General features: G+C 42.9%; 2 protein-coding genes across 3 annotated transcripts in view; both read right to left on the bottom strand.

Moving 5' to 3' along the window:
* Positions 1–6,834: 6,834 nt before the first annotated feature.
* STK17A (serine/threonine kinase 17a) lies at positions 6,835–43,886 on the bottom strand. Its single transcript, XM_032484279.1, is given in 8 exon segments — positions 6,835–7,523; positions 8,305–8,484; positions 8,573–8,621; positions 11,456–11,582; positions 21,906–22,050; positions 33,360–33,572; positions 43,512–43,633; positions 43,635–43,886. Coding segments are annotated over 8 exon segments (1,266 nt in total). The 5' UTR covers positions 43,740–43,886; the 3' UTR covers positions 6,835–7,198.
* A 15,916-nt stretch (positions 43,887–59,802) lies between these two features.
* HECW1 (HECT, C2 and WW domain containing E3 ubiquitin protein ligase 1) overlaps positions 59,803–60,948 on the bottom strand; it is a 323,530-nt gene continuing 322,384 nt past the window's right edge. For both annotated transcript variants that reach the window (XM_032484276.1, XM_032484277.1), the window contains one exon: positions 59,803–60,948. This exon is cut by the window's right edge and continues 2,742 nt beyond it. The gene's annotated coding sequence lies outside the window, so the exon portion shown is untranslated.

Below are 60,948 nucleotides of genomic sequence, written 5' to 3'. Positions count from 1 at the left end.
CATTCAGCCCTCCCACCCCCATGGCATCAGTGGGGTCCATGTTCTCCCGCGGGGAACAGTGACGAGGTGCCCCCCACCGCCTGGGGTCAGAGGCGGCCAAGCGGTGAACCTGGACCCCCAACTGGCAGCAGCGAGGCAGCACTGGGCGTACCCCCACTTTGCCCAGCAGTGTGGTGTCAGAGAAGGCCTGCTACAACAGGAGATTTACAGAACCCAGAGTCTCATAAAACTGAATGTCCAGCGTTCTACACAAGAGAAAACCATGCTTTCCTACCAAGAACCAGGAAAATCTCAACTTGAAGAATCAGGAAGTTGATGATAAAATAGAAATTACCCAATCTGAGCAGAGAGAGAACAGACTGAAAAACAGTAAAAAAAACAAAAACAAAAACAAAACCCAAAAACCTAGTATTTGTGTCCTTGGAGTCCCAGGAGAAGAGACAGGTGGGCAGAAAAAGCATTTGAAAGAATAATGGCTGAAAAGTTGCCAAATTTGGCAAAAGACATCAACCTACCTATTTAAGAAGCTGAGTGAACACCCCAAACAGCATAAACCTAAACAAGTCTCTAACACAAACTTCTGAAAACTAGAGGCAAAGAAAAAAGCTTGAAAGGAGCAAGACAGAAACCCCACCTTACCTACGAGGGAAGGTCATTCACACGACAGATGCCACCTCAGGAACCACGGAGGCCAGACAAGTGGCAGCAGATTTTTCAAGTGCCAAAAAGAACCGTCAGCTCTGAATCCTGTGCCTGGCGAAATTATCCTTCCGGAATGAAGGGAAGATAAAGACATTCTCAGACGATGGAAGACAAAAAGCATTTGTTGCTTGAACAGACCTAAAGAGTGACTAAAGGAAGTTCCTGAAACAGAAAGGAAGTGTTTAAAAAAAGAAAGGCGTCTTGAAACAGCAGGAAGGAGGAACAGTGGGAAGAATGAAAATACGGGTAGACACGATAGACTGTCCTTCTCTTGAGTTTTCCCAAGAACGGTTTGATGGTGCAAACAAAATATCTGATTTACTACTCGACCCAAACTGGTAAAATGTGGACATCAACCCATCTTTGTTGCAGCCACATAGTTGGCGTCTTGCTGCGGCGGCTGCAGGAATCCGCGTTGTGGTAAGACGGCACAGAACTCCACACACACTCTGCTCGGGCCTCAGTCTCTGGCTTTGATGTTGTCCTGTAGCTGTCTTTCCAACTTCCCGTAAGTCTAAGTATTTCAAAATAAAACGTTTTTAAAGGTGTAGGACAAGGGCACTGAGTAGGCTGCTTTGAAAGGGCAAAGGATGAGGTGATGGTCCTTCCCGCCTAACTCCCAGCTCTCTGACGACTGAACATACCTCTTCCTTAAACACCCTTTTTCCTTCTAGGTACATTTCTCTCACAATTTATTAGAAAGCTGGTCTTTTTTTTTTCCCCAAAAAAAGAAACATGTTCTTTACTGTTTGAGGACTTCCATCTCTGTGCGTTTTTACTACTTGGGGTTTGAGACTACTAACTACATTTCCAAAACCATGAAAATTTAAGAGTGTTATTACCTTACAGTGAACTTACTCAGAAAGCTGGTCCTTTTAATAAAGGAGGTGACTAAAGAGGCACTAATTTTCATGAAAACCCATCACCGTATATTGAAACTAAGAGAACTTTTTTTTTATGTAAAAAGCTTAGTTTTAGTAAAATAAAACTCCTCTTATTTTAATAAAAACTGTAAGAAGGAATGCAATCAAAGTCCTAAGATTACTCTGCCATGTGAAATAAACTGCTCCCCAAAGGACTGTCAGGATTGGTTTGAAATAGGAATTATCTCCTATTTTATATGTTTAGGTTACAGTAGCCTGGGGGTTGGCAAACTGACTCTGTGAAGGGCCAGAGAGTTATAACTATTTTAGGCTGATTATGGCATAAGATCTCTGCTGCACCTGCTCAAGCCTGTGGTTCTGCATTAAAGCAGCTGGAGACAAACGTAAATGAACAGGCTGTGTTCCAACAAAGCTCCATTTACCAAACAGGAAACAAGGGTATATACAGCACGCCGGCCTCGGTACCAGCCTGGTCTCAGTTACTTATCCTCCAGTTATTAAAACAGATCCAACCAAAATCAAGTTGCACAAAAATAATTTTTAAAGACGACTCTTTTATGAACATACAATGTAGCCAAAGGTAGACCCCACGGAGGCAAAGGCCCCGTGAAGCTCAATGAATCTATTCTCTGTTCTGCCGGCAGCTGTAAATCTTGGGCGAATCGCACATTCCCCTCTGAGACGCTATTAGCTCATCTCTACTTCGAGAGAATGAGAGGAGGGCGTGTGTTTTTATTTCCCAGTTCTGTCACTGTGAATTTCAGTTCAGCAGACTTACTTTCACTGTTACCACCACAACTTTATACTGCCTTTAAACGAACAATTTCAGAAGAAAAGTACACTCATTTTTGTTTAAATAAATTAGAGTTCTGATAAAGCACAATGAGCTAAAAATGACCATCAGAAGGTTAGGTGTATCAAAACCCCAAACTGGAGAGTATCCAAAACAACTGCACCAAGTAATAAAATATAAATAAAAAATATATAAAAATATAATAATATAACATAAAAATAAAGTATAAAATAAAAAGGGACAAAGTTAAGGATGTACAAGGTCTCTCCACTGAAAAATATGAAAGTGCTGATCCTTATTTTGTAGTTGGCTTTTTTCCTTTGATAACCATGTAAGTTTAAAAAGCTAAAGATCTAATCTGTTCTTAGAAACAATAATTAGTACATATATGTAAACTAAAAAAAATGTGCAGTAGACCGTATATATGTATTCACATGCAATATAATGTGTATGTGCAGTCGAACTATAGTAATTCTACCTAATAAAAGTGAAAAAGGAAAAAAAAACCTATGAGATCGAATACACGTATGTATATATATCACTAGGATGTTACGCTGTGCACCAGAGATCGACACATTGTAACTGACTATAATTCAATTAAAAAAAAATCTATGAAAGAAATATAAAACAATGCTGAGAAAAGTGGGAATACATACTATGTTTATAGATTGGAAGACTCACTATTAAAAAGTCAATTTGATCTACAGATTCAATGAAATCTCCAAAATCCCAAGAGGCTTTTTTAGGGGGTAATTTTGGTAGAAGTTGACAAGTCAACTCTAAAATTTCTTTGGAAACGCAAAGGACCTAGAATAAACAATAATCTTAAAAAAGAAGGAACTGGAAGTCCTATTTCACTTGACTTCAGGACGTATATAATTCTCACAAAGGATAAGCAAATAGATTAATGAAACAGAAGACTGTGCAGAAACAGATCTACAGATACATGGTCAAATGACTTCAGACAAGGACACCAAAACAGCTCAATGGGGAAAGAACAGTCTCTTTGACAAATGGTGCTGGAACCACTGAATATTCACATGAAAAACAGACATATTTGACCCCTACCTAACATCAAAGGGGGAAGAAGTTAATTCAAAGTGGATCGTGAACGTGAACATAAAAGTTAAAACTATAAAGCATAGGAAAAAAATAGTATCTTTATGACTTTGGGGTAGGTAAGGACTTCTTAAAGAGGATACACAATGCGTTCACCATGAAAGAAAAATTGATCAGTTGGACTTCATCAAAATTAAAACCACCTTCCTTTCAGAAGATACCGTCGAGGAAACAAGACAACTCACAGAATGGGCAAAAGGATTTGTAACACATAGATCGGACTTGTATCTGGAATATATAAAAGAGGATCACAAGTCACTATCCAATTAGAAAGGAAAAAAAAGGACAAAAAATATGATCCAGCGAACACTGGCACAGTATTCCTCATTGGTCATCAGGGAAATGCAATGTAACCCACCACGAGATGCCATCACGGACCCGTGAGAATGGCGAGAGGAAAAAAGCGATGGCCAACACTGTGAAGCACCCACACCTCTCCTGTGTTGCTGGCAGGAATGGCAAACGGAACAATCGCTTTGGAAACGGCTGGGTATTTTCTTGCAAAGTTTCATGTACATCTACCCCATGACCTAGAAACTCCTATTTAATCTAAGAGAAATGAGTAAGTGTCCACAGAAAAATACCTGGACAATGTCTAGAGCAGCTTTGTGCATAGGAGACAAAACCTGAAACAGCCCACGGGTCCTGTGAACAGAGATGCGGTTTTACATCAACTGCTGTGGGATGTTCAAAAGCGCTCCCCGGCAGTGACAAGGAACACGCTGCGGACACAGGCGCCAGCAGGGCTGGGCCTCAGGAACGCCACCCCAGGGGTACGTGCCACCCGACTCCATGCACACGAACGTGTACATCTGTCAAGCCCGACGCGGGCTGCTGTGGGCTTGCAGCTGTTCGTGTCACTATTTGCGAATTACATCCCCCCTCCCACAACAGACGCGCAGTCGGAGATGAAGGCGTTTGTGGTTAAGACTGAGGTTTGTAATCCAGCTCTTTTAATTCTACAGCAAATTAAAGGTACGAGGTGGTAAGTGATCTTGAACAACTTTTGACTACCTTATTTTTAACTTGATCAGTCTGATTCAAATTTCTACAAGTGTGAGCTTAACATGGATTTAGGATTCGTCTGCTGGTACCTTGGAATGACCAACATTGGCGTCCAGGGACCGACATCGCTCAGGCCTCCATGGACGAAGCCGCACACCTTCCCACGGATCACGAGGACTGAGGTCCATCTCCTGTCTGACCTGCTCTGGGCCGCCTCTTCTCTAGAACACTTTCTTTCAAACTGAGCTCAGTTGGAAAAGTTTAAGAGTTACCACAATTAGCATCTGAGCTTCCCCTCTACCTACCAGAGAGAGCCGTATTCTCCTACTTTTCATATGAGAACAAAAAAACCCCCATGAAAACACAATTTCCCGACTGACTAAAACGCCTTGTACATTTTGCGTATTTCATGAACAACTTCTCATCAAGCTAAAATATTATCACGTTGAAACCGTGTGGATAAACTCAACAGTACTGTTAAGTCCTTCATAACCCAGTCAAAAGGAAAAATGAACAGCTTTAGGTAAGTGCAGAGCTGGTTGGTTAGTAATTAATGTTAAGATTTGACTTGGTCCAATATTGTGAAGGCATTTGTGCTCCATTTATAGGACATAAACCAAAACCTTTCCTAGTCTATGTGCTTCTTAAGAAGCTCTGTACAACTCTGAATTTAAGGCACAAAAACTGCTAAGGGTGAGCAGCGCTCTGCAGACAGTGGCCAGCTGTGAGAAAACCCATCCTTTTTTTAATACAGCCGTTGTACTAAATGTATTTATTATGAATGTAATTTTAAAAAAATGGTTTAGAAAAAGTCTGTTGTCCACATGATTCTAAAACTTAACAAATCTATCCAGTATAAAAATGTCATTCAATCATTCAGTAGTGGGTGTTTTTTTTTTTCCTCACCTCCTTCCTAATTTTGTCACAGAGATAGTGATAAAAATTTGCCCCAGATTGTGACTTACCTGACGCGTAACATTGTGGCCGTGGGTTTTCACTGAAAACTCTGCCACTGTAGCAGAATTTCCTCTTCCTCTTTCAAAAGCCTGTTTAGAAATGCTAGATTCCAAGAAACAGTAAATAAGCCAGTTTAGTGAGAAAACAAGGCAACTTGATGGTTCGAACTGCTGGCTCAGTTTCAGCTGACGGTGTGGGCACAGCGCCGGGGGCCCTGAGGCCCGCATGGCGGGGCTGGGAGCCGTCACAGACCATCCCTGTGACTGTCTGGCCCAGGACCCCCGCACACACGGGGCTGGGCGCTACCATCGGCATGACTTTGATGTCCGGGAAGCCAGGCTGGGAGGAGAGCTCTGTGCGACGCGCACGGTGTAGAGCGCATGTGACAGGTGGCGCGTGCACGCAGCGCACGGAACACAGACAAGCTGGGTTCACCAGCACCTAATACAACAGAAATAAGGACCCTCAGACTCGTTTGCGTGAGAAGGAGATTTAGTTGCTTTAAGTTGCACAGTGTACGCTTCTGCATGTCCTTTTCCTAAAGGAATTTACTGTTCACTGTGGGGCCCAGATACGACTGAAGTGCTCAATCCTAAATAAATGACATGCTGTTGAGTACATTCTTTAAGTCTTTTGGGGACAAGGGTGACCTCCCTAATGACAGAGTCTCCAATGTCAAATATTGTTTATGAACAAAATAAAGGTTTATAAATATTTTGGCATTTTAGAACTTTTCCAGGTAGAGCCTGAGGGCTAACGTGAAACTCAACGGAAGCAGACGCTCGATGGCCAGCGTGGACATGCTTTGTAATTTTGTATTTCTTCCCGACTCGGGGTGGGGGGAGGTTATTACCAACAACGTGCCAGCATCTCTTCACTGACCAAAACACCGCTGTGTTGATCAGATCACACTGACACTTGCAAGTGACCAAACTTAAGTGACAAGCGTGTGAGGAGGTGGCCGCCAAGACAGGGAAGGTGTGACGAGGGAGACAACTGAGGGGCCGACGCTGGTTTGGTATCACAGGATTACTTAACCTTGACCTTGAACACCAGAACCATCTCAGGGGTGACCAATCACCACCACTCTTATTAGCGATGTTGAAGGAAAAAAATGAGCCGGGTTTTGCATTGATAGGTTTACAAGCACTAGGAACAGACAGGCAACAGGAGCAAAATCAAGTCAATATAAAGCAGTAATGAAATATAAAAATAAGACGTTATTAAACTATACTGGCTTTAGGTCTCAAAAATTTGGAAAATACCTGTTTAAACTCTGACTCCCTGCCAAAAATCCAAAGTGAAAAACACTCAATTTTGTAGATACCAACGTACATGAATGCAGCTACAGATACACGTATGAATAACGCAAGGTAGATTTACAAAGATGTTAATTTTGGCACTTTTACTTGGAATTTTAAGGAAAGTGAATACAGTTATCTTTGCATACAAATTCTCATTCTGGAGAAACAGGATGTAGAAATAAAAGGTTCCAACATGTCCCTTCTTAAAAAATGACATTGAAACAGATAACTTTACCCGTTAAATCTCCTGGTTGGCAACTTTATAAATCTGGCTTGATTCCTCTAACTGCACCAGTGTGACAAAGTTATTTTAGTTTCTATCAGGGATACCTGGTTATCCACTTACAGCACACGTACCATTTGGCCAGAAGTCCATAAATAATATTAATGTTTCCAATGTAGAAATCTTAGAAAGTTCTAAAGGGAAATACTGCTCAGTAGATAAAATCTCCTGGAATTTCTTGTAGCAAAGGTTCCTCAAATTTAAATCGTTTGGAAATGGCCTTTTGCTCCATTTTCTCTTTTTCAGACTGTCTGCATTGTCCTAAAGTATATGAAGTAACAACAATTAATTCCTCCGTTACGATCGACTCCTCGGTTTCCGGTTTCTGAGGCTCTGAATTAATTTCAGGCACAGAATCACCTGCCTGGAGGCCATCTGCTTCTGCTGATGTGTCTTTCTCCTTGGAAGAAGGCTCGTGCACACAGCTCTGCGTCAACCACGGATGTTTCAGGCAGTCCTCAGCGGTGGCTCGGTCTCTGTGTAAAGATACACATTTTACTTAGGACAAGGCAGTCTGAAACTTCGCCTACAGATCAGAGCATAAGGTATTGTCGGCTTATTGTGACTCCGGAGTAAAAACTAGAAGTCTTTAGTTTTTACGCAAATGCCATTCCCCACAACGTTGACAAATATTTAAGTAAGGGATCTCTGAAAAGCCTGCCTCAAAGCCCAAGGATGTACAGAAAATCTGTTATACTGAGGGACAGCTCACAGTTTCTAAAAACAGTTTCATTTTTGCCACTGTTTCTTTCAACAGATAAGAAGCAGCCAGAGGTTTCACCTAGTTTTTTCTTTTTTAAAATAGACTATTCTTTTAGAGCAGTTTCAGGTTCCCAGCAGAATTGGGCAGAAAATACAGAGAGTTCGCCCGTAGCCCTCCCACCCATACGCGTGTACTCCCCTCCCCTCAGCATCCCTCATCAGTGTGGCGTATTGGGTACAGTCGATGAACCATCATGGGCACTCTGTTGTCAACCAAAGTCCACACTTTACATTAGGGTTCCCTCTTGATGTTGTACATTCCGTGGGTTTTGACAAATGCATGATGCCATGGAGCCACCACTATAGTGTCATACAGAGTAATTTCACTGCCCCAAATCCCCTGTGCTCCGTCTTTTCATTCCTCCTTCCCTCCCTCTCCCCAGTTTCACCTAATTTTATGTCTACATTTTCAGGTGTTCATTTTGGGGTTTCAGCTGTTAATCCACTTTTGTTCAGAGCCGACTGCTCAAAAGATCAATATTAACTAATACTTACTCAGGCCTCTTAACCAGAAGCGTCTTGATGAAGTCAACAGCTGACTCAGAGACGACGTCAAATTCTTCCTCGGAAAAACTTAAATTCATCTGTGAGATGTTGAGGAATGTTTCTTGTTTATTATCGCCCAAGAAAGGCGATATTCCGGTCAGCATGACGTATGTTAACACTCCAATGCTCCTAGATCAGAATGGAAATGTAAAAGGAAATTAGTATCAGATTCATTTCTTGACACTGATTTGATCGATTTTTCATAAATAATTCTTACCACATATCCGTTGCCATGCTGATAGGCTCATAACTGAGAACTTCAGGAGCTAGTGTTAGAAACAAAAGAAAACGTTTAGTTTTGTGGGGGCAAAAATGCCAAATTTTGCTGTTAGAGATAAAAATTCCAATAGTCATCAAACTATAAGACACTAAGGGTTGGGCTAAAATGAAATTAAGTTCACTTTATAAATCAAATGCATGTGAATTACTGTGACGTCTGACTAGACATTTGTAACTCACTTACATGCTTTTTGCACCTCCATCCTCCATCGCTGGATCCGAGAGTGTTTTTTAATTTTTGGATGCATAAATACTGCCTTTGTATAAACTGACAACTTTTACACTCTCCTCTTTCCACAACCTCTGTCTCATCCAGCATCAGCGCTAACGGATTACTGCTTTTAATCTTTTTCTGCCTCCCCACACCCTCACTCTCCCATCCATGGCACTCCCCACCCCGACCCCAACTCGGCCCACCCCTATCTACCCTCTGTGTTGCAGCTGGAGTGAGCTTTTAAAATGCCCACGCATTAATAAAAAGTCAATCGACACAGTTAATAAAAACCCCGGGCATCCTCAGATGACATGCATCCCACACAACCCAGACAACTCCATAGGGTTAAGAAAAACAATCTGCTTACTAAACCGCTGTCTTTCAAATTTTCCATTTTATAAACTGAAGACAAAGGAGGGGGTCTCTGATGATAGAATTTCGTCACAGTGGATGGCTGGCCCCACTACTAATCACACAGAAAGGCAACAGAAAGACATCCCCAGATGTGCAAGGACATGAGGAAATAAGGAAAATCCTTGAAAAGAAAAATCTACCCACTGATACAATCCAGTCAATCAAAAGACGATTGATTTCAAAAGTATACAAACAGGAAGGCCCCGGGCTAGGAAAAGACGGGCAGTAAGTACTGAATCCATTTAAAAACAGATCAAAGCCTAAACTGTGCTAATTACAATAAAAAAGGGAATGAAAATGTTCTAATTCTAGGAAAAACTAAAATGCTCAGAGTCGAATATCCATTACTGGTTGGGGACAAACCTGGCCCAGAATAGGAGGTGGAGGAAACGCGAGGGGAGCTGATTTCCTCAACTTCCAGCTCTAACTGTTGAGTTGAGAAATGGAGGTTATGAGTCTTTATTTTAAAGTTTGAAAAGAAACTCCTAGGAAATTGATGATGAAATGCACAGCATCCAAATTACTGGGTGGGCGCTCTTACGGGAGAGCGAAAGCCGGTGGGAGGAGGGATGGGGATGACACTGCTGGGTGCTGACCCCAGAGCTTGGCTGAGCAGGTCCAGCGGGGCAGGACTTCTCCAGCCCCATTTCATGGACAGAGGAACACGAGAGGTACAAAGCGTTTTGGGACCAAGGTCACCCGGCTGCCAGTTACAGAGCAGAACACGCCCAGGCCATCCGTTCCGTGTATTGAAACGCCAGGGGCTGGGGGATGAGGGGGTGGGAGGCTGAAACTCCCCTTTAAAAGGCAGGCCAGGGGAAGACACACCCCCCCGTGTTTTTCTGTACTGTATCTTTCTGAATTACCTTAGGATTTTTTGGGATTGCGCTTGTAATCATTCCGTGGACCTCTGGGTGTCTTCAGTTTACAGGGCCACCCATTAAAAACTGGCTGCACGACCCGGATGCCGCTCTCCCTGAAGGAGCACGTTAAGCCACATTCCTAAATCTCTTAGTGGTCATGATGCCTATCAGTCAGCACACTGGAGATTAAGTGTTCCCGTCCACAGAGCACACGGGCCAAGTCTGCAGGATGGTTCTCTCCCTGGCGTATCTTTTATCACCTAATTAATGAAGGATCTGTTCCAAATCGAAGGGCTTTAAAAAGTATTTTAAAACTTCAGATCATTTTTGGCACTATCATTGCCACACAGCTTTATTTTCCTCAACCCATCTGTCCTCTGCGGCTTTCTGTGTCCCCTGAATCCTTTTTATTCTTTGACTCCTTCAAGGCTCTCCTGGTTCACCGTCCTCTCGCCAGGCCCCCAGGCTTTCCAGAAGGAGACTGCCTGTCTGCCTGCTTCATACCTCTGCCCTCAAGCAAATCTCCTTCCTCCCGCAGGCCCAGGCCACAGCCTTCTCTACTCCTGGTCAAGCTGCTCTCAGCTTCTGATACAAGACCTCTCCATCCTCCCCAGGGCTGCTGTCGCCCCGGGCCGCTTCCACAGTGACCTGAAGGACCCACGCAGCCCGGCACCCCCGCCTCGTGGCTACATCCAAGGCCTTGTAATTACAAAGGGCCGTTTCTACTCTGAAATTTTAAATGTTCTAACATCTGGCCATAGCCTTTAAATTATTTCACTGCTTTTTTTTTTTAAAACCTCATTCAAACCACGATCCTTCTATGCCCCATCTTCCTTCCAGTCAATCAAAAAAGTCATAGTTCTTTTCCCACCAAACCATGTTGCATCATTTGAGCGCTCTCTCCTTTTTCTTTCTGCCAGAAGCTCGCAACACTGCATCAGTCCAACAGGATGCCCTGTTTTCCACATCTGTGCCATCACAGGGCTTGCAATTATTCTAATGTTTACTACCAACCGGAAGTTCTTAAAAGGTCCTTCCTTGTTAATATGCTTCCATCTTCAGATAACCTGATGTCCTCTGCTTTGTGAAAGTCCTCTCCTATTTCTCTGAGAAGCAATCTCTTCAAATTCCCAGTGCCCTCCAGGAAAGGGATCACAAGTTTGGTACCTGACTCTTCCAAGTTTTCCATTTTATAACTTAATTCAAAGGAAGGGGGTCTCTGATGTTGGAATTTCAGCCCAGTGGATGGCTGGCCCCACCACTACCCATGCCACACACGAGCCCCCAACAGAGGTGACGCCTGACACACGCCACTCTGCCGAACACTTACCCACATATTCAGGAGTACCCATAATTTCTCGCAGCTCCTCGCTGTCCTTCATTATTCTTGAAAGACCAAAATCAACTATCTTAATGTCACCCAATGGAGAGTCACTTGTCAGCAGAATGTTCTGAGGCTGGAAAATAACATCCCCCAGATTAATAAAAGCAAGATTGAGCATGAAGAGCAAAAAGGGCAGGTCGCCCATGAAACAGACAGATTTCACCTGTGAAACAGCTCGAGAGATTTCACAGGAAACATTCATTACACAGGTACGTGCACAGGATACTTAGCACGTGTGAGGCAGCAGGCTTTGCACGATCTCCTCCCTTACACTGGCTCTCCCTCAGCACAGAAATATAAATATGCATCTATTCCTATCTTAGAACAAAATCAAACCACTTACAAAAAAATGCCCCCCCCGCCCCCGGGACTCTGCAGCCCTTTCCAGCCAACACACTCTGTCCCTCGGAGCTCCGCTTCTTGAAGCCAAGGCCGGGTATCCCAGCAACCACATCTCGGTCAAGCTGAATCAGGGCTTCCCTCTCTACTCCACCCGCTCTCACTAAGGTCACAGTACCGTGAGTACCAGAAGGGCCACCAAAGCCGGTGGGCGACTCAGGCTCGGTTCTGCACGCACTGACTGCTGTGCAGCTGGAACCACTCGTCATCCTTAACGCTCCTTCTTGGTCTAGTCCCCTCTCTCTCCGGATCCCTCACCATTTTCTCAGGACTTTTTTCTATGCCCTCTTTTTAAACATTGGTGCCGTCCAAGAGCTCTGGCAGGCCGGCCCCTCCTCCCGAGACTCCGCAGTCTATTTCTGGGCAGTTTCATCAACCATCAAAGCTTCCGCCGCCACTCAGATGGCAGCTTCTACCCTAAGCCCTCTCGGGACTCGCAGCGCCAGTGAAAGTCAGCTCTGTTCATCTGGCTGCAATGCCCCCACCCTCAGCTACCACCACGGGCAAGGCCTTCAATTTGGCCAACAACTCAGTCAGACAGAGCCTCCTCCCCGCACCCCCTAAACTCACTCCTCTCTTCTGTGTTCCCAGTCTCGAAGCCCAAGTCAGGCACCAGGGCATCATCCTCAAACAGTCTTCATCTTCCACCGCTTACATTGGGTGATGTCACCAGTCATGCTCATTCTGTTTCCTAAATCCCAATGTCCCCACTGCTTGAAGTCTGGGATTCATGATTTCTTACGTGGACCACTACCCTCCTGTCTCTAGTTTTCCCCACCTTCGACCCATCCTCCAGTGTACCATAATCTTCCCACAATGTAAGCTGCTCACAGCATCTCCTCTCCCCATGGCGGGATGGCTGTCAGTCATCACCAGCAGACACACTCGAATGGGGGCGGCGGGACGCACATGGCGAATGTCGCCTAGAGCCACAGAATTGGCTTCTTGTTCCCGAAGTCATTTTGACTCAATCGAAAAGAACCTGACACTTTTGCGTAAAAAGTCGAGTAGATATATTAAGAACTAGAAGTAAAATTCATTAGAATTTTTAAAATAAAATACGAGATTTGAAAGAGTTTATGTTTGTTTTAGAGAGGGTCTGCACTTACTGTCTTGTGCCATTCAGAATATTTCCAAAGATAAACTGAGAAGCGTTGGCCCCAGTAAGGTATCAGCGCCTCGCCACAGCACCCAGAATGTTTTACGATCTAGCTCCTGCCTTTCTGGATGAATCCCCTGTCGCCATGCTGCAGGGAATCTGGGTTCCAAATCAAATGGGCTGTAATCCCTCAGCAAGATACACCGGCCACATCTCAGGCCTTTCATCCATGTTGCCTCTGCTCGGGAAGCCCTCCGCCCTCCCTGCCTGGCGGGTTTATTTTCATCACTCACTCCTGCCCGGCTGGGTCCTCTACCAAGTGCGCCCCTCCGCCCCACAGCACCTTGTCCATGGCACATTCATCCCATTGTCCTGCTGACTGTCACTCCTTGCCTCCTCCGTGACACCGTGCTTCTCCAGAGGTCGGCAGTGATGTTCATGTGACCCTTCCTCCCACTCACAGCTGACCGCTCCACCCGACCCCGTCTTCTCATCCCTGCTCTCTTCCAAGCTCCGTCTCAGCGCTGCCTGATGCTGCCGCTGCTCCTTCCTTGCTTACAAACTCCCTTTCTCTTGGTTCCAGAACAAAACACTGTCCTGGTTTTCCTCCTAACTCTCCGGCTGCTGCTTGTCTCCCTGTTGGTCTGTCTTCCCTTCCTGGCCCGCCCAGCACTGGGTCCCTACAGCTTGATCCAGGGGCTCCTGCCTCTTGTCTCCCCGCACCCTCACCCGCACCAGCTGCCTGCACCCCAGGCTGAATGGTCCAGACCTCTGCAACCGACCCTTCACCGCATCTCCCCTCTCAGGTCGCAAGGGCACCTCAAATTCATCTTGCCCAAATCAGGCTCGTGTGCCCCTCCCAGATCAGGCCCTCCTGGTGCCATGGACATGGGCCTCGGGGAGCGCCCCTCTCCCCAGCAGGGCACAAGGCGGGGCAGCATCTCCGTCACTCCCCTGCCCCCGCCTCCGTCTAGCTGCCCGGCCGCCACATCCTACTGATCTGAGCCCCAAACGCAGGCCCTTCTCGACCTTGGCTACTGGTGAACACTAACTCAAGCCACCACCCTTTCCAGCTTAACTGCAACAGAATACTGGCCGTCCTGCAGCCAGAAGGGTCTTCTGGAACATGTAAATCCGTCCTGCGAGCCCCCTGCCCAAGCCTTCAGCAGCTTCCCACGGCGCCCGTGGCCTTCAAGCTGCTCGCTGTGCTCCACAAACCCCGGCCGGGTCCGTTCCTGCCCGGCTCCGGGCTCCCCGCGGCCAGTCACTCAGACCGGTCACCCTCTCACGGCGGCGTCTCTGCCTGTGGGCCCTTCCCTCCAGGACACCTTTTTCTGCTCTTAGCCTTGTGTCAACTTGGAGAGAAGACCTAGCACGGCAGAGAAGCAGATTATCGCAATTTTCCACCACGTGAAGGGCTGTGATGTGGCAAAGGAAACCGAGGTATGGATGGTCCCTGTCTTTGCAAAGCGTCCTACTACGTGACCGGACCCAACAGCCTACCCTCTCCTGTTACGAAAATGCGTGGAGATTCATCACCAGGGTGGGAAGAACCTGATGAGGACAGGAGCCACGGGCCGGTCCCCGTGATGTCACCGGGATCAGGCCCGGCCCCGCAGGCGCACAGCAGTGCCGCTGAGCGAGCGAAAGGGAGAAAGGCGACAGCTACAAGGAAAACCTCACAGGATCTGTACTGTGTGTGAGGACAGGTCCACAACCGGAGTTCATTATCAGAGCCTGTCGGGCTTCTCTCTGGGAAGTACATGGTCCACAACGTGCTCAGGCAATAAATAAACCAGAGGGGGTCGGTCTGCCTTGGAGAATCACAGAGGAGATAAGCAGGCAGAGCCGGAAGGGGAAAAAGGATGTCATCCTTTATTCAACAAAGTTTCACTGCCTGCCTGGGAGCTACGGCCTGGGGCGACGGCAGGGAACAGGCAGGAGTCCCCTGTTCCTTTGGAGCCTTACCTTTTAATAGGGATGGAAAAAGAACAAAAAAAATACCATGACATCGGGGGGTTTGGCGCCCTATAGAGAACTGGGATGGGGTTAAGGGGTGAGACGCCTGCTGGGGGCGCGCTGCGGATGCTCCTTTCCGGGGACTCAGGGACGGTGGATGTGAAGGGAGGGCAATGTCGGGAAGGGGCCTGCCGGGGGTTGGGGGGCAGGTGTGAGACTGGAAAGAAAAGGGGGCCGGGGGGCAGGACTCGCGGGGCTTTGTGGGCCACCGATGGCAGAGGAGGGGAGGGACGGAGGACACTCAGGGAAAGAGAAGAGGGAAGAACACAGGGGAGCCAGCGGTCAGCGCATCGCCTGCAGGGGACGGGCAAACGCAAGAGTGCGCCTGGAAACAGCCCTCTGAAGAATGTGCCCTTATCTTGTTTCCGACAGTCTCGAGAGGGAAACAGCATGAAAACGCTATGATGAAGCAAGGAATGCAAAAACAAAAAGCAAAAAAGCCCCGAAGAAATACCACACATTACAGAGGCCAATCCCACAGGCATCCCATCAGGCGGCCGATGGCGCAGGAACAGGGAGATGTCGTCGTCCGCTGCCCGATACGCGGGTCCAGGTCCGCACAGAGGGCCGTCAGCCTCGCATCCTCAGACCTGCACCGGGACAGGCGGGGGTCCGCGGCCTGGGGGCGGCCAAGCCCCCGGGAGGAGCGGCGCGGGAAGAGCGCCACCCCCAGGACAGGGGAGGAACGGGGACCAGGAAGGAACCCGGAGCGAGTTATTTTGAGTAAAATGGTGGGAGAAAAAACTAGCTTACAGTTGGCTGAAAAGCAAATGGAAAGGCTGAGTGATGTATGACGGGCCCTTTTGGCTGAAATGGCTTCCGATACCCTCTTAAACCAGTGCTGTCCTCCAGCCCGGAGCAACTTAACATTTTCTAGTGGCCGTATTGCAAGTAAAATGAAAGAGGTGAAGTGAAATATATTTAACTCAATATATCTCAATAAAATCTTACATCTTCAACATGTAATTAACGTGTTAAATTATTGTGATATTTTGCTTTTTTCCCACACTGAGTCTTTGAACGCCGGTCTGGATTTCACACTAAGTATGTCTCAGTTGAGACGGACCACATTGCAAGCGCTCAAAGGAAAAAAATGTGGCCAGTGGCACTGGGTTGATGGCGCAGCGATAAACTCTTTGAGAGAAAAAAAAAGATCCGGGTGATACACCAAGAAATGGTCACGGAATTCTTAGTGTCGCTTACCCAATGCCCTAATTTATTACCACGATGCAATTCTGGAATGATAGTTCATTTTGGGAACAGATTCATCAAAATAACAACCCTACTGTGGCTCAGTATCCTCCCTAATTTTGTATAAAAACCTGCTTTTTTTCTTTCAGTCATAGAAAGTTTTGGCTACAGTAAAAACGTAATACTGAATAAAAAACAAGAACACTGTAGAAGTTTTCACTGCAGAGGCATGCTAAATAGTTATAAACATCCACAGCAGATAAAGTACACCCCACACCCCCACTCCCCACCAGCCAAAGATTGAGAATGAGTATTCGATCAGTTGAGAATCAATTTTTCTTTTCAGTGACAAAGTAACTATGGAGAGGTTGTGGTCAAAAAAACTTCATTATAAAGCCACATTCTCTTTGTTTACTAGCTTCTAGCTAATTCTTCAGGTTAAAAAAAAAAACCCTATGTAGCATCATGATTACGAGTCCCCAGAATTCCCAAGGCAATTTTAGTTTTGTTACATTAATGAAATACTACAGTACAACAAAATGTGGTTATTCAGGCAAATTAGATGAGAGGAGTTTGGCTCGGTGATGCACACTCATCACTGAACATCTTCTGCTTTTCCTACTACATAAAAAATGCCAAGAAAAAAACTGCTCATCACCAGATCTTCTGAAGGTTCATGATTAACAAAACGTGTACATCCTGAGTGTTCTTAAATATCATTTGTGCCCTTAAAGCAGATTAAATGTTTCCCCCCTACATTTTGTTTACCCTTTACATTCCCTGGGAAATGCTTTCTTCAGTTTTCATGCAAAAGCTAGTTGGTTTGATGATGACATAATAAATTCTGTATTAGTGTGACCAAATTATTAAAGTTACTGTAGTATCTGAAAATTGGGCTTAGTCATAAGTGTCCATGATCTACCAAAGTAAGAGATATTAAGTCCCTGAGAGAGTGACAGGAAAAAACATGTTTCATAAAATCACAGCTATTTCATGGGATTTCATGATGTTTATTCTGCAATCTCTACCAACCATGCCCTGGCATGACCATGGGCACCTTTTAAAAACAGACTTTACTCCTCTAAATAAAATATAATTATAAGACTATAATCTCCATCAGTCTCTGATGCAGGAGTATATCCACTTCCAGTAAGTGAAATATACGTGCTAAAAACAAGGGTAAGTACCTTAAAGTTTACAGCTTGGTCAGACCTTTCTACGGAACCCAGTTCGTGATAAAGAGGTTGTAACTCACAATACTTAATTCTCTTTGAGATGTATAAATCCCAGGTGGTAAGAGAGGAAAAACACAAGGTCCCTGGAGAAGTAATGACAGTGGAATAAACAGGAAACCTACAAAATGTGCTCAAACAGACAATGGCGGCAGGGGAGTCTTTCTAAAATCTTATTTCTCAGCTTCGTGGGGGAAGAAATCCTCATTTATCTGGGTATCTTTGCTTCTGTATATAACCCATTTCCCATTTACTGAACAACCACCACCGGTAAGATCATTGTCAAGTTCAGGCTAACCTGCTTAACAATACGGCTTAAGGTACCACGGACAAGATTTTAAGGAACATTTGATCAGGTGATGAAAGTTCAAGTAAACTGACTCTATTTATTTAAAACCCAGATAAGAGTACAGAAAACGGTTAATAATCCTGTCTAAATAAATTTGGGGAACTGTTTAGAAACGGTACATGTTACCCCTCTTTTCAAGTAATCCACTAATGCTTAAACCATCAGTGATCAATTTAAATCTCAGATGGGAAAGTTCCAGCTTCCAGTTCCCAGCCTGCTCCTCTGCTCGTCATGGGACGTGGAACCGGGTGGACAGGTCTGGTGACTGAACACCTAGGAGAGAACCAGCTGGAAGGCCTGGCCAGCGCAGGCCCATTCCAACACAAACAGCACTGGATTTGTCTGTGCCCTCCTTGGCCAGTCCTCCCCTTGTGGGAGGGGAAAGCAGGCCACTCTGCCCACGACTAATTCACCAAATTATTGAGATGATTCTGAGACCTGAGCTTTGTCCTGACTTTGGGAGGGCTGCCTTTGCTCAGATCTGTCAGTCCTGCCATGATTTATGTGCAAGTGAATGGACTCTCCCTTAATCACATTTCAGTGTGTTTTATTTTTGTAGACGTGTAAGCACCCCAACATTTGCACCTGCTGCTCCTCAAAGAACCTTCCCGAGTTCAAGTCACGATACGGGCAGACCTCGTTTCACTGCGTGTTGTCTCACGGCAGTTCACAGAGATCACGCCTTTTACAAACCGCAGGTCTGTGGCAACCCCGCACCGGGCAAGCCGTTTTCCCTACAGCATTTGCTCATTTCATGTCTCCGGGCCACATTTTGGTAATTTCCGCAACATTTCACACTTTCCACTGTCGTATTTGTTATGGTGATCTGTGATTGGTGATCTCTACACTGGGAAACTGGAAAAGTCGTGCAACTTGCTTCACCAGGATACTGGCTTTACTGCGGTGGTCTGCAACCGAATCTGCAGCATCTCCGAGGTCAGCCTGCATTTGGCTGAGAGTCTTCAGCGAATCAAGTCTTTTGGCAAACTGACCATTCAGGGTTGGACCTGACGCTGAAGAGGGTGTTTCCCATTCTGTCAATGATCTCTTTTTATAGGGGCAACTATACCAGTTATTCTAACTAACTTCTGCCTCTAGGACCGGAATTGCCCATTTTAGCCATAACAGGGAATAAATGGTCTACAGCTCAAGTGGCAGAGTGCATGCATGCTTAGCATGCACAAGGTCCTGGGTTCAATCCCCAGTACCTCCTCTAAAAGTAAATAAATAAACCTAATTATCTCCCCAACTCAAAAAAAAAAAAAAAAAGGAACGCATTTAGCTCGATAGCTGAGTCTTTCAAATTCTAGACTGAGAGTCAACATTATAAACAAATCGTCTCTGGGCAGATGGCTGGTAAAAGTCTTCATCCAGACTTACAAAGGTCACTGAAGTCTACTTGGAAATGACCTTCTGGCAGAAGGCATTTCCGTCTGCACTGCCGGCTTCCCAGGCCCATCTCACCCGCCCCTTCTCAGTTCACTTGGAGACGAGGCCCACTGCGCATGTGCAGAGTGGGAGGGCAGAAGAAAGGCTGCGGACCCTCCAGGCCACCCTGTCTTCTAGTTCCTCAGGGCTAGGAAGCAGGGAGAGTCCTGTTTCCAACATCAAAGGCACGTCATCAAAGCCTCTGTTAACTCTGGGAAGAATTCTACACTGGGTGCACTGGGGAGAAAGCCATGCAACGTACACTGGGTGCACTGGGGAGAAAGGGATATAATTTCCTCATGTAAATACACACTTGAACCTGGCATTCAAGGACTTAATGTTCGCCCTTGACAGCTTTCAAGTGACATCAAAGATCCATGGCACATGGTGTTGGCAACCTGTCTGACTCGCTTCTTAATTGGTTCTTGAATAATGTTGGGGGTTGAGCTGCCATAAATGGAAAGCTCATTTCCTATGGGTGTAATATTATTTAAGTCAGGGTTCCATTCCTGGAAGTCCTTTTTACATCATAAAACTAGCAAAACATCATAAAGATAACTGTATGGCTTTACAAAGTTAAATGTGCAAAGCCAAACATGAGAGAAGGCATAACACAAACATTACTTTTGGGGATTTTTCCGCATGGCTGATACCAACTGATGCTTCTTTTAAAGTCTGAGTCCACGGGAGTCTGAACTGCAAAGACCATCCCCTTCTGGCAAGTGTTCCCAAGGGAGGTACAGATGGGTCTGTCTTGCAGCCGGGATCTTTGAATTTCTAACGCACAAGACAGATTAAAGGGAAAAAACACAGCCCCAGTTCCCTCGCCCGCGCTGTGAGGGATTCAGCCAGGTGACCTCTAAGGCCACCGCAGTATCGTGGGACTACACGTGGGTGCACACACGTCCGCACCTGCCTTCCAAAATGCCACTGTCACTAACACGTCCTACCGTGTGGCAACCGTCCACTTTAGACACTCTACCAGAAAAAAGTATCCTGGAGAAAATTTATATTGGCTTCTTTCAGAAATGAACAAGAAAGTTTTCCTAATTGTTTTCTTTCCCCTGCATTTTTCTGGACGGAACTAGTATTTGAAGGAGTAACTATTACCCTTCCACCTGATTTCAAGTAGAATTTTATCAGGTTTACTTTTCAAGTCACCTTGAGGTGACACACGGGACAGCCCTCCTTGAGATTGCTCCTTCCTGAAACAAAGACCGAGCCCTGTTACTCACGCTGGCTGGCACGTGTCAGGGTGTCACAGAGCGTGCCGCCCAGCAGTGGTCGTCACAGTGGTGCCTGGTTCCGAGAATCAGCATCGTCTGGCCCAACCCTGACTCACATGCTCCGGAGCCGGGGCGCAGCACTTGGTTTTATAAGCCCCTTCCAGGTGGTCCTGATCCGGCCAGAGCTGGAGATGCAGCGCCATCAGCATCCACGTTCCACCGGGAAGCACCCCCGGTGGAGGTCAAGGTGGATGGGCAGATGCGTGAGATGAGGTCTGGGAGAGCAAAGCCCTTCAGGGTCCAGGGGCTCCAGCCCTCTCCCCGCCCCCACCCCATCTCCTCCAGCTGATAAGCTCTGGAGTCACTGTGGTGTGCTCTGCGTTTGAGGACTGACCGCTTCCCTTCCCCGCAGCCACCATTGGACTTGACAGGGAGGCGACCATCAGAGTATCAACCGGGATCTGAAACTTGCTGACTCATGCTCGGAATCCTTACAGTGGTCCTTACTGTCCCTCCCCTGAGCACCATCCTCGATTCTCTGCGATACAGAACTGGTCTGCGAACCCATCCCCGCCCCACGCTCGGTCCACAAACAACAGAAGATGGGATGGGGAGGCGCATCCAACTCACCACCATCTTACTGCCATTCTGAGGAGACAGAGCTGGGAACTGAAGGAAAACGGGGCTACAACGGAAGTCACAGTCAGCCCTGGACTTTCTGGCCAATCAAGGCTCCTCTCTGGCTTTCCCTGCTTTCCGCGGCGTCCTGATCACTTGGAAGCCTCGTAACTGAGTTCCTGTCCTTTGTGTTTTCTCCCCTCCTTCCTCCCCCCCGTTCATTCTCTGACAATTTCAAATTAGAAATATGTCTGCCTCGGATCTCTTTAATTCTCTAATTTATGTTATTTATTGCTGCCTGCCTAACTTCCCACAACACTGCTCTTCAAATATTTCTGCTCAAAAATCAACCAACCTCTTCGTAACACTTGAAACCCCTGGAATCTGGCCTTGTCTCAATTTTCAATATTGCCTATTTCATCTGTCAATTCCAGTGGGACGATCCCATTCATTTTTGCCCAAACACATCACAAGTATTCCTAACTCTTGTGAGTTAACTTTCTCCTAGTCTTCTCTACCTAGCTAAATCCTAACTTTTCGGAAAGGTCTAGCTTGAGCCCTGTCTCCGCCAGGAAGCCTTCACCTACTCCAATCCCGGCAACATCCTCTCAGCTCCATTTTGGGGGCAATGTACGATTATTTATCTTTCTGTGCATTTTCTCCTTGATAAAGTAGGCTGGAGGATAAGAGCGAAGACTCAACTCTGATGCCCTTGTTACCTAATAAAACACACAGATCTGATAAACGTTTGAATAAATCACCATTGAAAATACTTCCCATCTGGCGAATGTCATTCTCCAGCAAGCTCCGAACTGGAACGTAATTCAGGTCTCACCTTCAAATCAAGATGAATGACGTCATGAGCGTGTAAAAAGTGAACACCTTCTAAGATCTGCCTCATGAGCCTCTGAACATCTTCTTCTTTGAAGGCTTCGTCTCTGTCCGCAACACACTGGTCAAAGATTTCACCCCCAGCGGCACTAGAGAAGACGGGAAGCACATTTTATTTTATTTTATTTTGAATGACTATTTCCCTGTTTGTTTCATTAAGTAGTAGCCCATTTTAATTTTTTTTTTAATTTTTTTTTGGGGGGGTAGGTAATTAGGTTTACTTATTTATCTTTAGAGGAGGCACCAGGGATTGAACCCAGGACCTAGTTAAGCAGGCGCTCTGCCCCTTGAGCGGTACCCCCGCCCCAGAGAAGCACATTTTAAATAGAAAGAAAAAGGACTCATTAAAAATATTTAGCCTTTATGTTCTTAATATTTATACACAGTAAATACTCTCATTTAAACTATAATTTGAGTGTGGGTAAAGTTTTGTCCCTCTCCATGCCTAAATCCATTTGTTCTTCTTTTTTAAATAAAAAAAGTCAAGTTTTTAATATGAGCTAAGATGAGCATTTCCAAAGCTAAATAAAAATGTCAGTTTAAGAACGTCAAGAACTAAACTTTAATAGGAAAACGTATTAACACACTTTCAAGTAAAAAAATTCTCAAGAAGTTTTGGCTACAGAATACATAAAAATCCTGTTTTTGTAAAAAATGCAAATAATGAAAATAAAGCAAGTGCCCTCCACTGAAGACCCTTGCCCCAATCCTAGAGGCACATTTAGGGGTAAGCTCTGTTACCACTTTGCTTCACCCTTCCAGAGGTATTTTTAAAAAATATATATTTAAATGCATACAAAAATATTAATCTTGTGGATTTTTAAAGGCAAATAAATGGTAACACAGGACACATTGTACAGATACTGTTATATTACATTTTTCCTACTTAAACATGTCTTGAGAGTCTTTCCATGATGGTTTTATATTTATCTACCTACCTCACAATTTTTAACTCCTGTAACCCCATGAATAGATGAACCGTAGTTTAAACAGCCATTCCCCTTTGAAGGACATTTAATTTTTTCTAATTGTTCGTGACTATAAACAATGTTGCGATGAGAAGGCACTAAGGTTCCAGTTTGCTCACGTGTGTGTATAATAAAGAATCGGTTATACAGGTTTAACCAAAATGAAAATCTTAATCAGCCAACGAATCATTTTCTTTCACTCTCATCACAGTCCTCAAGGTAGGTACCAGAATGAAACTGCTGGAAGGGGGTTATGTGCGCTGAAAGTTTTAGTAGACATGACTGAGGTCACCAAAAGAGCAAGACTGATTTAAACTTTCCTGTACCCTTTGGCCAAAGCTTCTCAGTTTTTTCTTTCTTCCCTCCAAATAATTTTGCCAATAAAAGAAAAATCACCATTTAAAATTTTTCATTTCCCTTCAGCAGTAATTCCATAGATAATTTGTTCTTACCATAATGAGAACTCATGTCATGCCTCAAAATTTCCTTTATGTGTTTAAAAAAAAAAAAAGACTGGATTGCTTCCATGAAGTTGCTATGAAATTAATGTGAAATATATAACTCCCGCAGCCACACTGCTGTCAAACAGAAGCTACACCATTTCCTTTTCATCAGATAACGTACAGTTCTTTCCTTCCTTCCATGCCTCTGTCCTTCCTTCTTTTTTGTTAGGGCAACCTATTTTCCAAATTCTTTCCAGAGAAGAAAACGAAAATTTTCACCGGAATCAGTTGAGAATATATTTAAGTTTAGCTGAAAATCTGCAGGTGATGAGAGCGAAAGAAAATGATTTACTGGCTGATTAATAAGATTTTCATTTTGGTTAAATCTGTATAACCGGTTCTTTATTATACACACACTTTTTTTTTTTTTTTTTTTTCAATTTGAAACCTGGTTGTTGCTCTAGGTTGCTTTCCGTAGGACTTGGGCATCAGAATCTCTTCTCTCCCATCAGATGCTGCGGGAGAGGATGTCTCCTAAAGCTTGTTAAACTCAACGGAATATTATATTTTAATCATAGGATCAGAAAACCACACGTGAGAGCATCGAAACGCTTTTTATAATGAACTGTGAAACAGACATCACATATTCAGGCAACGTTACAGTGATGTGTAACTGACAAGAAAGGGAATGGTGAGCATTTACGGCAAAACTGAAGAGTAAATTACACTATACCGTACTGTGTACTGTTAATATGGAGCTAGTGGCCTGCAGCAAAACTCAGAATGAGCGGAGTCCACTCGGTCCTAAGCACTGTGGATGCACCAGGATGTAGGGTGCGGTCCAGAGTCCTCCACACACAAGGCCACAACCTGCAAGGCCGCTCAGAGTGGCCTCTGTTTGAGAACTGCATACTGGTTGCAAAAGCTTCTCAATCTCAATTTATTGTCCTCTGGGCCCATCAGCTCAATACCCACCGCCCACAGTAAAATTCAACAAAAGGTCAGTTTACATAAATACCAAGATTTCTTTACCTAAAGTTCAAGAACAATTTACTGTTAGTCCTTTGCACTTTGATGTCTGCCCATTCTTGCTTAACAAAAGGGCTTCCTCCCTGTTTTCCCAAGAATCTAAGCACTTCACATGAGTACAAAATGTGAAGCACAAAGCTAGTTTCCTAAAGATTTTTCAAGGATGTACTCTGAATGCAGGCGATTAGAAAGCAGTTGGAAACTGGCCTCGAATGATCAATGAGACATGCCCTCTCAGTACCATGTCCAATCATCACATCATTTTACCTGCTTAAACTGAAGCCTGACCCATTAACTCATGGTCAGATTAACTAATGGAACTAAATGAAACTCTGCTATGAAACAATGAGAGATGTTAAGAGCATCTGTCAAATATGGTCCAGAACATCAGAGACTGTTAACAACCACTTCACACAAAGCACCTTCCTCCGCACAGAAGCCAGAACAGCGCGGGGAGTTTTGCTGGCTCTGCCCTTGACCACAGAGAGACCTCCAGGTTCTCTGACAGCACCTGGACTCCAGGAACGCTTATTTTTCCGCTACTTTCTAATTATGCAGAAACTGAGTTAATTCATACAACTTTTGATCCAAATATTTTTCACAAAAAAGTTAACTCAAGGACTTCAGGAAATTTTACGCAAAAACTGGACGTGAAATGTTAAGAACTTCGGATTTCAAGTTTCGAGTGGTCCTCAGAAAGTTATAAGCCTCTTCTTTGTCAACATTATTCAGAGCCATCAGAATGATGTTTAGAAGCTAAGAGCAGCTGAGTTTCCCAGGCTGCCTGCACCTCACCTGGATCACAGCCCCCAGCCACAGACACCAAATGCTCCTTTTTCTACCTAAACCAGTATTTCCATTTCTACCCTGCTTAGAGGCCCAGCTTGGACCTCCACTCCCCCACTGTTCAAATTCAACAAACATCAATCAAATATCCTAGAGGGCCAGTGCTACGTGCTAGGGACCGAAAGATAAATTATAAAGTACGCCTGAGATTCCACGTACTAGTGGGGAAGAGAAAAAGGAAAGATATTTTTTAAGACTATGCATAAATACATATGAGTTTGAAATTATACATCAAGTGATCTGATCATTTGGCAACTGAGCAATTAATTAGAAAGGAAGGAGAAGGGAAAAAAATCTTAGTGAGATGACATTTGTCCTGAGCCTTCAAGAATGAATAGGAATCCCCTGGATGGAATGGCAAGGGTGCATTGCAGGCAGAGTGAACCCACGTGTAAGGGCACACTGGTGTGCCAAATACACAGTACACTCACAGAAGGACAAGGAGCCACTTCCCTTTTCAGTCAAATGGGATGGAACTTGCCCCCTAGCCATGAAAAACTAGAAACTGAACCAGGTATATGAACCAGTTAATTTCAGACCTAAGGACAACAGGCAGTTAGGACTGTGGTCCCCGAGAAGGGACACAAACAGGCTGAGCCTTACAGGCCTCTCTTCCTCCTGGGAGGTCACTTAAGGACTGCGGTCCAGGGCTGGGGAGGACGGCGATCCTGCTAAACCGAGGAGGCAGGCGGGGAGTTTGGCAAGGCTCTGGGTTTTGTAGGAAGAGCAGCAGAGAGGAGGGGGCTGAACAGAGAAGGGCCTGCACACATCCACTTAGCCGCAGCCCAGAGTCTTAGACAAAATAACTTATGTGCACATTCGTTGGGCAGAACTCCGTGAGGTCAGGCAAATCACTGCTGGGCAATTATAAGCTGAACAATTCCTAGCATTCACAGAGGACAGGATAAGATATTTGAACTCTGAGCAGGTGGGGCAGCAAAACCAAGCCAGCCACTTGGGGCACTCAGCAGACCCCCCAGAAGGCCATGTCTCAGCCTTATTAAAGGCTAACGTAGCCCTAGACCTGCCCTAATGAGGCCGATCCACAAATAACGTAACTGTCTGCGAAACCTGCCGAAACAAACATCACCATTCTTCTCATGGACGATCATAAAATGCACCTAGCATTGCCGTTCTAAGTGGATGGCACCCTTCCAAAAATCACTAGACATCTGAAAATGCCACAACTTGCTACTCATAACTAGCACGAAAGCAGTAAAAACAGACCCAGAGACGATCGAACTGGCAGATAAGGACTTAACAGATATTATAAATACACTCAAGGATTTAAAGTAAAATAGGAATGTACCAAGGAGAGAGATGGAATGTGTGAAAAGAACCAAATGGAGCTTTCAGAGATGAAAAATACTGTATTTAAAATGAAGATTTTACTGGACAGGCTTTATAGCAGATCAGATACTACAGAAGAATCAGTGCGTTTGAAGACAGAAATGGAAGCTATCCATGTAAAGTACAGAGAAGGGGGGAAAATAAAATAAACAGGACCCCGGGGATCTGAGCAACATATCCAGCAGTTTAACACACCATAATTGAAGGAACAAGAGAAGACAGGTGGGGGTAGAAAAACATCCTTTTAAAACCAATGGCTGAAAGATCGCCAGATGTGATAAAAACTCTAAATCGAAGATTCAGGTAACTCAATAAACTCCAAGCAGGATAAACAAAGAAAAATCAAGGCTCAAATTGCTGAAAACCAATGTGAAAGAGATGAAAATCTTTGAAAAGACACGTGTATAGGGGAACACAGAGCCAACACAGACTTTCTGTCATAAAACGGTGCATGGCAGGTGACAAGGCAACATCTTTAAGTCCTGAGAAAAAAGTGTGCTGAGAATGCAGGCTGAGGATGGAGAAGAACCAGCAGGAGAAGAGAAAGAACAGGAGTCAGACAGCATTGGAGGAGGCCCCAGCAATGTGAGATACCCTGGGTAACGCGATGACGGGCAAGCAGACGATGCTAAACGTGTCCTTCTCCAGAAGTGCTCCCCACCACCCAGGCGGAGTGAAGCACACAACGCGCGGCTGAAAGCTTCGGACTCACACACTTCTGGACTAAAGCTTGGCTCTGCTACTTGTGGTGTGACCCTAGCTTGGTTATTTCTCTGAGTTGTTTTTTTTTTTTTTTTCTCTCTTAGATAAAATTTTGCCCTAAAATTTGTAAATAAAACAAATTCAGCTGCAGGATACACAATCAATGTACCCAAACCAGTGCATTTCTATACACTAACAGTGAGCTATCAGAGAAATTAATAACAACAACAAAAATCCCATTTTTCAATAGCATCAAAAAGAATGTAATACTTACGAACATTTCTAACCAAGAAATGAAATATCTGTATGTGGAAAACTATAGGCATTGATGAAAGGAACTGAGTAAGACACAAATTAATGGAAAGATAACTCTGTTGCTCACGAACTGGAAGAATCAGCATTGTTAAGTATCGCTACTACCCGAAGTGATCTACAGATTCAATGCAATTGCCATCAAAATCCCCAAACAATAACAACAAAAACAATTCCAATGGCATTTTTCACAGACATAGAAAAGACAATCCTAAAATTTGTATGGAACCATAAAAGACGCCTGAATAGCCAAAGCAATCTTGAGAAAGAACAACAAGTCTGGCGGTATCACACGTTCCAGTTTCAAAACATACCACAAAGCTACAGTAATCAAAACAGCACGATTCTGGCACAGAAACAGACATATATGTCAATGGAACAGGACAGAGAGTGATATATGATCGTGTAATTTATGACAAAGGAGCCAAGAATATACAAAGTGGGAAGAATAGTCTCTTCAATAAATGGTGTTTAGAAAAGTCTATATTTCACATGCAAATGAATGAAACTGGACCCTCACCTAATGCATACACAAAAATCAACTCAAAATGGATTAAAGACTTGAGTGTAAGACCTGAAACCATAAAACTCCTAGAAGGAAACAGAGAGGGTAAGTTCCTTTACATCACTCCTGGCAATGATTTTTTTTTGATTTGTCAACTAAAGCGAAAAGAAACCGTTGGGACCACATCAAATGAAAAAGCTTCTGCACAGCTAAGGAAATTACAAACCCAAAAGGCAACTATGGAATGGCAGAAAATATCTGCAAATCATGTATCTGTTAAGGGGTTAATAACCAAAATATATAAAGAACTCATACAACTGAATAGTAAAACACCAAATAATCCAAATCAAAATTGGGCAGAGGAACTAAATGGACATTTCCCAAAAAAGACATACAAATGGCCCACAGATAAATGAAAGGGTGCTCAACGTCACCAATCATCAGGGAAATGCAAATGAAAACCACAATGAGATGTGACCTCACGCCTGTAAGGATGGCTGTCGTTGAAAAGGCAAGAGACAACACTGTCGGCAAGGACGAGGAGAAAAGGGAACCCCGGTGCGCTGCTGGTGGGAATGACTGTAAACTGGTGCAGACAGTATGGCAAAGAGTATGGAGGTTCCTTGAAAAATTAAAACCAGAACTACCATACAATCCAGCAATCCCACTTCCGGGTGTGCATCCAAAAGATATACAAGCAGGATCTCAGATATAATCTGCACCCCCGTGTTCACTGCAGCGTTACTCACCCCAGCCCAGACATGGAAACAAACTACGTGTCTGTCAAAACATGAATGGACAAAGATGTGATGTATATACAGCAGACCACTATTCAGCCATGGGAAACAATGACACCCTGCCATCTGCAGCAACATGGACGGGACCTGAGGACGCTATGCTCAGTGAAATAAGTCAGACAGAAGGACAGAGACTGTATGATATCACTCATATGTGGAATCTAAAAAATCCAAATTCATAGACACAGAGAGTAGGACGGTGGTTCCCAGGGACTAGGGATCGGGGGGGAAGTTCAGAGAGTATAAACTTCCAGTTGTAAGATGAGTAAGTTCTTGGGATCTAATGTAACTATAATCATTATGGTTAATAATACTGTATTACATACTTGAAAGTTGCTAAGAGAGTAGATCTTAAACGTTCTCACCACAAAAAAGAAATGGTAATAATGTGAGGTGATGTAGGTGTTAGTTGATGCTATGGTGGTAATTACTTTACAGGATAAAGTGTCTCAAAATGTTGCAGATCTCAAATTTACAACACGTTACATGTCAATGACATCTCATAAAGCTGAACAAAATTAAAAAAAATAAAATGTACAAATAATGTATATAAAGCTTATAAATACTGTTAATAAAGTCGGCTAGAGACTTAGCACAGTGCCTGGCACTGAGTACATTCTTACTTGACGCACAGGTGACTATTATTCTTCATGTATGTTCCCATGGCAAAGAACAAGGATTCTAGTAAAGCACCAGGACTGCTGCAAACATCTGTATCTTTCACTAAACTTCAGCACCTGGACTGGAAGGGGTTGAGCTAACTTTACTTTTGTATTTCCAGCACCTATTTGTATCCAGGGCACATGGCCGTGCTTAACTGTATGTGGCGTGAATGTACAGTCATCAGAAACCTGCCTGTTTCCCGGTAACAAAAATCTGTCTCTGTGGCTGAGAATTTTGGTATCTCAATATCCAAAGTCTATTTCTAAGACTTCCTCTTCCAACAAAAAGGAGAATATAAAAATTTCTGGCCCAATCATGCTGATTTCTGGCTCCAAAAACATGATCACGGAAGCACCAGAAGCCACCAAATGTTTCAGAGGAAGGGAAGTATTAGTTACCTGTCCAACAGTAGCCTGAGGGATGGTGTGGAACTGAAGCGAGAGTGATCAGCTAAGAAGCTACCATGACAGACCATGGTGGCGGGGGGGGGGGGGGGAGAGACAGTGAGGACCCGACACAGAGGAGAAGCAGCAAGTACAGAGGAAAAGGGACCAGCAGGGGTCAGGTTTAGGCGGAAGACGTGGTAATTCATTATATGTGAGCTTTAAAGGAGATAAAGCCATCAAGGATAGGACTCGAAGTTTCTACTTGAGGGATGAAATGAAATACAAATGGATACCGCTGGAAATGGGGAACAAAAGAAACACAGGCATGAGAAAGGCAAGGCTGGAGGGCACGCACCCTGAGCCCGCTCTGGTGCAGGGGACACAGGAATACGCAGGAGGCACTTGGCACTTAAGAAAAGGTCTGATCCCTGAAGGCAAAGACTTGGAAATAATCAGCATGTAAACAATAGCTGAAGCCACAAAAACGGACTGTTATCATCCAGGGTAAATGTGCAGAATATAAACATATAATAAGAGTGATACTAATGAACTCTGGGGAGCACACACACACACACACACACAGTAGAAGTTTAAAAGGCTCTAAGATTTTTTTTTTTAAAAAGAGGGAGCCATGAAAGCCAAGGAAGAACATAATTTTGAAAAAGGAGGTATAATATCAAGTGTTTAAAGACAGTAAGAAGTAGAATGAAGACGAAGATGAGATTGATTTTGGCCAGTGGGGCTGATGACCTCAGAAGAGCAGATGGCGTTAGACTGAAAAGTGATGGAGTATTGGCACATGAACAGATGAACGGATCAATGAAAGAGAACAAAATTGACCGGAAGGTGAGGGAAGCTGTAAATTCAGATCAGCCCCCTAAAGGGTCTAGCAGTAAAGGAAAGAGGTGGGCAAGACTGATGGTTCAGAAAGCGTGAAAGCCGAGGACCAGGAATTTCAGGACAGGAGTGACTGAAATACGGGAAGATGAAGGGAGAAGAACAGGAGAGGAGGGGGCCCTAAGAGAGGTGGGATAACTGATTTAAAAAACAAAACACAAGTCCTAGGCAAGGAAGGAAGAGAACTGAAGAACGTTAAGTCAACGGTTTAGCCTTGGCGTTAAGGAGTGGAGTCTTCCTTTGAACAGAAGGGGAGGAGGTGGGAGCAGCACGGACAGAGGGTGCTGAGGCAGCGTGTCTGATGGCCATACAGGGAGGGGAGGCCAGGCAGGAGCAGGCAGGGAAGAGGGTGGTGTGGTAAGTGTGTTCAGGGTTTTGATCCGCTCCTGCCCGCCTGCCCGGGACGATAAAGGAAGGCGATGAGAGATCAGTAAAGAATAATCGAACCATCCCAAGGCCCCAGCAGAGAATGCAACCCCTACCCTTGTCATGAGCGGAACACAGACTATGCGGGTCCTCCCGAGGGAGGGCGCTCGAGAGGAAGGAGTAGATACCGTGAAGTGCTGGGGAGAGATGCGCTGCAGGTAACTAGGAAAGAACTAAAGGGAATACGGGGAAGGGAAGGCTGGAGCGGGTGGGGCTCCGGGGGGAGGAGCGAGGGGAGGCAGGGCGGAAGGCTGAAGGGCAGGTTTTGTGAGGATGGAGGGGAGTGAGGACATGCTGGTGAGAGGATCGGACCTCAGGGGTCTCTTTCTTTTTTTTTTTTTTTTTTGGTAGGGGGAGAGATAATTAGGCTTTTTAGTTTATTTACTTACTTTTAGAGGAGGTGCTGGGGATGAACCCAGGACCTCGTGCATGCCGAGCATGCGCTCTACCACTGAGCTACACCCTCCCCCCTTCAGGGGTCTCTTCCGGATCACTTTCCAATGTTAACCTGATCCTCTCCAGAACAATCTGGAAACCGGAAGCCTCTAAACCAACTTTTTTTTTTTTTCAGTTGAAAAACAACTTTATCGAGATAAAATTCACATCTACATTTCCAAACCGTTCTATCATTTGTGGCTATTTCTACCATTATAATTGAAAAAACATTGCAGAAAACACTTACGTGCTTCTCACTGTCCACATTTTTAGGGATTCCTACAGGTGAAGTGACTGAATTACAATATATGAACACAATGCTCGTGAACCGTATTATCAAGAGAAAGACACTATTTGAGCCATCCAGACTCTTCCCTCTATAAACTTTTAAATAAAAACAAGACAGCAGGATACACGGTATTTTGTAACGTGTTCCTTTTTTTAACGTAGTCTTTGAAAACAGCTTTCTACGTCAGTACATTTTTATCTACCCTATCTTTTAAAATGACTGGCTAGCAATCCATTTGGTGACATTATCACCTATTTAACCAACTTCTTTCTATTAAACATTTAGATTATTTCTTTTTCGTTATAGAGAGGCTGCTGCGCTAAATGTTTCGTAACATGTCTTTGCGCAAGTGTCTATCTCCTCGTGAAAGAATTTACGTCAGTGAAACTGCTGGGGTAGAGAGTATAGATAGTTTTAAGGCCTTTGATATATATACTCCAGACCAGACTGCAAACTAAAAGAGTTACACCAGTTGACACACCCCCTGTAGTACAAATGAGGTGACCCGTCGCGTGAATATCACTTTTCTTAATAATCCTTGCCAATCTGATGGAGGAAATTGACAATTTAGTTTTAAATTTACATTATAAAAATAAGAACCAATATTTTCCATGCATGTACAGGCCATTGCATATATGTTTCTGTGTGAAATTTCTCTTTATATTCTTTCTTTGTCCATTTCTTTTTTAACCTAGGAGGTTCACGTTTGTGTGTCTTTGGTAACATCTAGTTATATATTAAAGAGATTGTAATCCTTTTGGGTGTACAGATATTAGAACTATTTTTCCCTGGGTCTGTCTTTTCGTTCTGTTTTCCTGATGGATTAATAAGGCTTTTCATGTGCTCAAAATCGATCAATCTTCTCCTTTGGTGGGAGAAGCAGACAGGGAAACAGGATTTCCTAAGGAGGAAAAACTGCCTTTCATTTTCCAAAGCTGTTTTCTTTGCTGTCCCTGCTTACTGACCGCAATTGAAAACATGGTCTGAATCAAAACAATTGTTTCTGAACGAGAGATTATTAACTCAGACCATGTGAACATTTAAGGGATTATAAAATGCCTTTTTATTATAATACTATCTTGGTACCACTTACCTTAAGAATGCCTCTAGTAAGAATATGAGAAATTTACCTGTTCTCAAAAGAATGTCATTAAACAACGAAAATGGAAAACATAACGTACATGCATCCTTGCAAATTTGGAGTGTGTCAAATTAGTAAGAGGAACACGTAAAAAAGTTCTGGAAAAATCTTCAGATTTCCAGAGAACCAGGGCCTGCCACGCAGATGAGGGGCACCCTATAAAGGAGGATGGTCTGCCAAACACACTCGAGAAGGGGGACGATACTTACTATTCCAGAACCAGGATCATTTCTGACGGAGTCTCATACACTTCATGCAAGTTAATGACCCAGGGGCTGTCCTGCGCCAGTTCCAGGACGGCAATTTCATGAATTATTTCCATCCGACAGTCTTGGCCTTTTCTTCTCTTCCTCATGAACTTTGCGGCAAATTCTTTTCCAGAATCTTTCTTTATACATTTTCTCACCACTGCAAATTTCCCCCTAGAAATAAATGGAAAAACATTCACTGTTAAAGGGGACAGCTTTTCAGAGATGGTACATTTTAATGAAATTTCCAAATAGTCATCAGTGGATATTCAAAATTTAGGTCATGTTCAATCATAAAAGTAGCAATATGGCCTGGGAAGTACACCTAAAATCAAATAAAAGGTGCAAGATTCATTCTCCCAAATAGAGAATAACCACATATTAAAGTCAGTATTTTTGCAGAGTTATAGATAAAAATAACTTAATTTTTTGCACATGCATACATAAAAATGATTTAAATCTTAAAAAGCCATTTGACTTAAGAGAAAATGGTTATCAAAATTCCTAAAATAATGAATTTCACTGTCACTAATTGACTCTTAATGATCGGAGGACATTATCACCTTCCAGAATGATAAAAGTGAGGGACCTCATCTACACAACACCATTTCAGCTACAGCGTCAGATGGAAATGTCTACTTTCCCTATACAGACAGATAAACAAGCATTATTCGGATACACCACACTACCGTTTGTCATTGTCACTACGCTAATAACCAGGTCACACAGGGGACCAGGAGAACATACTGATTAAGGGATAAGGCCTGGAATTAGACAGATGGGGGCTTGAACCCCACAAATGGCTCTGCCCACTCACTTGACACATAACCTTGGGCAATTTTTTGAACCTCTTATATAAGAAAAATCTCATTTGCTTCTCTGTACAAGAAGACACAAATGGAATCTGTTTCACAGAGTTGCCATGAGAACCAAAGAATATAATACATGTCAACTGCTTAGCACGGTACTTGCCACGTAGTAAGTACTCGATAAAATATTAATCGAACCAATCATTCCGTTGTAACAATCATCACCCATGAATATCCAATACTCAAGTTGGAAGGCAACTTGCATCACATAGGTTTTTAACTCATGCCAAAGCCAACGTCTTCTTTCAAACTGGTCTCTTCCACTCACAGGTGTGTATTGGTTTAATAAGGCTATCATCCCAAGCCTAAACCTGACTTCAAGTGAAGTCGCTGTAGTCTGGGTCTTCTCCTGAGCGGAACAGAAGGACCCACACGACAAGTCCATCTATCAGGTACTGGAGCACAGCTAACAAGATCTGTTCACTGCAGCTGCCTTTTCCAGTTTTCATTCCTCATCTCCTTGAGGTTTTTGAATCTCCTCACTACTAACGGTTCATAGGACGGCTGGTAAAATGTGCCAACCAAATCTGAAGCAACTACTCCATGTACAATCTGATCAAAGTGCTACATGATTATTATTTTGCTGATCTTGGCACAATACAACTTAATATGACTTAAAAAAAAACTTGACAGGTTTTCCATATTCCATAAATAAAATAAACCACCTAGGTCTTTTTCCTCTGAAATTTTTTTTTTTCAAGCCAGTGTCCTCATACTATATTTTAAACATATGTTTAAAAAAATTCAATGCAAGGCTTTAATTTGCTCTGTTAAATTCTACTTTCTAGGCTTTGGCCCGGCATTCTAGACCACTGACGTAATTTTGAGCACTAATTCTTCCTTCCTCGTTACTGTCAACCACAAATATGATTTTCATGCCCTCTACATTTTTGCTACCATCAGCAATAAAAATGTTACAGGAGAAATCTTCAGGCACCGTCCTGTACCTGTTCAATTAGGTGGCAATCCACCTAGCAGCACCCTTACTCAGAACAAGGTGCTTTGTGTTCAACAGAAATGTGAAAAGACTTCTACAGTTTACTAGTGAGATTAAACACTAAACTGTGCATCACAGGTTATACCTCCTTTTATTTCACCCTCCAAAAATCACTAGGCTAATATCACCAGTGAGTTTTAAAAGGTTCCCAGTGATCTCTGGATTCTTTTAAGAAAGAGAAAAAAAAATCATTAATAATTTGATTTTTTTTATATCTATATGCCTGAAGTTTCCAAAGAAGAGAAAAGAGAAAGTGTAATTTGTCAAAAACTGACCAACATGTAATTGACGACAAGCATGTTCCTGTTAAATCAGAAATGACTGAGCTGAACCGCCCTCAGGGGGCTCCCACATCAAACACACAGACAGTTTACTGTCACCACACCTAAGATTCAAGGCCACACAGTTCTGTGCGGTTAGTAAAATACTGCTTCTTACGTATCTGGCTGGAAGGTCTATTTCTGAAGACCAGAGAGGAAGACCAGTGACTCCCCAGAGAAGTGAAGCGCACGCATCGTTAACCTACAAACTCCGGGTTACAGAAGAGCCGCTGTTAAATGCAGGGGCCAGAGGCAAACGCAGGGAGGAGACCTATACTTACTTGATGTCCGGGGCCAGGCATCTGTTTCTCTGGGTCCCCGGAGCAGTTCCCACGGCTGTCCTCCCAGACCAGTCACTACTCCTGACACCACCTCTGTCTTAGAGGACATGCTCCTCGCAGTAGTGGGTTCTACTGTTTCCTTTCCCCCCACAGCGCACACTCTGCTGGGAGTCGGCAGACTTCTCCGGGAAGGGCCAGGTAGCAAGTGTCTTTGGCTTTGCTGGCCAGACTGTCTCCATCACCACTACTCAAGTCTGCTGTTGGAGAGTGCGAGCAGTTGGAGACAACAGGTAAAAATGGATGGGTGTGGCCGGGTCTCCAAAAAAACAAAAAACAAAAAACAAAACCTGGTGAATGCTGAAATTAGAATTTCGCATGCAGTTTCCATGTCATGAAATATGATTCTTCTTTTGAATTTTGCAATCGTTTAAAAATGCAAAGGTCACTTTATTCAGCTAGCGAGCCTGACAAAACCCCAGGCAGCCCGCGGTAGGCTGCCAACCCGCCCTGTACCCGCAGGAGAAAACTTCCATCATGCTGATACTGATGCCGCTGAAACTGCCAGCCGGGCCGGGGGCCGCGGGGCTGGGGGAGCCCGGCAGCGCCTTCCCCTCCGAATGACTGGTGCGATGGGAGGGGAAGCCCTCCGACTCCTCAAGGAGTCAGGGGGGAGATAGAATGAGACTTCTGGGAACCACTCTGTCTAAAGTAGAGCCACACAGGACACAGAAGTGGGAGCCTCAGCCTTCAGGGGAGGGAGTCCCAGGGAGCACTGTGTCCCCGAAGCCCACACCCACAAGGGGTCTGATACGCATGCTTTCCTGCAACTTCACGGTGAAAACCGTGACTGTGTCTCACCCTTAACTTCAGATTACTGAGGCCTCTCCAGGGCATGGAATAAACGGCGTTTCTCTGACACCACGGCCCCAGTTCCACGCAGACTTGACATTGATGAAGTTCAAAGGGCAGAAGATGTCTGCTGCACATCCACTTTCTTTGTCAACTTGGTCAAGATTCTTCCCAGATTACAGCTGTTAGTTTTCGGAGCGCTTCACTCATTTCACAAACATCTAGTTTAGACTGTTACACACGAAACTAGAAACTCAGGTTTTTTTGTTAAACGTTTTTTGGGGGAAGGGATATCAGAAATGAATACATCTCAGAACTACTTGATGATAACAAATTCCAGGTGAGAAAGGAAGGACACACGAATGATGACAACAGCAGGAAGTGACATCTGAGTTAGACCCACCGGTCCAGGCTCCCTAGGAACATGGCTGGGGTTTTTACCCAGTGTCTGACTGGTAATGCTTAGGGGGGCACAGTGAGCATCTTTAGGTAGGGATGACAGGCTAAGGGTGACAACGGGCGCCTGTGAGAATTTTTAAAATAAGGTAATTGTTTTAAAAAGGTAATTCTTACAGTGTTGTGAGGAGTGTATTGCCAAGCGTTAACCAGAAACTAGGGAAGCCAACAAAATAATTCACGGTAAGGGTCTGAACTACAGTAGAAGCAGCACGGGCTGGGAAGAGGGAACGCACATCTAAGTCATTCAAGGTCAAGACCCAGAAACACTTCCTGCCAGACTGCGATGCAGGCAGAGATGAGGGCAGATGGGAAAGGTGGACCTACAAGCCGACTTGGGGATTTTTAATCTGGGTACTGGGTAAACGTGGGTCAAAACCATCCGCTGAGAGAATCATTTTAAGAACAATAACGGGTTTGCAGGGGTAGGGGTGCGTGGGGCAGTACGTGGTAGGCTTCGGATGGGAGAAGTTTTAGGTGTCTTTCTCTGTAAAGAGAAATTTTTTTTTTTTTAACTAGATGGATTCCAAATACAAGTTTCAGTGCTGGGTTACGCACAAAGGTGAACAGATAATGGAATATAGAGGGTTCAGGAAAAGATTAAAAAAAATGTAGATGCTAATTTGAGTGGTATATAGAGGAAGCAAAAGAAAGGGAAGCTCCGAGGTTCCAGGTTCGATTCCGGAGGACCATACAGTGCTTTGTTCCCACCTGTACGCACTGTTACTGAAGCTGGCTTGACATGTCACCATTCACTCTGCACGATGATGTCTCCCAGGGGAACTATGAGTCCCAGGGACCTCACCTCTCATCCCTTCGCGTGACACAGTACCCCGCACATGGTAGGTGCCCAGACATGACCTCGGACAGCAGCCTGAATACATACTCTCTTGTTATTCCGTTAAATAAAAGTTCCATGGCAACTTAACCTCATAAAATTTAACATTTTAGCCACATGGAACTACATGCCATTCTCTTTCGTTGGACCCTTCTGCTACTTGTTTCACTGCCAGCGGCTGGGGCATCTTCCATCACTACTACTGAAATCCCATTCATTCTTTAAGGCTCAGCTCAAGTGTTGTTTTCCCTGTGAGATGTCCCCATGTGGCCTGTCACTTTGCCTGTAAAGGCAGTAGTGACTGATTTGTTAGATTTGGGAATAATTTCCAGAGCCTACCAGAAAGCCTTCCATGCTCAAAATGTACGTACAATACTTGCAAAGAAGCGACTAGATCTGTCTTCCTTACCTCTGGAAGGAAAACAACGAAAACATAAGCCATCTGTTGACTCGAGGTGTAAAAATCAGTGGCTCCATCAGATCAGACATCAGCATGAGTGACAAGAACAGGCAGGGCTTTGAAAGTCAGACTCTGGGGGTGGGTGGGGAGTGGGCAGAGCGCATGCTTAGCATGCACAAGGTCCTGGGTTCAATCCCCAGTACCTCCATACCGCCCCCCCCCCAAAAATTTAAAAAGAAGTCAGACTCAGTTTTGAATTCCAGCTGGTACCTGTAATCTTGGGCAATCAGCTCAAACTTTCTGAGCCTTTGACTCCTCATCGGTAAGATCAGGTTGACGGCACTCTCCCCGCAGGGTAGTGAAGACTAAACAGAATGACATCCCTAACATGTACCGCATCTGGCAAATGATCAGTAATCAGTAAACAGCAGCTATTTTTATTGTTTTAGGCATTAATTTCAGATGTACGATAATGATAATAATTTGTAAAAAAAAAAATCTTAGAACAAAGGAGTTCTGGAGGAGATCTAATTTGAACTCTCTACATGACGCATAAATTCCCTATGAATCGAGTTCTGTCTTCCTTTCCTGAACAGGTGAATAATGACTACACTTAGCTTTCTAATGCACCTGGTTCAATAATCCAATTTTATAAAATTTTGTTATAGTTCTGTAAAGAGGCTGAAATTCATTCAATCCTTACGTCGATGCATTTTAAATTAAGATTTTACGTTTAACGTTATAAGCCCCAACTTTGCACAATTAAAACAGCTGATTTACTGGAGTATCTACCTTAGAGCAGAAGCCTTCCCTTCTAAGTAATGTCTGGTGCCAAACCACAAACACAGCCAATTGTTGTTAATCCATCCAAAAATACTAGGTCACCCAAAACTGCAAACGTTCTTCAAATTGGTGACAAAGTGCCAAGAGAGCTTTAACTGTAGTTGTCCTAAAACAAGAGAATTTCTCCATAGGCAATATTATTTAACAGGGGTCTTTATTTCTAAAGAAATTACAATTTACAATTTATGACACAGGCTTAAGCCGTTGTAAGGTAGAAAACCTGAAGCCATCACCTACAGCCATGAATCTAGGTAAAGGACACCCACTTCCTGAGATACTTCCTCCGCTCGCCTGCGGCTTGAACATCCTCTCATTCTCTGATAAAAATCCTTCCTTGTTCCTGTTAGTCCCGGCCACTCCGAGGAGAATGAGATAAGACATCCCATCTCCCATAAAGCCCATCTGACACAGGCTGGGACCTGCGACCATTTAGCGGAGTGCTTGCACCCGGATGAATGACTCCTCAAGCAAGTGAATACAAAGAAACCCTAAGGGACTAAAAATAACCACGTGCAGGCGCAGTTGGGGCAATTAGGAACAGTAAGATACAAAAAGGCCACAAATCAACTGCCATTCCTGAGGTGCTGGGAGCAAAAAGCAGGCTATCCCTGCACACAGCACCACCAAGGAGGTGGGCAGACCACTTAAGCCGCCCCTCTGGCCAGATCCAGCCATCCGCCTCTCCCCTCGCCCCATTTACCAGACCAGCCCTCCCTCTTCCCTGAGCAGCAAGGGCACCTGTCACTTGTTTTCCCTCCCTTACGCTGCAGCATGGGTCCCTGGAACTCTCGTCTGGCCTCTTATCAATTTTTTTACTGATTAAAGAGTCCAAGGACCCGGGTGGGTGACACAGCTGGGGAGGGAACTCTGTGACACTGGAGCCTGGCAGGGTCTGTTCCATGCTGGAACGCATCAACCTGTCCTCTCCTAAAAACTACGGGAAGTTGCTTCGGTCACAAGACAAGACTGCAGAGTACGCTTTGAGAAATATCTGTGGCGTGCTGGAAGCGATTTCAGAGTCCCAGCTCAGCTGTCTCTCACAAGACTCTATCTGTGTCCTGATTTTCTCATCCGCAAAGGGGGACTTTCCAAGCATGCTTGTGATGTGAATTAAATGAGGTAATAACACACGTGAAAGCACCTGTAAAACTGTAAAGCCCCAGACATTTATGAAGTACTTGCTCCAGCAGAGAACTCATATTTGTATCTTTCTTCTGTAGGAAAATCCAACTGAGTATGTAACTATATATACACACACACACACACGCACACGCACAAACACACACACACACACACACATACATATACATATACATATAAAGATGCTCTTTTGGCTTTAAAAAATCTTTTTTCCTTTCAAGATAAAATTTATGAATATATCAAACACTGTTAGAGTTTGAGGACGAGGCAAATCACCTGATGTGAAATTAGAATAATTTAAAATTCCCAGAAACATTTTTTTGTTCCTATACTAGCGACAAAAACTCAAGGGAAGTACCCACTATGAAAACGATTCTCAGAAGCCAAGGTCATGTCTCCTGCACCTCGAATCGTGAACGTGGTTCACATTGGCACACATCCTGCCTCGAAAGGTAACAAGCTTCAGGAGTAACAAGGCAAGCTTCAAGCAACAAAAGAAAATTTTACATCACGTATTTACCCACATTTAGGTTGCGAGGGACTCTGCTGGCGACATGAAAGAACGTGACATTTATTAAAATAATTAATATCACATCCTCTCATTACTATGGAATCAATGTTGACCATTTACAATGTTTTCTCCAAACAGTCATTTCTCTGAAAGCTTTATATTTCTGTAAGATTAAAATAACAGTTAACTCCTGACAGAATTCAATTTCTGTGTTTGAACAGTTAGCTCTTTACACTTCAGCATTTTTAACTAAAAGAAAGGCCACGGAACAAAATGAATAGATCTGGTTTTTCACACCACATCATTAAAATACAGCACAGGTAAATTTCAGTCTGTATCAGCATGAGCCCAATTAGTTCTATCAGAAATGTAACCCGAGTTAACAGCTGGAAAAAAAAGGCAACTTTTCCACCTTACTCCAGAAAGGATTATGCATAAACACACTTCATTATGTCAAAACCACAATATACAGGCAACATTTATAACCTTAATAAACAAAGACCGCTTCTAACACAAAACAGAACTCTAACTTCCTGAGACTGTTGAACAGTTTCTGAGTCTTTTTGCAATGAGGTTTTATTACTTTTGCAACACACAGAAGCATATTTGGAGGTTGGGCAGGTTTTCTTATTTTTGCTTTTGGGGTACATGTAAAATACCACTCACTGAGCTACACGATGAATTACGTTTTTTGAGGGCGCCCCCTAAGCTGAGCACAGCCTTAACGCAAAGATGTGTTTTATTTAATTCCCTCAACCCTAAGAGGTCATCAGTGGTTAGATAACTTACTCAAGTACACATAACTATTAAGTAAGAAGCCAAGACTTAATCACAGACTGTCTGACTCCAAAGTCTATGTTCTTAACCACCGCATCACATTTCTCCACGAAGAAAAAGGGAACCTAAAAGAAACGAATACATTCATTTTCCTTTTTTTCAGTTTTAGGCTCTTATATCAAGCATCTATTTAACTGCATTGTTCTGTTGAATCAGGAGTTATTACTTCTGTAAAGAAATTTTTTATAAGATATGTAGATGACAACTTAAACACACATTTTACAGGCAAGCAAGTTTTATAACAGAAGTTGAAACAAGAGTTGAACGAAACATTCCTGGAGGAATTATCGCAACACCTGGTAAGGTGCAAATCCATTTTTTTAGATTAAGTCACCTGTTATGAAGTCTACAAGACACTGCTTGCCATCTGATGACACTTCTGTTTTGTAGTATGTCTTCGTTTTGTGGAATGAAGCCGGACAACTCAACCAAACAATGGAAAGTCCCAGCTTTCCTTTTTCAAGACATCAGGGTTACTTCAGAATGCCTGGAATTTTGACCAATTAGAATACCTAGATGAGTTAATAGCTATGTCTTCTGCTGTCATACATAAGTGTCCAGAGATCCAGTTAATTAGTGCCAGCAGAGTGAAGTGAATCTTGTTCCTAAAAGGTGTTTTCCTTTTAGATCTGGGAAAGTCACTTTTTAAGGTAGGTTCCCCTGCCAAAAGAACTAATTCTAAAGGTACCTTAATACTTATTAGGCAGCTTTTTTTTTTTTTTAACATTGTTTCTAACCAATATTACCAGCCCCTCTTTTTCCAAGACCCCAATGAAGGCTGCATAACTGTCATAACTTTCCCCACGACCACATGGTGTTATTTTGCAATCGGGATAAACGGCGTGTCAGGGCCAGTGGCTTACGCTTTGCAACCACTCTTTACAACACCCCCGTGAGATAGGTCCTGTCGCTATGCTAATTTTACGGGTTAGAAACGGAAGGCTGCGGAGTCGAAGTCACCACTCAAAGGCAAGCAGAGCGAGGATGTGAGCTCGGGTGTGACCGCAAAGCCAGTGCTGTCGACAATTTCTCCAAACTGTACTCATCCTCAAACATCTATCACTGTATGACGGCTCTGCAACGTACAAGATTTCAGGTATCCAAACAGCCTTCAAGACAACCCTACAAAGCAGGAGTTGGGGCGGGTAAGGGAAGGCAGGGGCCGGCTCACAGCACAGAAATTCAGACAAGGGCCCAGACCCGAGTGAAACCAATCTGAACTTGCAGGCATAGGGACCTAAGCCTTTTCAGGACGAAAACAGCACAAACCCAAGAAACTGAAAACTAAGTCAGCAGAAGGCGGCTGACCGAAGCTGCCAGGGCGAGGGTGCACAGGAAGCGGTCGCGCTCGGGGCTCTGCTCCCCTCTGTCACGGCGACGGAAGGAGAAGCAGAAACCCACAAGAGCCCGACGGCAAAACCAGAGCTGGCTCTAAGCCTCGCGTCTGGCGTCAAACTCGCCTCCGCGGGAAAAGCGCGCAGCGCAGTTCCCACGCCGGCTCTGGCTAAGCGACCGCGCAAAGGACCGCAGAGGCCGCAGGCTCGGGGGAGACGAAGGGGGCAGGCTGCCTCCCGGCCGCGACCGGGTGCACAGCACACGCTCGGGGACGCCGCGCGCGGACGCGTGGCCGGCCGGGGGCGGGGAGGGCTCCGCCGCCCTAATCGCCGCCTGCACCCAAGTTTGCGCCCGGCCCCCGCGCGCGCTATCGGGCCCGCGCCGCCCGCTCCGCCGCCCGCACTTATCGGCGCCCGCCCGGCCCCCGCCCGCCTCACCTGCCCAGCTCCCGGCCCGGGCTCAGGCGGTAGCCGTCCTGGAAGGGCTCGGTGCGCACCGCGGTGCGGATCTCCGTCAGCAGCCCGCGGGCCTGGGGCTGGGGCGGCGGCCGGCGCGGCTGTGCTCAGACCCCGGCCCGCCCGGCCCGAGCCGGCGGCGGCGGCGGCGGCGGCGGCGGCGGCGGCCGGGGAGGAGTCGCCGCTGCCCGGCTTCTCCAGAGGAATCATGGCGCTCGGGCGCGCTTTCTTTCCGGCCGCCCGGCTCTCTCCGGGCTGCAAGCGGGTAACGGCCCCGCCTCCAGCTGCCTCGAGCCGGTTGGAATCGGGCAGCCGTTCTCTCCCGCGCCGCGCTCCGACTGAGGCCGGCTGGCTCCCGGGCGCCCCGCCCCGCCCCGCCCCCCGCCCCGCGTTCGACCTCGCCCCGCCCCCGTTTGACCCCGCCCCTATCCCCGCCCCTCGTCGTACTCCCACTGGTCCCAAGCGCCGCGTGCCTCGCGCGCGCCCTCTGCAGCCGAGGGAGGGAAGGTGCAGCCTGCCGGGCGGCCCGGGCAGCCTGGAGGCGACCAACAGCACCACCCTTCCGGCTGGAGGACCCGCTGCGTCAGCCAGTTACACACCTGCTGAGCATCTGAGTTCCACAGCCTGAGCCCTCGGTTAACGAACGGCGCCGCCAGCCAGAGCCAAACGACACCCCACCTTGGGCGGGTTAGGAGGGCCGATGAGACTCAGATCAGGGAGGGCGGAAGTTGCCCCGGGCAGCTGGTTCCTTCCTACATTGAGCGGAGGATGTGGAGGCAAGAGTTGGAGAAATATTTTCACGTCCTCACACCAGCCCTATGAAATAGTCCGTATTATACTGCCAGTAGTCTTCCCTATAGTTCATTTTCAAGGTGCTCTCAACCGTCTTGTGCCTTTAATTACATCCGTACCCTCATGACTACAAAATTTGTATCTCCAGCTTCCAACTTTTTCTGGACTTCAGACTCACATATTCAAGTGTACACTTGGTATCACCAGTTGGATGTCAAAGAGAATGAACAAAAGTCAGTTCCTGATTATCCTTCACAAGTGCACTCCTGCCCAGTTTCTCCCTCTCAGTAAAGGGTGGCTCCGTCCTGACAGTGATTCAGGCCAGAAACTGTGGGGTCCATACTGATGCCTCTCTTTCTGTCATACCCCTCATCCATTCTGTAGGCAAATCCTCTTGGCTTTACCTTCAGAAAATGTGCAGAGTCTGATCACTTCTCTCCATCCACAACCACATTCAGCATTATCTCTTGTCTAGGTTACTGTGCTAGTTTACTATCTGGATTACCTGCTTCCATCCTTCTTCCTCCCCAGTTGTACATAGTTTATTTTCAAGGCAGTCAGAGAGATCTTTTTGAAATAGAAATCAGATCATGTCACTGCTCTTCTCAGTGTTCCAAGAAAAATTTTGCTTTTGGTGATGCTGAACGACTTTACTTGTAATCAGTACTCTCACTGAGAAAAATCAGACAAAAATTAAAAACGAACAATTCTTGGCTTGAAACATCAGAGAGCTTCAAAAGCAGCAAGAATTTGGATGACAAAGATCCTGGAAAGGACAGCCCTGGAAAGGACTTTCCCATGAGGCATCTGAGGATTCAAAGCAGTGACTGAAAGGGTGAGAAAATAAGCGGGGCTTCAGGCATCTCTTGGGCGTGGGGAGACACAAAATTGGAGTTTAGGACCTATTAAGGAGGAGGAACTGGTTAAACACTGTAGACCTGCAGTTGGTACCCTATGAAGTGCTACATCCTAGGAGCATCAGTAAAAGGGAAATAGATCAGCCCTCACAAAGACTGAAGAACAGCTTCAGAATGCAGCCGTAAATCCCCTCTAGAGGAAAACGCCATCGTCAGAGCCACACGTTATCTGTGTATTTCATACACAATGTCTGACACTTAAGTTAAAACGGGGGATTATCTTAAATTGATCACAAAAAGAATTGTCTTAAAAAGTAAGAGAAAAAGACAGAAAACGGAAACAAGAAAGCAGGAGACCTAGATACTGAATTTAAAAACAGATTTTTAAATAATTCTGTTTAATATCTCCAATAAATTAAATGACACGGGAGAGAATTTCAGCATAGAACTGAGAACTCCACAGAATAAAATGGAATGTTCAGAACTGGGAAAAACAACTCCGCAAACTAAAAATTTGACTGAATAGATGGGTTTTATAACAGTTTATATACAATCAATATATTTAACAAAATTTGAATAAATCTAATATATGTCATTAAAGTCTAATAAATAATAATAAACTCTAGTAAATGATTTATTTGAGAATTTATTAAAATTATTCCAAAGTTCATCATGAAGAATGTTCAAATGAGAATAGCTAGGAAAATTTTGGAAAACAAAATCTATAAATAGAGAATTGTTCTAACAAACACTAATGTAACAGAATGCATAGTTCTGAAATAGTTACTATATATGAAACTACAATAAGTCCCAAATCTTCTAAATCATTTATTAAATTAAACATAAAATAAATTAATTAAATGCAAAAAAAGACTATAATATCTGATTTCTAATAATTAGCTGATTTCTAAAGGAAAAATAATTTCTAAACAGGAAAGCAGTGGGAAAAAAATCTCCAAAGAAATTATTTGACTACCTAAACATGAAAAATTCTTATATATTAAAAATGTTATATACAAAATGAAAAGACAAAAAGCATTATAAACAAAAATTATATCCTAAATATATAAAGAACCTACAAATTATTAAACAGTATGATAAAACTATATTAGAAAAAGGGCAAAGAAAATAAAAAATAATTTTTAAAGGGACCAATATTATTAAACTCGCGTCAAATATTCACATTCACTAGAAATCAAAGAAGTATAAATTAACCAGAGGGGTTCCATTTTTGCCAGTAAAATTACCAAAAGATTTTAAGGTAAATCAATGCCCCTCATTAGCGATAATGGTAATTCAATGCCCCTAATTAGCAAATAAACAAGTAAGGGCTTTTCATTTCTTTTTTTGGTTCTAATCTGTATTTTTCTGCACTTTCCCAAGAACTCAGATGCCACTTTCTATAGGACATCTAACCTGATTCTACCAGATTAAGATAGAATCTCGCCTTCCTGCTTGTTTCCATATGGGCCTGAACTTACCTTTATCAAATTGCCTTCAGAATGTACAATTTTCTATTTTCCTGGTTAGAGAGGACAGAGACCATTTAATTCTGTATCCTCAGTGTGTGTAAGTGAAACTTCAGAAGTACTGATGAATGAAAGTGGTTGTTTTGACTATGCAACACTCTAAATGTCTCTCAGTAAGGAAATAATTAAATGAATTACGCTATATTTACTGGATAGGTTATTTTGCAATACTTCTTCAGGGATTTAATAACACTGCACTGTATTTGTTTTGCAAGGATAGCTATAAAAAAGAATGATTCAAAACTGTTTCTATTGTATAGTATATATTTTTAAGTGCATTGTAAAGAGATGACATGGCATTAGGACGTTGTTAGTGACTCTTTTTGAGAGATGTGACTCTTGTTGAGTAATTTTCTTTTATGTTTTGTACTTTCCAAATGTCCTTAAATGATTATATATTACTTCTATAATTAAATGAAGTGAAGCAAATTTAAGCTTTGTTCTTAAAATAAGTATTCCATAGTCCAGCCATCCAGGCATGCACTGTGGTTATTTTAAACACATCTCACACCTACCCAGGTGCTTCCTATCTCTCCATTTACTGATGGGGGTTTAAGTCACTCCTTCATTCTCTTCACGTTGAAGCTTGTAGTACGTCCAAACTTTGGTTATTTTTTAAATACCAAAGCACTGGCTGGGAAATTATTTGCAAGTTCTCCAGCTCTAAGCTGTTTGAGGATGAATATGCCTTTGAGATCAGCAGTGCAGACAAACAACATAATTTCCCTTGCCGTCTGCTGTCAAAGGAAGAAGATTGATTTGTACTTCTCATTCAGGTGCCAAAATTAGCCCTTAGGTCAAATGTAAGACTGGACTCTACTCTTTCAGGGACCCTTTATCAGAATTTAGCTCAGGAAGGGCCATCTCACCACAGTCATCTCTTCTGTCTTTCCCTTTGCCATTTAACCTTCCTAAACAAAGATGCCATTTGACAGAATGACAATTGTTCTGTCCAAGTTATATAAGATACCTTTGGTGAGGAGATCTATTGTGAAACTAAATATAAATTCACACGCATTTGAGGGTTCAGATTTGAGAGCACATGGATCTGAGAGAACATAAGTGAATTACCTACACCATGTCATTCAGTGGCTGTTTGGTGAATGTCGTGGAATCCAATGAAATGATCAGCTCACACACTTTGAAATATTGATAAATGTGCAACTCAATTCCCAGATTAAAACCTTCTATATGATTTCCGAAGTGTCTATTGATTTAGAAAGTTAAATATCTTATTACATGCCGAAGAGTGAATGAAAATTGTAAGAAACATTTTCATGAATGGGTTGAAATTCTCTGCAGTTCTGTGTTTTACGATGCAAACGCTAAAAGGAGAGGCTAGAGAGAGAAAAATGTGGGTCCACTTCAGGTTGGTTGAAAATGTGATTTAACTGGTATTTTACTGACTGTAACATATGGAGTTTTGAATTATTGCTGTGCAAAATACAGAAGAGATTTATGGAAATCTTTGAGCAAGAGGCAACAGCATCATCAGAAAAGATGATGGAAGATCTAAGGAAGCATCAGTGGCAAAGGAGCCTAGGTCCTCTCTCCTAACTTCTCATCTATGCCTAGGGGAAATAACCACTAAGCTCTAGAAAATAAAAGGGTGAAAAAACCAACTATATAATGGACTCTAGGATTACTTTCTCTTATTTACAGTTCTGAAGTCTGAAGACACAAGATTAGGAAATAGGATTAATGGGCATCCTTAGAAAACCATTTCTGATGATCTCCTAATGGGAAATGAGAGGCAGGTAAAGGTCAGCCTTTTATATTCTGCAAAGACTCTGGAAACACTGAAGTAATCATCTTGTACTGGACTTTACTGGCCTGACACAGAAACATTTTAATTCCTCAATTCTGTTTCCTACACAGGATAAGGCTGTTCAGCCAGAAATAACGTTCATTAAATCCCTAATATGTTCTAAGCGATGTTTTAAAAATGTACCTGTACTTTCTTGAGGCCTCAAGATAGCACCATCTTGATCTGTAGATTAAAAGCAATCTTAATTGAAATCCCAATGAATTATTTTGTGGACATTGACAAGCTGATTCTAAGATTCATACAGAGATGCAAAAGACACAGACTAGCCAGTACAATATTGAAGGAAAAGAACAAAATAAGATGGCAGAAACTACCCAACTTCAAGACTTACTACAAAGCTATAGTGATCAAGACAGTGTGGTATTGGTGACATTAGCAATATGGTGAAATGGGAGGTTCCCAGCCCACATTCCCCCACAGAAACAAACATTTGGTAGCCACCTATGCACAAAAGTGACTTTGTGGGCATTTTGGGATTTAAGAAGGAGGCTATGAAACCTCAGTGGAGCTCAAGACCGAGGAGGACCACATTGAAAAGGCAGACTCATGAACCACAGATAATCTGGCTCACTGTGGTCCCAGCCGTGGAACAGAAGCAGCCTGTCCCTCTGTGGACTCAACTCTATCTGCTTGTCCATTGGCTTGCTACCAGCCCCTTCTGCCAAGAGACCCAGGAAGAGTCAGACCCATCCATTCCCTCTGTAACAAGACTTGTTGACCTCAGACCCAACTGAAGTCCCTGAAGTAGTCCCAGGACCCAGCTCCGGCTTCACTCCAGAGAGTCCTGGGGCACTTACACCTGACGAGGGGACTGCCCAGGGATCCAGCAGGAGCCATGCCCATGGGTATCCCTGATAACACGCCCACTGATCTCAGACTGACTGTGGTCCTTGAAGCAGTCCTATGACATGACTCCAGTTCTGCTCTACTGTAGTTCGGAGACAGTTCTGCCCATGCAGGGACCCACCCAGGGATGTGGAGGGAGCATGCTCAGGGATCTGGCAAAAGTGATTCCCATTTGTGTCCCTGGTAACAAGCCTGCCAACCACAGAACTGACTGAAAACCTGGCAGCAGCCATGGGACCTGGTTCCAGCCTTGCTTGAATGTGATCCCAGAGGCAGTGCCATCAGCCAGGAGAAGGTCTTCATCTGCTGGAACCAGTCTGGAAAGCCTGGAAGAGTGTATTCCACTTCAAATACACAGCCATCAATGTAAGACTACACAGATAACAAAGAATCAGGCAAACGTGAAATGACCAAGGAAACTAATAAACCTTTCATAATGGAGATCCATGAGCTGCTTGACAAAGAACTCAAAATAATTGTTCTAAAGAAGCTCAATGAGCTATAAGAGAACATGGATAAACAACTAAATGAAGTCAGGAAAACAATAGATGAACAAAATAAGAAGTTTAATATAAACCATAAAAAGAACCAAACAAGAATCCTGGAGCTGAAGAATACAATTGTTGAAATAAAAAATTCAATAGAGAGCTTCAACAGAAATTTAAACATGCAGAAGAAAGAATCAGTGAACTCCAAGATGGGTCATTTGAAAATATTCAGTTAGAGAAACAAAAAGAAAAAAGCATTAAAAAAGTGAATAAAACCTACAGGACTACTGGTATACCAGGAAATGAACCAATATACATGTTATGGAAGTCCCAGGAGGTACAGAGAAAGAAGCAGAAAACTTAACTAAGGAAATAATGACAAAAAACTCCCCAAATTTAGGAAGGGCTTTGAACATTCAGATCCATCATGTCCAAGAATTCCAAAAAGACACATACAATCCAATTGTCAAAAATCAAAGACAAAGAGAAAATTTGAAATCAGCAAGAGAGAAATGACTTGTCATATACAAGTGAACACCCATAAAACTATCAGGAGATTTCTAGGCAGAAACATTGCAGGCCTAGAGAGAAGGGCATAATGTTTTCAAAGTGCTGACAGGATAAAAAAACTGCCAACCAAGGATACTATATCCAGCAAAGCTTTCTTTAATAAATAAAGAAGAAGTAAAGACTTTCCCAGACAAATAAAAGCCGAGTTCATCACCACTAGACCTACCTTGCAAGAAATGCTGAAAAGAGTTCTTCCAGTTTAAGTGAAAAGACACTAATGAGGAACATGGAAACATATAAAAGTACAAAACTCACTGGTAAAGGTAATTATATGGTCAAATTCACAATACTGTAATACTGTAATGGTAGTTAATAAATCACTTTCAACTCTATAAAAGTTGAAAGACCAAAAGTAGTAAAAATAACTATAGCTACAATAATTTGTAGTTAATGATACACAATATCAAAAGATGTAAATTGTAATATCAGTAATACAAAATGTGGGGGGAAGGGAAGTAAAAGTGAGTGTTTGTTTGTGATTGAAGTTGTTATCACCTCAAAACAGGCCATTATAACGATGGGATATATTATGTAAGCCTTATGGTAATCACAAAAATAAAACATAATAATAGATACACAAGAGATAAAGAGGAAAGTATCAAAGAATAAAACTACAGAAAGTCATCAAATCAGAAAGACTTCAAGAGAAGAAGAAAGGAACAGAACTACAAAACAGCTGGAAAACAATGAACAAAATGGCAAAGAGTTTGTATCTATCAATAATGTAAATGTTTTAAGTTCACCAATGGAAAGACATGAAGTGACTGAATAGATGAAAACACAGACACAATTATATACTTCCTACAAGAGACTCACTTTAGCTTCAAGGATACACACAGGTAGAAAGTAAAAGGATAGAAAAAGATATTCCATGGAAATGGTAACCGAAATGAAGCAGAGGTAGCTATACTTACATCAGACAAAATAGACTTTTGGTCAAAAGCAGTCTCAAGAGACAAAGAGGGTCTTTATATAATGATAAAGGTGTCAATTCATCAAAAGGTTATAAAAATCATAAACATATATGCACCCAACCTCAGAGCAGATAAATATATAAAGCAGATGTTAATAGGACTGAAGGCAAAACCAGACAGTGTTACTATACTAATTAGCAGTACTATTAGCAATATTTATAGTAGGGGATTTCAATACCCCATTTTCAAAGATGGATTGATCATTCGGACAGAAAATCAATAAGTAAATAGCAGACTTGAACTACATATTAGCTCAAATGGACCTAACGGAAATATACAGAACATTTCCTCCAACAGCAACAGAAGAGTCATTCTTCTCAAATACACAAAGAACGTTTTCTAGAATAGACCGTATGTTATGCCCCCAAAACTAAGTCTTAACAAATCTTTTTTGATTGCAATGGTATACAACTAAAAATCAGTAACAGGAGGAAGCTGGAAAATCCACAAACATGGAAATGAAACAGCATCCTTTTGAATAAAGGCAGTTCTAAGAGGGAAGTTTATAGTGATAAACACCTACATTAAGGGGAAAATGATCTCAAATAAGCAATCTAACTTTATACCTCAAGGAACTGGAGAAAGAAGAACAAACTAAGCCCAATGTTAACAGAAGGATGGAAACAATGAAGAATAGTGCAGAAATAAATGAGACAGAGACTAGAAAAGCAATACAAAAGATCAACAAAATGAATGGATGGCTTTTTGAAAAGAGAAACAAAATTGACAATCCTTTCTTTACATAGTCTAAGAAAAAGAAGACAGAAGTTTCCAATTTAAAAAGATAGAAGTGAAAAAGGAGACATTACAACCAATACTACAGAAATGCCAAGGATCATAGGAGACTCCTATGAACAACTATATATCATCAAGCCAGATAACTCAGAAGAAATGGATTAATTCTTAGAAACATGCAACCTACTTATACTGAATCATGAGGAAACAAGATCTGAATAAACCAATAACTAATAAGGACAGAGGCTCAGAAAGCAAAAACCTCCTTTAAAAAAAAGTGCAGGACCAGACAGCTTCATGGGAGAATTTTACCAAACATTTAAACAAGAGTTAATGCCAATCTTCTTACACTCTTTCAAAAAAGAAAAGAGGAGGGAACACTTCCAAACTCACTTTTACGAGGTCAGCACTATCCTGATATCAAAGCCAGACAATGACACTATAAGAAAAGAAAATTACAGGAAAATATGGCCGATGAACATAGATGCAAATATCCTCAAGAGAAATACCAGCAAACCTGATTCAACAGCATATCATATACCATTATCAACTTGGGTTTACCCCTGGGATTTGTTCCTTATTCAAAAAGTGGCCATTAATTAATTAATTAAATTTGATTAACTAAATCAATTCATTACATTAGGTTAATTAACTAAATTAATTCATTAAATTGATACTTAGCCAGGAGCTCTTATAAGCCCTGGTGCTATAAGGGTAAACAAAACAATGTCTGTGCTTTCCTGGAGTTTACATTCTCATGCAGGAAACACAATAAGCAAACAGATATACAAGTCAGGTAGAGGTAAATAATATGAAAAAAAATGAAGCAAGAAAAGGTGACAGGAACAAACTTATGGTTACCAGGGGGTAAAGGGGGTGGGAATGGATAGTCAGAAATTTGAAAATTGCACTTCTTGGGGAGTGATGGAAATGTTAGCTGTCTTGATTGTGGTGGTGGTTTCATGGGTGTAGACATCTATCAAAATTCATCAAAGTGTAATCTGAAATATGTGTAGTTTACTGTACAGGAACCACACCACAATAAAGGTGTTAAAAAAGAAAAGTACAGGAGACAGAGAGGGATTGGAGGCAGTCCTTCAGATACGATGGGACAGAAAAAGTCTCTCTGGGACAGTGACAGATGGGGAGACACCTAAGAGGAGAGAGGAAGAGAACCTTGTAGACTCACAGGGGAAGAGCTTTCCAAGCAGAGCAAATCACGACCACATGGGCTCTCGGGTGAAAACATGCTTGGGGTGTGCGGCAGGGAGAGAGAGGAAAGAGATAAGTGACGTAGCCTCACTCCATGGGCACATCATGTAGGGATTTAGAAACTGATGGGAAGCCATTAGAGGGCTTGAACTGGAGAGTGACACAATTTAACACGTTTTATGGGGATGCTTCTGGTTACAGTGTGGAGGGTAGACTCTAGGGCAGTGAATTGGAGCCAGGAAAGCCAGATAGGGGATTCTGGCAATAATATAGATGAGAAAATATTGTGGCTTGGACTGGGGAGGTGGCAATGGAATTGGTGAAAAGCAGCAGAAATTCTTTCCACGGTCTAACAGGAATTGCTGGTGGATGAGATGAAGAGTGGGAGGGAAGAATCTCCTTCTGCAGTCTCTCTGAGTTTTGGGTCAGGTATGTGTGTAGCACCATCATGAAAGGAGCCATCATTTTCCGACATCCTTGAGGTGGTTTCTAGTTCATTGTCATGGGTTTCAGTTCATCCTTGTGAGCATCCTTCCATCTCCTAGATCTGCCCCGCTTATCTGGCTTCTCTTCTTGGTTCAGACCAACCATCAGCTGCAAAAGCTTCTGCGGACTTATTCACAGGCTCCCATAGCTGCGTAAGGTCTATCCCTATAAATACTTCCTTACTCTGTGTCACTCACAGTGACTCTCCTGCCCTGACCCAAACCTTCACTGATACAAGTTTGGCATGTTTATTAGCCCACTGGACAGAGATGGGCCCTTGGGATACAAAGTCTAAGAGCTGTTTCAGTGGTATCCGTGAGTTACAGGGAACCTAATGTTTTGTTATTATCCTGTGCTAAATAATTTTTTTTAAAACTAATTGGCTTCTATGTTGCACTGTGGTCAGAGAATGTGGGACTATGACTTCTTTGTCATTTATTGAGACATTGTTTGTAGTCTTTATTTATTTTTGAATTATGTTGTTGTTCTGCTTGGAAAGAATCCATATTCTCTGTTTGTTGGGTAAAGGATGGGATGTGGATAACCATACAATCTTTAATAATTCTTAAAAATGAAGAGAATAGAATTTTAGGTGAATATTGTTGGGGATTAAGAAGGTCATTACCTATTTTTTTTTAAATAAGCCACCAAGGGGACCCAACCATCATTAACTTATATACACATAATACAGAGACTCAAAAGAAATGGAGCTAACTGAATGACAAATTCAAAGAATTCTGATTTATAAATTATTTATAAAATCGACAAAAACAAATTCAACAAACCAAATCATATTTATATATCTGTGTGTGTTTCTATACCAAGGAAACAAATTATATTTCCCGTAACAAAACCGGATTTGAACGACATTGATAAACCACTGGCACACATCAACATTTTGAAAGTCGATGCTCAGCATTCTTAGGGCAGATGTTCCACGTCCTTATCTCAGCCTAATCGTTTAATCAACAAAGTAACAATCAACCAGGCAGTATTTGCTTTTCCCAATTATGACAAAACTACATTTTATAGACATATATGTATGAAAAACATAGATTCACTTGTTTGAGAAACTCCTTCAAGTGCTGTGAGCTGCTGCCCATTTTCATGCACGTTGTATACTTAAAAGACTTCAAGTGGCTCGTTCCAGTTTAAAAAAAGAAAAAGGAAAAAGGCACAATATTACTCTTTTCATATCTACCTTTTCAAAGACTATAATCTTCTGTCCCTGTTTTATATATTCTATTCCTTCCCTGTCTGTTTGAACTTTTCAAAGTACTCCTTTTATGCCTCTTTTAGATTGCAGTATTATTTCAAATTCCTCTTGTTCATTCTATCCAGCAGTGGAGTCTCTCATGTATTTTATAATTTTTTTTTTTTTTGTGGATGAGCTCACGTAAATATGAAATTTCTCTTCCCTCTTCAGTATCATTATTAATTTAAATTAAATGTGGCCACCATGCAGAGTGGATGCAAGTCATAAGGTTAAATTAAACTCTTTCAGTGCTTGGTTTCAAGAGAGATCCCAGAAAAGAGAGATGCCTCAAGGTCTTTGACTCAGTTATCCATTGCTACCATCATGATCAACAACCATCAGAAAATATCACTGGCATATAACCACGTCTCTGGGGTCAGCTGGAGTTTGGCTGGTGGCTTTCATGATCTTGGCTGGGCTTGCTCAAATATCTGGGGGTCGACTGGCTGTTGGTTGATCTAGCCTGGTCTCGGTGGTGCCCCCCGTGACTCCCATCTTCCTTCTACATCAGACGTACTCTCCTTATGACAGGAAAGCAGCAAGAGATGCCAGGCTTAGCTGTGCAAATAATTTACAAGCCTCTACTTGCAGTAAGTTGGCCAAAGCCAGTGGGTCAGAATGCTTGGCTTCCAGCAGTAGGTGATGGCAGAGTTACAAGTGTGGTAGATGGTGTGGTTATAGGGAGTGGTGAAGGAAGAATGGAGGTCATTTTACGAGATCTACTGTAATCTTAGAAAACAGATACTCCCCATTGTCATTTAACTTTTTCTACAGAAAGAATAAACTTGAAAGAAGAGAAGCTCTTAAAAAACAAACAAACACCTTTATTGTGGTGTGGTTCCTGTACAGAAAACCACACATATTTCAGATTACACTTTGATGAACTTTGATAGATGTCTACACCCATGAAACCACCACCACAATCAAGATAGCTAACATTTCCATCACTCCCCAAGAGGGGCAATTTTCAAATTCCCAATTTATCCCTTCCCACCCCCTTTACCTCCTGGTAACAGTAAGTTTGTTTCTATATGTCTGTGAATCTGTTTCTGTTTTGTAAATAAGTTCATTTGTATCTTTTTTTTTTTTTTTTTTAGATTCCACACATAAGCGATCTCATGTGGCATTTTTCTTTCTCTTTATGGCTTAGTTCACTTAGAATGATGATCTCCAGGTCCATCCATGTTGCTGTGAATGGCATTATTTTATTCTTTTTTATGGCTGAGTAGTATTCCATTGTATATATGTACCACATCTTATTTATCCAGTTATCTGTCAATGGACATTTGGGTTGTTTTCATGTCTTGGCTCTTGTAAATAGTGCTGCTATGAATGTTGGGGTGTATGTGTCTTTTTGAATTATGTTTTTCTCCAGATACATGCCCAGGAGTGGGGTTGCTGGATCATATGGTTAGTCTATTTTTAGTTTTTTAAGGAATTGTCATACTGTCTTCCATAGTGGCTACACTGATTTACACTCCCATCAACAGTGTAGGAGGGTTCCTTTTTAAGAGAAGCTCTTTTTATGGACAAATATAAAAGTCTGGATAAAATAAAAGTCATGACCCAATTTTTATTACATTTTGAAAGTACCAGGAATTATGTAACTATAAGGGCAAAAAGAAAACTCTATATAACACATACTCCTTGGAATAAAATGAAAAGATAAACAAGTTCTTGGGCGTATATGAGATGGCTAATTAACAAGTTTTAACACTAACTCACTCAGAGGTTCCAGACATTAAAAAAAAAAAAAAATCTTTGTAGAATTCAGCTCTTCAAGGTATGAAGGTTTTCAGGCTGATTTAGTCCCTTCTAGTCCCTTCTCTGTTTCCTGTTTCAGGAGGAACAACCATGTTCCCCTCTTAGTGATGAATGTAGATCATTTCCCCCAGTTTTATACATGCTCAAATCCTGTCTCCAGATAAAACATGTTTCTGTCATTCTTTCCCCTCCAGTGGAGCCAATGGCTCCTGTTCCCTTTCCCCATAGCCTTTTGCTTATTTATTACTATTATTTTGCAAGGACATCACATCTTACTCAGGAGCTGGGGCGGGGAGTTGGGGAGGGACTAGTCATATTAAAAACAGAGACAAAAATCTCAAATGATGGGGAAGAATGCAATGGTATATGCTAGACCACGGAACCCTGACAGCAAAGACTATCCCAAAACAGACCCAGCATGTAATAAGTATTCAAAAAATGCTTAATGGAATGAAGATAGTGTGTGGTGAGGGCTGAGTGCTGGTTCAGCCAGGCTTCTTATTCAAATCTTGGCTATCCATTTACTTTGGGCAAATTAATTAATTTCTCTATGTTTCAGGGTTTTTTTTTTTTCAGCATAAGATGGGGATATAAAAGTAGCTATTTCATAGGGTGATACATGAAAAGTACCAGTTAGTGGGTTTTTTTTTTTTAAGTAGTAAAGAGTTCATTGTGATCATCTTCATCTTCATTAATCCATTGATTAAACAGATACTAACATTAGTCACTGATCTACTATGTTAAACTTTTTTTTTTGAGTGACGGTAGATTTATTTAGAGAGATACACACCTCATGGACTGATTGTGGGCAGGCTTCCTCAGAAGGGAGAGTGGCCATGAGATGTGGGGGTTGCTAATTTTTATTGGCTCAGTAACTTCATATGCTAATAAGTGGGGGGATTATTTCAACTACGTTGGGGAAGGGGCTGGGATTCCCAGGAACTGGGCCACCGCCTACCCTCTGACCTTCTGTGGTTAGCTTCGGAACTGTCATGGCCCCTGTGGGAGTTCCATTTACCATGTTAAACTATTTTAAACAGCAGCAACTTGTAGGTAACGTTTTTATTCCTTCCATGATTACTATTCTTGCAATTAAAAAAAGTCTTCAGTAAATTCATGATGAATCATGTGATTCTAAATATATTAGCTTTTATTATTATTACTATTACTCTTGGGGCTGATGACAGCTATTAATTGGCAGGAAGGAGGATGGTAGGGGTTTAATTGTGTCTTCCAAAGAAGACAGGTTGGTAACTATCTTCCTAACCTCCAGTTCCTCAGAACGTGACCTTAATTGGAGTAAGGGTCTTTATAGAGGTAATCAAGGTGAAATGAAATCACAGGGTGGGTTCTAAGGCAATACGGCTGGTGTCCTTATATAAAGGGGGAATTTGAACACAGACACACGGACATGCACACGTACCATACAAACACCCAGAATGGGAGTCCATCACTGAGGGTGAAGGCAGAGATCGCCAAGCCAAGGAGCGCCAAAGATTGCCAGCAAACCACTGGAATCTGGAAGAGAGAGATGGAATAAATTCTCTCTCACAGCATCAGAAGGAACCAGCCCCACCATCACCTTGATCTTGGACTTCTGGCCATGTTTAAGCCCCCCAGTCTATAATCCTTTGTCACAGCAGCCCATAGAAAACTGATCCAGGGGGCCATGGTGGTAAGCTGCCCACATCCTTTGGGGAATACGCATTGGCTGTGGGTTCCCAGCATCCCCTGTGGTACCCCAGGTGGGTCTCCATTCCATTTCTTCCACCCTTTTTGAAAGCTTCCTAATGGTGATGCCAGGTCCTGGGAGCCTAGGACCTTAAGGGACATTTTGTGACAGGGCATACTTGTAGTCCCCAAGACAAAGTTTAGTGGTTTGAGCAAAGCACCTCTTCTGATCTCAGATTCCTTTCTCCAAGATGAACTAGTCAGATAAAACTAAGTGTCTGTTCCCAGCGATAAACGCGATGATTCTTGTAGCACTGGGAAAGGCAGCTTGACTTTCCATAAATCCCTTCATTTATTCTGTTAGAGAACCAGCCTCTATTAAACATAGTTAAACCACATTTGAATATTAGTTATGTGTGTCAAGTTTTTTTTTTTTTTACCGTATGTAATTAATGAGTTGTCAGCACAGTGTATTGGAAAATTATGGCCGTAGAAACCAGAAGATCTGAACTTCAATCTTGATTTCAGAATAATAATCAGATTAAAACGCAAAATAGTATCATCAACTCCTGTCTGTAAATTATGGTCTAGGCTAATTGTTTTTCTTATACCTCAAGAGAAAAATTATGTTCAGTTCCAATGAGTCTGAAGTAACCCCCGCATGTGTATAAAAATGCAATATCGAGATTTCTCAGATTTTTCCTTCTCTCAATTCTACGTGTACTTTTTTTCCTAATAGTATTTTTTTTCCCTTAAAGAATAAATCAGCTTCTAATCATCCAGTAAGAGTCTCATGACTTTTCTTGGAAGGAGGTCGTATCACTGTGGTAATGGGGAGTTATGATATGTGCCTCTGAACATCACATCTTTGCCTACAGCTAAAGCTTGTCCTGGGGTCACACTGGGTGTTAGGCTGTGGTCTAAAGCCTTTGCAGAAGAATCTCAAGAGGTAGGAATTCAATAAGCCAGTGTATGTCTGGTTCGACATAAAGGACACTCACAAAATCATGTTGTCTGTGTCCCGTTCTCATAGGCATACACAAGGAACTTGTTACAGAAGCTGTCCCTATATTCATGGATTTGTGAACACATACTATGCTTTGTTGATGAATAATTTTCCCCGGGAAGTGCTTACCATAGCAGCTGGTAGCTTTCTGGGTCGTTTTTCAGGCTTACCTCCAGCCAGAGCGCAGGCGTGGTGCAAATTGTTATGCATTGCCCTAGACTTCTGTTTGCAATAAGGAACACACGCGATGACATACCAAAGTGAGTTTATTGACATTCCTTTGAAGGTGGTGATGGGAGAGAAAGCTTGGCCTGAGTATTAACATGACATTTCTCTTGTCGATGTAAGCAAAATCAGCCCAGTAAACAAGGACTTCTCCTGCCGTTGACTAGAACAAAGACTTTGAACAAAATCATTATAGACATTTCCTTAGAGAAACTGGAAGCTGCAGGAAGTAGGCTAATGGAACAATATTTACTCTAAATACTACCTCTAGGCACCTTTTTTTTTCTACTAGAACAAAGGGACTACATATCACTAACAGGAAAATAACACTTTCTCTTTTGGACCTTATGATGGCTGGAACATCCATCCCAGACTTTTATGATACAGTATTGCAGTAGTTGTAACGATGGACACTGAAGTACATAATCATAATTAATAATAATCATAAAGCACCACATTTGTTATGTAAAGTTCTAACGACTTTCATTGGAAAGTGTTTCATCTTGACTGGGAAAACATTTGTGGCAAAGGGGAAATTTTCTGAACCCAAATTTGGGACATGCGGTTTGACACATGGACGGATGGTGTCCCAGACGTCACTGAGAACTGCCCTGGGAAGCCCATGGGCTCGCCATACAAATGCACTCACTGTTAAAGGACATGTTGTCATGTGTGAGAAGAGAACAAGACTGAGATTCTGCAAATTTAAAGCTAAGTGACTGCCCTCCATTCATGATGGTAGGGTAGTAAAACTTGTCATAACCATGGTCAATTTATACACACAGGGAATTACAAAGAACTCAACAGCTTTATAATACTTCTTCTGATTCTGTAGGATCAACAACTGATTTTAGATTAGCATCTTTATCTGATAGAATAAAAGGTGATATCCATGAAATTATTATTATAATACTCTATATATAGCATTTTTGAGGCATTTTTTCCAATTGAAACGTGTTTTCTCTTATTTCTTGTTCTTCTTTGTCCCACAATTAAAGACAATACATTGACTACAAATAGCTCTAAAAGATCTTGTTTTAGGGAAATCGTGGTTTATAAGTGATTAGTTTTCTAATATGCCTCCATGGAGAAAACTAGTATTTTAAAACAATATTTTAAAAAGAAATTACACGTGGTAACAGGTACATTTACCTTGCCTGTTATGAGTGATATGATTTGGG

The sequence above is a fragment of the Camelus ferus genome, chromosome 7 (assembly GCF_009834535.1).
Source record: "Camelus ferus isolate YT-003-E chromosome 7, BCGSAC_Cfer_1.0, whole genome shotgun sequence".
Taxonomy (NCBI): domain Eukaryota; kingdom Metazoa; phylum Chordata; class Mammalia; order Artiodactyla; family Camelidae; genus Camelus; species Camelus ferus.
This window is presented reverse-complemented; position numbering and strand designations above follow the sequence as displayed.